The sequence below is a fragment of the Typopeltis vanoorti genome, chromosome 10 (genome assembly GCF_054136105.1).
Source record: "Typopeltis vanoorti isolate ZY-2024b chromosome 10, IOZ_Tvanoo_1.0, whole genome shotgun sequence".
Lineage (NCBI taxonomy): Eukaryota > Metazoa > Arthropoda > Arachnida > Uropygi > Thelyphonidae > Typopeltis > Typopeltis vanoorti.
Genome location: NC_143558.1, coordinates 63906734 through 63978822, shown reverse-complemented (window position 1 = coordinate 63978822; position 72089 = coordinate 63906734). Strand labels below are relative to the sequence as shown.

Below are 72089 nucleotides of genomic sequence, written 5' to 3'. Positions count from 1 at the left end.
ATTTGGAAATTAGGAATAAAAAGGAATTTATATGAATATTAATAGACATAATACGAGTAGATAGCAACGATACGCAATATTTCAACTTAAGATAATAATGCAAAGAAAGAAAAAAAAACAGATAAAGAAATACAATTTTTTTTTTCTTGACCATTTTCTTTGTTCGAATTAGCTTAATATTGGACATCAGAATTTAAAAGCTATTTGTCATCTCTTACGTTGCTTGTTGATTCGCCTCTCATTCAGCACTCTAGAGAAGCATAACTTGAAGAGTTAAATGAGGCTGGCAGCTAACAGAGTGAGAGGATTTCTTGAAGATATTTTCTCCTTCAAAATTTCCACTCGAGATTATGCTAATGAAACTATGAAAAATATACTAAGAATCTCTCATGTTTCTTTAATCCGCTCTAAGAACAGTTAAATCCTACATGTATTAATTGACCCGTAAAAGGTGTGGTTCTTGTCTAAATGCAAAATCCCTCCAATAACACTTCCAAGAAACATCTTTCAAACATTGCTATTTCACTCGCGCTGTTTCTCTCTCTCTTTTTTCCCCCTTCGCTCCATTCTTTTCTTTTCTTATAATTATGGAAGAAATATTTCCGCTCCCGTACTAAGTCCAGGCATTTAATGTGTGGCAACATGACGCCACCGACATTCCTTACACTTGCTTTAAATCGAAATCCTACGGGGCCACGCGCTATTTAGCAGATGAAGATCATTCTCTTCCCGCCTTTCAAGAGGGACTTTGCGAAACGCTAAGCAGAATTCAATTTCCGCATTAGAAAAACGCGGAAAAACTTTACGAGTGGCACACGATGAAACACGAGAACTGAGGATAGGGGGAGCGGGAGATTAGTTCGTAAAAGGTGCAAATGGCTGGCATTAGCAAGGTTTCTTTATTCTTTCTTAATATTCCTTGTGTAGCAAGCAGGCTTAGTATTCGCCCATGTGCGGGAAAATGCTTGTGTAAACTGCATACCAGTATCGCCGTCATGCTACCGGGGAAAACTTCTGTGCCTACCTTAGTAAATGACCGAAGCCGAGGTGATGCTGGTAGGACTCTGCGTGCATTATCAGTCTTTCTTTCACAATAATAGCACTGTTTTTACACACACACACACACACACACACACACACACACACACACCGGGGTGTTTATGTTTTATGCATAATAGCCCCGCCACAACTCAATTCATGTAGATGCGTGCTGATGGTTCCAAGCTGTCTGGTGTATTTAAAAAACATAACGCAGTAGACTAACGAAATTGATTTCGATAACGATGAACAATATTTAAGGTCAAAAGAATCTGAAGATTTTATTGCAATGAGCTTTTTCTGTACTTTTAAATAGGAGCATGCATTACTAGAGGTGCGGCCAAGCTCCTGTAGTAATGAACAGTAGCTCTGGCCATGCTGGATTGCTGCTGAGTTTTTGCAGCAAGGAATAGAAAGACACAGGCAAAGAAAGGATAAAAAAGAAATTACGGGTGATGTGGAGGGGAGCTGAATTAGTTTCTTTGATTCTTTTGAGAGATGGAAGAAAGGAAGTGAAAGGGGGTGTACTTTGCAATGACGAAAAGTTAAAATAAAATTCAAATAATCTTTTTAAAGAAAAAACTGGAAATTTTAAAGCTAAAGTTTGGCATCTGTTAACTAGAAGCTCGTTTTGTCGAGGCAAATGGAGGAATGGTGGCGAGCAATTCGGTGGAATAGCGCACTTGAAAATGCCCATAGAAAAGGCATTCGTATTTATGTAGTGTCAGTGCAGATAAAACATATTCTGAAGAAAAGGATGCGAAGTTTTTTCACAGCTAATGAGCCTACAGATGAGTTGTCTTTGTCCGAGGAATGGCACAGAAGTGCAATAAAAGAAATACGATATTCTCTAGAGAGCTGAGCGTTATCAAAGTAAGGAGTTAAAGTTCATTAAGGTTGTCTTCTTCTTCTGAAAAATGACGATCGGTATTTAAGACGTTGTTACGGAAAATTTTCACGTTTTGTCACTTGAGCCCTAAAAGAATAAGAGGAATGGAATGTATCCTCAACATCAAAGCCATCAATAGGATTCGTGGTTATGAAAGTTCATTTATATATATAGACATAGGTGAAATAGAGCTTCAGTCGCTCTTACGCTGGTGGGGAAATCAGAACGGAGAAACACCATAACATGATGGTTTGATAAGTAAAGGTCTACGCTAGACCCGATCAAATGTCTTGGAAATATCAGCAATAACCACACGAATTTCTTCAAAGTTTGCCAAGGCTTGAGTTCAGCTGTGGGTGGCGATGGTGGCGAAATCCGCATTGTTGATTACTATCTGGTGGTCTTCCAGGTGGTGAGGAAGTTGGTTGTTGATGATCTTTTTCGTTATTTATTTTTGAGAGAAATTAAGTGATGTTATAGAATGAAGACTTTTCGGTTCAGCTTTTTTTTTTTTTTTTTTAACGCTAATTTCTTTGGAATGGTCTGAATATATGCCGGCTTCAATGCCATGGAGTAAAGGGATAAAAGAATTATCCCCAGAAAATCTGTCATATTTTTGGGTGATTTACAATGGCAAGAGAGAGATGAATGGGTGAGCACTGAAGTAAAGAAGTTATATCCAAAGAGGTACTAGATTTTTGATTGGGTTTCTTCGTTGTTTTTATTTATTTATTTTTGGAGCATGTGTTGGATGAATGTGAAGCTGTCGTTTTGTTTTCGAGTCACTTGTGGTATTATTATTATTATTATTATTATTATTATTATTATTATTATTATTATTATTATTATTATTATCATCTAAGACCCCCAAGGAGTCAAGGACTCATCGAGGGTCTAAATATAAATAAATATAAATAACCCAAACCAGCCGTCATACCTTCCTTTAAATTCATTCACACTAGATGCACTCACTACCCGTAAGTGCAAATTATTCCACTTACTCACTGCTCTCTGAGAGAAAAACCTAGCTCTTACCCCTTTCTTGACTGAGAACAACTGTAACTTCCATGGATGCCCCCGTGTTCTCTCCCCACCTTCCATATAACGAAACATTTCATTATTTGAAATGCTATAACACCCATTCAAAAGTTTATAGACCTCTTAACATATCACCCCTATTTCTCCTGTTAACCAGAGTCTGTAATCCACATACTCGCAATCTGCCTCATAATCAAAATCCCATAATCCAAATATAATCTTTGTAACTCTTCTTTGCACCCTTTCCATAGCTTCTTTATCCCTTTGGAACCCAGGAGACCAAATCTGCACACAATAATCCAGATGTGGTCTTATCAAAGCCTTATAAAGAGGCAAAATGACTTCCTTATAGTTTGAGTTTAATTAGAAGATGAATGCGTTCATTTTTGTGAAGAATCGCATTTCAAACTGAATGCGAGTCAGCCGGTCTCTGAGAGAATTTATTTGAGTTTTTTTTTTTTCATCCTCAAAATAGGCAAACGCACACACAAATTAACAGACAGAAAGCTTCGGTCGTAATTCCAAACAAATCAATTCTCCATTCCAGTTAGCATCATATCTGTTCTCGATCGGGGGATATGTTTGGCTAAGGAGTGAGTGCAGAAATAGTAACTGGACTATGGGAAGGAGTAGAAATAATAGCGATCATCCCACTTGGATCAACTATACGAAAACAGCATCCCCCCTTCTTTTTTTTCCATATGAATCATTCATAGTAAAAAAACTCAGCAATATATATATATATATATATATATATATGTAATTATATGCTTCAACTCGGTTGTTGTGATACATTTTTAAAAATAGATTTAATGACTTAAAAACCGAGATTACTTATAAAGATTTAATAAGATTAATACAACTAGTTTCGGCTTATAATAGCCTTCATCAGGTATTCTTAAAGGAAGAGAATAGTAATAAACATTGAAGTATCTAAAAACTTGAAAATACAGGTAAAATATCGCCACACATAATTGATACATAAAAAACGTTGTATTTTTTCAAGTTGTTCTAACAGACGGGCCATTGTTTATTGCACGTATGCGTGCAGACTCACGTGAACGCCAATATTGAATAACTGCAGCATGGCTATCTGGAGTGTTATAAGTCAAATTGTTGTTTAAGTGGACAGGATTCAGAAGGATTTCCCTTGATTCTATAATTTTTCTCTCAAACTCATCATCAGAGCGAAAAATATTTTCTGATCTATCCCAGCAAACGGAGTGGCTTTGTTGATCATCATTAGGATTATTTGAAAAAAGAACATGACTGGATAACGCAGTTGCATGTGATCTTTTGTAAGAGATGTCTCGTTTATGCTCTTCTATACGTTGCTCAACAGATTTGTTAGTTTGTCCGAAATAAGGGATATTGCAATCGCACCATAATTTAAATACACCTGGCTATTTTAGGTTGTGATGAATAGGTTTTGGATGACTGATTAGAGAACGGATTTTTGGAAGGGTGGTGAAGAACGTCTTGATGTTATATTTTTTAAGGACTTTTGCTAATTTGTTAGAGACTGTGCTAATATATGGGATGGAGATACTGCCTTTAAAATTACTAGTTCCTGTGGTGCACTGTCTAGTACATAATGTGTACTGGCTTCATAGCCTCATTTGTTATCTGTTAATTATATATGCTTGCTAGCCGATCTCTCTATATTTCATCTAAGTTATACTTCCTTTTTTGTGTCGCACCTTATTCTACTGAATCCATTGGTGTAAGTTCGAAATATTAGCTCGCATTTGGAACAAAGTTCAGGCAAATTCTGAAAAAGCAAAATCACTTTTTCCTAGTATAAAATAATGGCAGCATAACGATGATGACTTGACTACACAATAGCTGGAATGCAATAAGATGAATTCCTTTAACCCTTAAGGCACTGACAATGGAAAATTTTATGTAGTATTTGTATAAAGTGATTAAAATACTGAAGTAGTATAGATCGAAGCTGATTTTTTTTTTTTTTTAATAATGACATCTTACCTCCATACGTAATATGTAGTACAATAGAAAGAATTTTCAGAGAGCTAAATCATTTAACAGGATTGGAATTTCGAGATTTTCTAGTTATTTATTGACTGCACAGTAGATGAATAATAGCTACAGCGTATTCGCATTGCATATCTTCATTGCCAAAAAGAAGGGGGGGGGAAGCAAAGGATGCTGCAACTAAACAGGTACACTTACTACTGATGAAATGGCAATGCATGTTGCTGCTGAAATATGAAACATCATTTTTTAAAAACATCATTTCATTGCAGAGAGAGAGAGAGAGAGAGAGAGAGAGAAAGAAACAGTGCAATCAAAGCCTTATTATGTCAACCTTCGTTCTATGACTTTTCACTTTGTAATGTTTCATGACATTAGATGGGTGGAGAGAGATGTTAATCTGATTGATAAGGTGTGCGTAAACTTGGAAAATTTATATTGTCGTCATTTAACCGAAATTTCTGCCGGTGAAGGCCACTCGGAGTGCTTTTAAAAAAGAGCATCCACCTATAAAGAACTTAATCGTTTCCCAACACAACCGAAATTTAAAATCAGCATGATGTCCGGAAGTGATGTTCATGACCGTTAGATGGCGCCCTTCTGACGTATTGATGGGGAGTCAAACAAAAGTACTTCCATACAAGCTACACACGAGCGAAAAGGCTAGAAAAGTAAGCTCAAATCTTTTCCATGGATTCCCAAGCTGTCTGTGGGGACCCCTCCCCACCTTGTAATCCCTAATAAACCCGCTTAGTGGAATGATTTTTATTACACAACAACCAACTCTACGGTAAACCTCTTTGTGAGGCTGTTAATGTCTTCAGGCGCTTTCAAAAGGGGTTCTGCGTAAATCGATGCAAACGCGGTACCCACGTGGTAATTTTTCGTGGAGAATAAAGGCGAATATTTTTAGATGGAATCAGAAAGGCGGAGTGTTTTGTGGAAGCAGCAGTTAGCATGATTTCTTGCTACAGAACATCACTATGCTTTGTCGATGTTTGAACTCCATTACTGGCAAATCCCTGCCTAAAATGCATAACTTATTCGAAGTCAACTGATAATACTTTTGAAGTCAGTTTAAAGACAAAAAAAAGCTGCAATAGAATTTGGAAACTTATTAAAAACTACAAAAATCATTTTAATCCCAAAAAAATTAAAAGAATTGTTTGCTGTTTAGAATTTATTGAAAATTATTTTTAAATTAGAAATTATATTTAAAAATTGTCAAGAATAACTTAGAAATTTTTAAAAAAGGATAAAATATTTAAAAAATAATAATAAATTACAAGATTACATTTTGATATTTAATACTTTAGCAGACGCCAATACTTTTTAACAATTTAAGTTATGTATATTATTTAAAGACGAGTTTATGTTATTTAAGTGAGATGCGGTGATTAATACCCTTGGAGGGTAATGGATGGCAATGCTGTAGCCAATGAAGTTCTATAACTGAGACTCGGCTATTGCTGTTGCCCTCTTGCCATGATCAGAACTTTAATAGCTCAATAACATCTTATTCCTACACTGTCCTCTACAGATAACGGGGAAGATGAAAAGCATTCTTGCTTCGCCCCTTTAAGCCAGTCCTTATAAGGACTATGCTATTTAATTCCAATTCGCATGTTTGAAATTAGTGAATTATGTAGTACAATTTGTTCAGCTTTTATAAAAACTTTAGACATACAATTATAATTATATCTTATTTTATATATCACACTGTTGTTTTATTATTTCAACCTTATTAATTATATTCAAATGATTAGACTTTTTTTGTTAATTAAACGTAACAGCCGTAGATAATGAATCTAAAATTTGTACGAGAGAAGTCATTTAATAATGTTTAAATTAATTTCATATAATAAATCAACAAAGATTCATTAATATTGTTATGTTACAAAATATTTGAAAGTGTTAGCAATGACAATCAAATTCTCGTTGACCAGTTATCTATTATTTTTAAGTCTTAGGAAGTTTTCATATAAACTATATTTAAAAATCATAAATAATTTATTTTACATATAATATGATACTCTTTCTTACCGTCAGGTGTCCCTTTTTACACCTAGCACGTGCGCATCTGGAAATATCAACGAATGGACTTCGTAATAGCGTCTGTGACTCATTCTCTCTCTCTCTCTAGAACACGAGCTAACTTTACAATTGGCAAACGAATTGGACATCGACACTGCATGGAATTAACCATTGTGAGTTCACCAATACGAAAGTAGAAACCATGTTGGCACATTGTTAGTTACAATAGCAAAACAACCCCAGCAAAAAAAAAAAAACTACAAAAGAAGTTGGATATTTTTGACCAACTTTTGTTCTCTTTTCGGCGACGCCATGACTGTCCGCAAAAATCGTGTATCGACACTGTCACTACAGTTTGATATCTGTGTAGCCCCCAGGAAGTGAACGCAGGAAGAGGTACTCCGAGCTCACTACTGGCAACCCTTCACGGTTCTCATTTAAGGAAAGTAACTATTCCAGCAGCTTCAAGAGCCATCGTTATGACAAGTGCCGAGCTGCTGATGAATAGCGATCGGAACATCTCCCGCCTGGTGGAAGCAGACACTATGGACAAAGACTGTGTGGCAAATGGCGTTTAATGAGAACTGCATGTAAATATGTGGTATGTGTGTGTGCGCGCGATAAGAGAAATCTTGTTTGTGGGGGAGGGGAAAGGGTTGGAATTTTATCGGTTTAGCTCTTATAAATGCGACTGGTGATTATGACTTAAATTGCACGAGCTATTTGACGACTCACGTAAATGAAGCAATTGTGTATGTGTGTGTGTGTGTGTGTGTGTGTGTGAGTGAGAGAGAGAGAGAGAGAGAGAGAGAGAGTAATGTTTCGTCTGCAGTTGAATGTTTCGTCAGAAATTGAAAGGTTCCATGAAATCTCAGGTTATTTGTATTGAAAACATTTCAATTGACAACAGCACACACACACACACACACACACACACACACACACACACACACACACACACACACACACACACACACACACACACACACACACACACACAAGGAGTGTATCCTATCTTCATTTCGATCTTTGTCCATCATGAGAGATATATTACAATAATGTAAAATAGGTAGTCTTAAGTTCAACAGTAGAACTTTATAACGATGGGTTTTTAAATATGCTAATTTACTATTAATTTTTTTTTTAAAATGCCACATGCTAAATGTTTGTTTAAATATGGTACTATTTCTTGTGCCTGTGATATAGATTGAGAACAAAACCATATAATGATAACAGTTTTATAAATTAAATTTACTGCAATAAAAATCCACTTAACATGTTTTTATTTTCTTTTTATGTTCAGCGCTTTCAAAACCTACATCGTTAGAAATGGTGACAATTCTAAGACAAGCTAAGAATAGAATAAAAGTTGGCGAATGTCAGTAAAAAAAAAAATCTGGGTTTAATTACTTTCCTCATAATTAAATCCAATTAAAATTATTTGTTAACTACACTGCATAAACATTTAATAGTTGAATAAAATGTTTGTGAAAAATTGAATAAAAAATCAAAAGATTTCATCATTTTTATTTATTTATTATCTATTTTTATATAGTCTATAAATTTTGTTTTAAGAAACCAAAATAAATATTTTTAAAATTACATCAGATCTTCAATAAGCGGGACATTGTTCTTACACCTAATAATGAAATTCATCGTATACCTTAATAATGAATGCATAGAATCGCTTGCAATTATGGAGATTTGGAACTAATCTACCGTGAGATGCGGTGATTAATGCCCTTGGAGGGTAACGGATGGCAATGGTGTAGCCAATGAAGTTCTACTGAGGCTCAGCTATTGCTGTTACCCTCCTGCCATGATCAGAGCTTTAATAGCTCAATAATACCTTATCCCTACATTGTCCTCTACAGATAACGGGGAAGATGAAAAGCATTCTTGCTTCGCCCCTTTAAGCCAGTCCTTATAAGGCCCTGCAATTATGGGAAGATGAGAAGCAGGGAAAAAAAAGTCCTCTTTAGGACTTCAAGGGTAACGAATGGCAATGCTTTAGCCAATGAAGTTTTATCTGAGGCTCGACGATTGCCGTTACCCAGCCATGACTAGAGCTTTTAGCTCAATAATATCCCATCCACACAGATTTTTTTATTCAGATGACGGGATAAAGAGTCAAGGACTCAGTCCATCTCCCAGTACTTTTAAGAACCTGGAATTATGAAAGATTGGATCGACCGTGAGATGCGGTGAATAATACCCTTGGAGGGTAATGGATGGCAATGCTGTAGCCAATGAAGTTCTGAGGCTCGGCTATTGCTGTTACCCTCCTGCCATGATCAGAGCTTTAATAGCTCAATAACACCTTATCCCTACACTGTCCTCTACAGATAACGGGGAAGATGAAAAGCATTCTTGCTTCGCTCCTTTAAGCCAGTCCTTATAAGGACCTGCAATTATATTTTTCCTAGGCAAGTTAGGTATGGAGCTTCAGCAAAAATAAAACACGTATAATTGCATTTCATTAATTTCTTGCTAAAATAGGAATATAGTTAAACCGTCCGTTGCTAATCAACCTTATTATTCTTCACAGATAAGTGCTCAAAGCAAGTCTTTGTTCCCCAATCCAGCAGTGTCTTTCATAGGTGTACGATCTAGTTCTCTGCCACGCTACTTCACACACAGAGAGAGAGAGAGAGAGAGAGAGAGACTGAAGTGAGCCATCCCTGTAAACATACACGCAATGAGGGAGTGAGTAGTTGAGGGGAGGACAGTTAATGTATGCAAGACCATACAAATAATTTCACTAGCTGTGGGCGATTGATCTTACAGGTCAATTAACCCCAGTGACCGCAACGTCTCAATTTGTTCTGTTTGCCCTACCATTCAGTCAACGTTAGTTGGGGGGGGGGAGAACCTATCTCTCTCTCCCTTCTATTTTCCACCCTTTCCCACCCTCATCTTCGTCTTCCGACCAGTACACATGCTAATGACACGCACGCATTTTAAGCCGTGTGTCAGCAAATGCACTGTCGTTTGACGAGATGCAAATGAAGCCTAAGGGGGACCAAATACGTGAACCGTTAAGATGGGAAAATTCCTATCCCGCTTCCGGCTGTTGGGTTTCCGTTACCGTCAACGATAGGAAGATGAGTAGCTTACTAGAAAAGACAACTCTGTAATCAGCTTGCCTTTATATACATCGCTCTCTGTTATAAGCACACACAATTGTGACGGATATATTAACAAAACTGGGAAACAAACATAACCTTCCTACATATATACACAACCATAACTCAATTAGTTATTACGTAAAATAATAATAATTTCCGAAATGTCTAGAAGACCTTGCGAATCGCAATAAATAAGCAAACAATCGCTTGCCAACATCCCAACTTCTAGTGGTTCACCCAGCTTCTAGCAGTTTTAGCTGACTTGCAGCTTCACAGATTTGCAAAAAAGATCCGTAATACCAAAACGTCCGTAATCAAAACAAAAGACATCCGAACTACCTAAAGTATTACCTAATGTTTCATATTACAATTAATTCGTAGTCCTTGTATGAAATTAATGTTTGCTAGCAAGAACAGTTACTACACTTTAATCGTAGCCGAACTGCTTGTGCCTTCGAAAAGAGAAAATCGTTTCAACGTACTGTATAATACAGTACAACGTTTCTGTACTGTATTATATTATATTAAATTAAATATCACTTATAGAAGTTTAAGCAATATATCTTATATATTAAATATAAAAAAGAAACTCTAATTTTATAGGAAATCACAATTTTTTTACACATCTAATGAGATGTATAAATACACCTTTTCTTTATTAATATAACCTTTATATTAATAAAAACGTGTAGATAGTGTGACGAATTAAAATTAAAGTGTGGTACATTAAAATATATATATATAGTGTACTTTTTTTAGCATAAAAAGTTCTTCACAAGAGACATTATGTGATTTTTTTTTATTTTAAGACGTAACTATAACAAATCTTTTTAAATTAGAATGATTTTTAAAATTATTCTAATTAAAAATTCTAAAACAATATGTGGTCGATTTCACTTTAAGATATCTTTACATAATTCATGTTTTTATATAATAAATTAAGGAGCAACAAAAAACCGTAAATAGAAAGTACGATTAGTACAGAAATACTTGCTATTTCAATATTGTACACGTCAGCTATCTCTTTCACTTAAATAATGTTACGTATTTCTGTTTGTTTTCTTAATTATCGAGGTGTTTGCACTCAAAGCAAGCACTTCATGATGCGTTTATTCACCAACTTCCTTGCAATGAGAAAAGGAAATGTAGTTGTTGAGCTACCAGACGTTTTCCCCACAGGGCATTTAAAGAATGCAAGCAACGTTTGCTATTCCAATGAATTAAACCCTGATGTGTTTAACTAGAGACCACCTCGCAAATGATTTAAAAATGGAGCAGCTTCATTTGATGAAGATCTGTTGACTCAGCAGCACGCTTTCAAACAATATCTGACGTACTTTTGCAAACCCTCGTTGTGACGTCACTGATATCGTGTAATTCCCACAAAGATCACGCTATTGACATTTTAAAAAGGGGTTATTTGTATACAAATATATATTTTATTATTGTTATACATACATTGCACTGATTGTTGAATTTTATGATCGAATGTATGACATGAATGGGTAGAAAGACGTTTATTGAAGAGTGTAATAAAAATAGAGGAGATCAGATAATAACTGATAGAGAAAAGTAAGCATAACACACCCGCCATCTTCCTCCTGGTATTCTCCAGCTGCCATTTGTTGCATCTCAACGTCCTTGTGCTCATGGGCCTGTTAATGCGACAGTCATAGCGATGACGAGAACTTCCTTGTCACTGTTACGACCCTGACATTATTGTCGTGTAATCTGTTGCAGAGCTTGGCCACATAATATTGCACAGAATATTACTGGAAATTGTCGAATGATTAATTTTATATTTTCTAATTAATGCTTATTCGAATCTCTTTAAGCGCAAAATAATACATAGAATGATTATTTCTTGTCAGAGCCGGGATAATTTTAAAATAACGTCCTCAATGTTTCAGCTGGTACTTAACAATGTTTATATCGTTTTCCCTTGTACACGAAATACGGCATCTAGTCACTGATAAGAAATCATTGAATATAACAGTAAATAAATTATTTTCCTAAACAAAACATATATCCCATAAAAACAGCTTTAAAAACGTATTAATAAACAGGATAAGTAGCAAAATTCTTCCAAATACATTCAAATTTTATACTTACTTGAACAATAGAGAACTTTACCCTTTTCTGTAAACCAGAGTCTATTTTCTATAGCCAAGGTAATCGGGAGAATCCCCTCTTTCTTTGACAATGCCTAGCAGATCCATTTAAATTTTAACATACCAAGAAGGCTTGGCTGAGATTGATACAACAAAGTTGATGTACATTCCGCAACTGGTGGACTATAAAATACATCTAGAAATAATAAGTAATGAGCGTCCATACTTAGTGGTCAAGACCATAATATCAGAAAACTTACCATAACTTACCGTCTGGAGAAGATAAGAATTCTAGTCAAAACATCTCAAGGGATCCGTGGCTTGGTATGTTGAAGGTCCTGAGCAGAGAAAACCTCGGTAGCCAGGAAAAATAATGAGATTTGTTGGAACCTCAAGAAAACCGATATTCCAGATCTTAAATATATGAAAGAATCAGCAATAGAAGATTGGACAAATGAAAATGAGCTATAGCGATACGTTAATTTTCGTGGTCTGATGGTGATTTTATGATTGGTCCATGGCTTCGCGCAGCTGCTTCAAGTTTCACTTTAAACGGATTCATCGCTTACTCTTCCGTTACCCTTAAGTTTCGTTCATCTGATCATTGAACTTTTCTCCACTGGACAACAATTCATGTCCATCTTCCCCAAGAACTATTGACTTCACGTTAATTGTCGGTTGATTCTAGGTACCTTTTAGCCGTTTACTCACATAATAATGGCTATAACAGAGTAGTGAACATCTACAATTAGTCCCTTCTTAAAATCCTTACTCTCCCAGGAACTGAACGAATAAGCAGGAAAGACCTGATATTTATCTAAACTATGAGGAACAGCTGACCCAACAAATGCTTTTCTATTACTAAACTGCATCGTCAAAGCTACATGGAAGGAACGTTTTCTGCTTTCTCGTAGAAGAAGGGAATTAAAACAGTCTTACAAATACCATTAAAAGTGCTGAGCATTTAACAGTAGTTTTCTAAAGGAATTCATGGCATAATTGGACAGTAAAACAAACAAGAAATTCAGCGGAATATCTTTCATCTCTCAAAACTTCTACAAGTTTAGTTACCGCAAAATGAATGCTGTTGGGTGAGTGACGTATGTGTGAAGAAGGTTCGCAGACCCATCACTAATCCCTACAGCATCAGCGCACAAAAGATGGAACCCAGAAAGAACAAACAAATCGCCCTTAGCTGTAATTAAGCGGCGAGAGCTTCACATAGTGGGGCACAGTTGCCGATGTTTTGTTTCAGTTTCCCTGCAATCGCTCTTCGTCCACCAAGAGAGAGAGAGAGAGAGAGAGAGAGGCTTTCCTACGTTAGTCGCCGGCGCGTGAAATCGTTCGCACACGACGAACACAGGCGGGCTAACTAACGGGTAGTCGTTCGCCAGTCTTAGCTGTTTTCATCCGTTGCACCAATTGAATATTGCCATCGCCTACCCAGCCTACTCTGGCTTCTGCGCTTGGCAACAAGTTGTCACAGTGGCTTTGATGGGAGGATTAGAGCTGCTAAGCCGGTAGTTGTGGGGGTTTAGCGAGGGAGAAAAACAAAAGAAAGTGTTGCAAACGAAGTAATTCTACAACTTGCGCTTCAAGATCTCCTTTCCCTGTGATTGAATTCTTGCAGGCGAACTTTTCTCCGTCTTCCTATCTCCGGATAACTCTATAAATGAATTCCCTTATTCAGCGTTCAATTTAAAATACAAAACAAAAATGTAGCTTTAATTTTGTACGATGACGTCACTTCCGGTAAGCATTTCTTTTTCAAAAAAAAATAATAAAAAAATGATTGCGGTCCAATACTATAACAAATCAAACAAGGAAACTTAAGACTCTGTTATTCTTCTTTTGTGTGTTAGCGACTGACTAGGTGTGCGTGTGGGTGTGCGCTGGTGTTTCGTGCATTGTGATTCTTCCTCTAGTTACTGCCGCCTGTCATCATTTCTGTGTTAACGAGCGACGGTTGGCCAGTATACAGCAGCATGCCGCATTACCCCTGTCAAGGGTATATACACTTTTGAAGGACCACTCTCCCAATGGTAAAGGAGCTTAAGCTGCAAGGAAACGCTGCAGTTGAAATATGATTTTCTCAGCCAACCTGCATTGACGACTCTCCACTCTTACTTCACTCTAATGGGATTTCATGTTTCCGCAGATGCTGCATCGTGGCAGAAGCCAGGTTTGGTTTAGACGATAGTGGCGCTCTCTGTATTCATGAAGTAAATTGTCGCCGATAGATAACCATGTTAGATTCGTAAGAACCGACATATGATTCATTATCTTGCCATGTTCGTAAATGAAGAGTGAAACAAGTAAACAAACACATAATTAAAATAATGCCAAGTTTTACTTATTGTTGTCGTATCTTCTCCTTTAATAATCACAGATTTATTACAGAGACGCGCTTTTTAACTTACTGTTATTAAAGCACTTGACTTCGTTAAGTGATTAACTTAATAATGAATCTTTAATGATGTTTCGTTCATTTTATTTCATACTTTAGCTTTTGGTTTACTTAAAATAAACAAAATAAAAGATATATTTCATATTTTAAACTCAACTTGCAAATATATGTACGTTTTCCATTTGTCTTTATCAAGCCACGAGCTCGATGAACACGTGCTCATGATAATGGATTAAGCTAAATGATTATTTCATCTCGAGCTCTAAGTTCATTTTTGTCCATTTCATAATTTACAAGTTGGTCACGAGACACGTGTTCCAATGATTCGCGCATATTTCCACTTAATATATTGCACGTGTGAATGATTTATGCAAGTTTCTATTTAACATATTGCAAGTATGGCATGTACACTATTTAATATATTTTATTATTTTAGTTAATATATTAACTCGGCTATACAATGCCATATTTAACATTTCATTATTTATAGCAATAATTTATTATTTTGGTATATTTCTCTTTTCATTATCTTACTATTTTAATTGAATATATTTTATATATATTAAACTTACTTTATCCTACTACTTTCATCTGCTTCTATTAAAGTGAAACTTATTTATCGACTTTAAAGCAGAGAACTAAATTTAAAGAGAGAGAAAAGAAAAACTGTGCAGCTCCATGTAATAGTTGCAAAGGTAGCTGTAACTTAAAAACAGGATTTGCAATTTGAGGAAGAGAGAGAATATTAAACAGTATGGCTTCGAATAAATTAGCTGGGTCGTAGAACTGAAATTCTAATAAAAAGAAAATCCCTTTCTTCCAAAGAACCGAGGCGCCTGGTCGTATTGCACAAGAAAAGGATCAGAAGACATGCACAAAAGTGATTCCACAAGACTCTAAGAGGAGGGGTAATTTTTACCAGCATGGACGATGATTGACATGTGTCAAGGCAGTCAGGAAGCGCGTCGCCGCAGTGGTAAGTGGCTCAGCTGGTGGTGGGCGATATGAGTTTTTCTGGACCAAGTTGGAAGCCGTCGATGAAGCTTCCGTCTCTGCAAACAGACGGAACCGAGAGGAAAAGATGAAAAATCTCCTAAGCACACATACACATCGGCTGGGATAAGGAGGGTGGATTCTGTGCCTTGAGCCTCTTTATCGGTTTTTTATTCCCACATCTTTTGATACAGTAGATGCGGAGATTTGCTGGCGAAGCAGACGAGGGCCATTTATGGCAAATAGTCGGCAGGTGGACACGCGACTTAATCCGGTCTTCGTGAAAGGAATGAGTTTCCTGTAGTCAGGCCTAAAACGATTTTTCCTCTGGGATCCGGTGGATGGAGTTTAGCTATAGCATGACGGAATAAGTTGGTGCCTGGCTTTCTCATCTCGCTCGCGATCATACGCGCGTGTGTGTGTGTGTGTGTGTGTGTGTGTGTGTGTGTGTGTGTGTGTGTGTGTGTGTGTGTGTGTGTGTGTGTGTGTGTGTGTGTGTGTGTGTGTGTGTGTGTGTGTTCACTGACGTATATCATTATTGTCTCTTTTCCGACAAAACACCATTAAAGTTTTCGGTCTTCTCATCATTCTATCTTATGATACCTAATCCCGATTGACAGACAACGTAATCATTCTGCAAAAAAGCGAATCAAAGTGACAATTTTTTTTAAATTTTTTTATTCATGAATAAGTCCAGTGTTCTGTTAACTAGAAATACCGGTCTTATTCAGATGGTTTGCCGACTTTCACGAGAGTAGGTTTTCTTAAAACTCCAATTTCTCATCTCAGGCATTCAACGTACTGGTTTTAGCTCAAAATCTGCGTGTTTCTTCTTTTTTTTTAGGATAGAAAGAACCGTTTCATTTTGTTGCTGTTGTTTTGATGATTGAAACAGTAGTAAAGTGATATCGAAACAGGCTAGCAAGTTATTTTAGACTTAAAAGATTGATTGAGCCAACAAATGTCACATTTAAGGAGTCATTTTTACTATTGAAGTGATGCACACAAGTTGACAACGTGGAAACCGACCACCATCTAAACAAATTCAGCGTGTCAAAGAAAGCGATTTAAAATTTCTTCACTTTAATTACTTCGTATATTTTAGAAATGTAGAGCAGCAGTGGTGCGACACTGCTGACACAATAATGTTCTAAAGCCTGCGGGCTTTTGCACATTAAGATATATAGTATTAATTCAGTACCTAGACTTAGAAAGGAGCCTCCGTAGCTCAGTCAGTATAGACGAAGCCCTTTGGTCGGAAAGACCTGGTTTCGATTCCCGTCCATGACGTGAGGAATCTTTATCTTCACTTTCGACTAAAGGTGGGTTAATCGGTCTCATACGGAGGTGGGAGTTTTTTCCCGGTATCTCGGGTTTTTCATCCCTCAAAACAAGCAAACAAGTCCCTGAACACAGTCATCAATACTTATGGCAAGGAAGGCAACGGGAGACCACCTTGCTCGCAATCATCTCCCTAGTATGGTAGCATATAACTACCCTCACCAGTCGTATGGGTGAGGAAATAGGATAGGACAGACTTGGAAAACTACCGGATCTTAATATGACACGTAGACAGGAGGAAGATAACACCAGTGTCAGATATATATATATAAAGGATATCTAACAGGGGAAAAAAATGTCTGGATCCAAAATAGCTTTGAATTTTTGCGCATGCGCACAACACACTTTCGTTGTTACTTATGCTGGAAGAATATTAGCATATACATTATCCTCTACGGAATAGTTGAACTTATTTCTAGAATAATTTATTTATCATTTGTACTTGTTGTTTCTGTTTTTCATTCATTTTTGCTTCTCATGTTTTCAATTAAAAAAAAAAAAACCAGAAATCTTCGACGGCAACTAAAAAAAAGTTTTGAAATTCCAGGAATAACTAATGGAGAATAAATTGCAAATCAGTTAATAAACGCTCCACAAAAGGCCATCGAAAGTGTGCCGAGATGTTGTATGTTATCACAGCAGGTCGATGCAACTGCGAATGATATCCGGAACCCACGGGGATGTGCGACACAGCTGACAACGTTCAAAGATCCCACATCTCCGTATCACTAAGTTAACAAACTGTTGACGACCGCAGCGCTAGAGCAAAAGCTCCCGCTAGACGTTACCGTCAATCGAGGTGACAGCCACACTTGCCCGGCTACAATGCTCGGATCATACCGCCCATTGGCTCCTTGTGTAGAGCGAGCTGTTCCCCGAGCCAACAGCTTATCAAGCGTACACCGAGGCGTAAGGTTACCGTTCTTGCTTTTCTCGCATTCCCCTGACACATTGAACGGGGAGAGATGTCAGCCGCACGCGGACTCTAATCATTTGCTGCATTCATGCGCTGGCAGGGACCCGATGCAACCAATATCCAGGGGTCAGCGGCAAACTAGAAACCTGCCATCGAAAACTGTCGGAGTCCATTTACCCCAAGACGTCTTAGTTTACCGTTGAAGAACATCGGTGACATGCAAACATCACCACCACACACATACCCGGATGACAGCCCCTCCCCCTTGTTAACACCGCACCCTGTGGCTGGTAACGCGAGAATCTGCAACCTCTGCGATCTTATCTTTAAGTTGCTCGGAAAACAGACTCATGGGTGGCCGAAGCTAATTTAAGACTGATGGGCGAGGAGTGAGTGACGGAGTAGCTATTAAGCGCTTCGACGGGAGAGTAGATGACCTTTCAACCTATTCCCTCTTTTCCTCCACCCCCACTGAAGTTTCTAAGGTTTGGTATTTATAAGGTATAAAGAGTGTCTATTGTGGGTAGAGGTAACCAAAGTTTTATTCATTTCTCAAGAGATGTCACCGCTCGTGTATAATGTTATTTATCGTAATGAGAAGCTTGTTTTGGTATTTGAACGAATAATATTCCAATATGTGTGTGTGTGTGTGTGTGTGTGTGTGTGTGTGTGTGTGTGTGTGTGTGTGTGTGTGTGTGTGTGTGTGTGTTAGCAACCAGAAGTCGAAGTCTGGCGGTCATGTAGTTGGATCTGAACTCAGGTCAAATATTAGACAAAATCGGATTCATCAAAGGAAAATTTAGGTTCTCATACCAAAAATTAGTTTCGTATTTAAGTGAAATAATTTTCATTACTAGCTGCTAGACCACCACCACAACCACTACATACTGGAGTCCTGAAGTGCCTTAAAAATACCCTTTTGTCTCCCAGTATGTTTAAGCCGTATTCCCAGATTATCCTGAACTCACTTGCGGTACTAAATGTGCTACAGGTTTCCGATCTTTGGTAAGAGAAATTAAAAATACACTGCTTCGTGCTTTACCATAGCGCATTGTCTGCAGCAACAATGTCCTTTGATTAGAAGAACATCTGGGTTCGAATCCCGTCTTAAACGTGACAAACAATTAGGGCTTTTCAAACAAAGATGAGTTAGTTGATCTCATTAATAATGCATGGTTTTTCCTTTCGGAAAGTCAGTTTCCACACAAAACAGATAAATTAGTGACAGGCATAGTAGACTATATGGATAGGCTTAATTGTGTCAAATTAATCCTTACTTTCATTAATAAAGTATTATGCACCGAATTTAAATACCCGTCTAAGCTGGTTACATTATCCATATTATCAGGAAGGTAGCTAATATGTAAGCAGTTAGTCTGTACAAAGGAATTTTAAAACGTCATAAGACTCTTAGTTATAAGACTGGAACAGCCATATCTAGAAGACGTAGATCTTAGAAAAAGTAAATGGCAGAGAATCAGACCAACTCTGTCTTAATGGGACATTTCGTTCAATATTGCGCTTAATAAATACGGAGACGAATAGTCAGGGAAAGTACTCCTTTTTTTTAATCAGCTCACGTAACCCGCAAACAGCACAGATTGTTTGGTATTACGGCCGAAGCAACTAAGACTATGAGGCTTTATTAAGTCGATTATTTGCGTATGTGTGTGTGTGAGAGAGAGAGAGAGAGAGAGAGAGATGTGTGTGTGAAATTAAACCAACCCTGACACGTAACATTAGCAATTTATCCACGTGTTGACCCAATTACCGAAAAGTGACCTCACCCCAGCATGCACGACGCCTATTACGACCTTGACCTATAGTCCAATAAAAAATAATAATAATGTAGGAATTGCCTCCCTCTTATTTAACTTACACCATGCTGAGGACGCAATGAAAGTAGTCTGGCGAGAGTTCTCGTTCGGGTTGTGTCAAATATCGCAATAGGTGATATTGTAAGGATAGTAGCAAGCGATGTGTTACACATTGGTACAACTTTAGCGCAGAGTTTAACTGCACAAAGGCTTCAGAAGTGTCCCGTGTGTGTGGACTAGTTCAGTGTTGTATGCACTGGCTACCATAATGTGTGCATTTAACGCTGACATACACCTTAATAGGTCTACCGACATACTATGCACCGAAGCGCTGGCGCATGAGCAAATTCCCCTCTCACTGGAGGCGGTGTAGGGGGAATTGTGTGGTTATGGTCTTGGGGAATTGTTCCTCCCCTCTCCCATCATTTCTTTCTCTTTTTTTTTTTTTTAACTTTTTTTTTTTTTAACGTCTTACTTTAGTAATGCCAGAGCCACGGGAAAATATGTACTTGTTCAGCGTGTGTGCGCGAGCATCTAGGCCACGTTAAAGAAGGCAAAGAATGAGGGACCATATAACGCGTAAAGGTGAATAGCAACTACAGATATTGGAAGTACCTGGTGGGGCGTTCAAGTCACTCCATCAAGGTTTTTGCTCCGGTGGTTACATGAAAAAGATTACTTGCATCAGTATTACGCTAGTTTTGTTGCTTTCCCCGATTAGCTTCCCCCCCTGGATGACACAATACTAGCAAGGTACTGACCCGTAACATTGGGTCGTGATCTTCACAAAAGTCTAATGTACTGTGTTCAAACGCGAATTCATGTTTCGTTCTTCTTCTGTTAAATTAGTCGACGGGTGGGAATATTTCTGTAGTTTTCTTACCCCCAGAGGATGGGAAATGGTAGTTGCATTACGCGACGTGTTTATTTGGATTTCGAACGATTTTTATGGGGAGAGAAACCCCAAACAGGGGTCTTAGCAAAGAAAACTTAGCTCCTCTAATCGTGCACCATCAAACTTACTTTATACCAAGAAGATCGAGGCGTAATGATCTATGTTTACTCAGGGACCTCATTAACATTATCTTGGAAAGATTTCCGTCTATAATATGTTCATTTGTAGTACGCAAGTGTAAAACCACTTCAAGAAAGAAAGAAAGAAAAAAAGGTAAACAGAAGAACATACATTCAACGTCTTTTATCAGATCAAGGGTGATATTAATCAACTAGGTCATCCGGATTAGTGCTATGACATACCTTAAAGTTCTAAAACTTCCTGATGATCATGTTTATAATCCAAACAGCACCTAGCATTTCTGGAATAATATCTGAATCATACTAAAGCACTGTGTTATTCAATAAGGGAGGCCAAGGTCTGGTTTCTCTTTAACAAGAAAACATGCTTCATAATCAGTTCCTTTTTTTTTTCTTCTTCTTCTTCCGATAGTTCTTCAGAAGAAACGCACTAAACATGAATATATTCGGAAAGAATCCAACATAAACTTATCTACATCCATCGAACGTTGAATGCACTATCACCTTCCGAAAACTATCAACATACTGCTGAGATTCTCTGCGACGGTGGCAAAGTATTGAATCTCATTACAGAGATGATGCCTGTCAACTGTGCTCACAGAGCCTTTGTTTACAAATAGATGCATAGTAATTCCCACAAATGATCCATGATGTTTTTTTTTTCAACATAGATCTAAGCTATTACCCATATACGGTACTAACGTACTATAGGTTGACCAGCCAACCTCTTGTATATGGGTCCAACATAAAAAAAAAAAAACATAGACCATTTGTGGGAATTATTAGGTATCGATTTGTAAACAGTCTCTGTTTACATATCGTAGAACTTTTTCAAGCTATTTTAGGCCTCAGATAGGCAGAGTGGAGGATGTAAGTAGTAAACAGACAAGATGATAGATAAGAGAATTTTTCGAGGTTATTACAAAATAAAAAAAAAATCAAACTAGTTTACGAGTACCAAATGCTGATGCTGAATCTCTCAGAAAATGAGACTGGACCGATAATGAAGGCGTGTGTACCACGAGTGGTAGATCTCTTTATTTTTGGTGTTCCACATGTGGATGTTTCTTTGTCCAAATTCGACAACTGTAATATTCATACTCCCTACCATTCCTTCAGAATGAAACCCATCTTACCCTCCTCCCAACCCTGTGCGAGGGTGCCCAGTGGTTATTGTCAACCTTTATTCGAACCAAAAATGTTACTTCTAACGCATCTCACATTTTCCGTTTATACTCGGTAAGAAAATATTTTACTTACCATTCTATTGTACCTATTCTGAAGAATACGGATGCCAAGATTCACTGTACTGTCTCCAATGGCACCCTTAATATGCCTTCCTAAAAGAGACAATCCAATTATGTATTACCAGAGGCATCTATACATTATTGTAATGGATACTTGTATCGTATCCATTTTGCTCTAAGGACACAGTCGGATAGCACAAATCTTTTTGGGTGATGATAGGAGAAGCGAATGATATAAAATTGTCAATGGTAAATATGGTAGTCATTTATCGTTTGGGAATATAAGAAAAGATCTTATATTCTGTTAATTATGAAAAATAAGAGGGCCATTCTTTTTTAGCTGAAAAAAAGATTCCTTGAAGTGTTTTTAGCTTTTCTGGAAAAATATTATAAATATAGTGAATTCAATGTTGATGTTATCATATGCAAGAGGCTGTAGATAATTTTTGTACAAAAAAAAAAAAAAAAAATCAGTTGCGATCTTGAAATCTATTAAATATCATTTCGATTTTTTGTTTTTTGTTTTTTTTAAAAAAGCCAAATTAATGTTTCATTGTTACGACAGATAAATTAAAACATACAATTCGTACTATTATTTGATCATTTTATTTTATTTTCAAGATTTTCTAAAACTGGTTCGAAAATAAAAAAAAAGCGTTACAAGATTGCTATTTGTAGCTAAAGCCGTTTGTGAATTTACGTATACAACGTTCCTAATATCTTCTAAGCATCTGTATTAGATTTATATAAGAGATTTGCAGGTGCAGATTCCTACAGATTGTACATATAGCTCGCGGGCAAATCAATGAATCAAGAGAGGGAGGGGTGGGAAAGAGTAGAGTATTATCCCACCCGTAAACTCGTCTTCGAGACTATTCACAGCCCTTCTGTTGAAGAATCCTAAGCTACATTGAACAGATGGATTATTGTGCTCAACAGGTAGCAAATTGTATGCAGACATTTTTCTTCTTTCTATATATTTTGCAACATCTTTCTTTGGGTGTCTGCTTCGAGGCTATCTTTTCATTTTTTTTTCCCTGCGTGTTCGAGATGAAATGGGTGATAACTTTATAGGTTTTTCCACTTGACTGGATCCTTTTCGATAGGCGCAGAGATGACGAAGAAAGAAAATTCATTTGAAATATTGACTCAGTCTGTAGACATGCTTGTGGAATGCGAGAAATTTTCTTCGGTAGATCTACTATAGGATAGGGAAAATTATATGTTTGACGGAATAGATCGAAATTGGGAAAACATGGAGACACTTTGTCCATTCATGTCTGAGTGAGAGAAGCGCAAACCTCTCTCTTTCTTTCTTTCTTGGTGTATCCCAGGGAGACTTCCCCTACACGAAGCGAGTTTATAGAACGTGGAGCGTTGAGCTGGACTTAGGTTACAATGTAAACTTAACCTAATTGCTTTCCAACATTCTCTGAATAGCGGTCCATTAGACTGAGGGGAGGAAAGATGCCTTGAAGTTGGAGTTTATGTGTTGATAGATACATTATGATGTCCGTATCGAAAGAGCGGATCCTTCAGAATCGTAGAGTATTTCGATGGATTCCATGCCTGAAATAAGAAAATAATATGTTTGCTTCTCCTGCATCGTCTTGATAACGAGTTAATGTATGGAAAATGTAGTCTACTGTATTAAATTCTCATTTATTTATCTGCGAGGAGCATAAAGAGTTAAAAATAGATTTTCTTTTGAGTATTACACAGTGCAGTGCAAGGATGCGTGATCTTGTCAAAAAGTTCCTCATAAGAATGGTGAGAACATTCCCCCAATTCTCTTGTCTTCTAATTAAGAATAAAAAAAATTTAAATAAATTAAATTTAAAAAATCAAAATCAGTAATTGTTTATTTATGAATAGGGATGTTAGGGGTTGATGACTCTTTCTATAGATAACTATAAATACTGTTTTTGATTTATATTTAAATATAAATCAAAAACAGTATTTTGAAATACATTTAAAAAATTAATTTTAGAAAGTTACGTTAATATCAAACTACGTACATCACAACTGTCACAACTGAGCCAGTTTGGTGCTTCAGACATTCAGAGATGAGTCCTTCAAAGACACACATGTGATAATCCAGGTTATTCTGAATAATCACTTATTCCAGATATTTATTACTTGGAATATATTCGTTCCAGTGATCCAATTCGCCTGACGTTATTCATAAGGCTACATAGATACGCAATTCTTCATAAAAATTAACTAAGGCCTTCTTTGTGTCCTTCTAAGTTTACTTAATAAAGTTTCGGTAATATCGGGAAGGACTGAAACCTAGACCATCTTAGTAACTCCTCTGGGTTCATAACTAGAAAATTCTACACGAATCATTTAGGCGGTATCTGAAAGAGTGGTTTATTATTACAATTTTCTTAGGTGGAAAGGTCATAGGTGACCTTGACGTGATCTGATAGCCTTGCTTGTAAACGGCTATCCTTGGCAATGCAGTCAATAAGATTAGGTGGAGAGAAATACACACCCACGGAGCTCGCACGAGATTATGACCGCTACCTTTTTTCTTGGGAGATAGGCGTAGCCTTACAACGTACGAAACTCAAGAGCCAAATTAATCTTGATAACAGAAAATATGTAAGACTAACCAGCTAAACTCCCTCTTCGGAAAACTGGTTTATTGGCCAGATTGGATGCCTCCTTTTCGGTCAGTTCAGAAACCTTAAAAGTTTCCTGAACTAACCTTTAATGCACTGTTTAGTGTGATATACATTTCTGTGTTATAAATATATGGAGGGTTGTTGAGAATGTTTCATAATTTTTCATGGCTTGGTTACGAAATTTTCGTCAGCTGACAGTGAAAAATGAATCTTGTCTTTCTGCACATGCGCAAAACTCTTGAAGGAAGCAGTGCAAACAGTTGCCTTGGAAACCCAATGTCTGCTCTCTCTCTCTCTCTCTCGCTCGGTGCTTATATTTTTGTAATATGGGAATTAATTGCCCGCTTCCTATAGCATTACTTATTGATTCATTTTCAAGTTCTGAGCTGAGAAAAATCGCATTCTCACAAAACGAAAGAAAGTATGACTTCCTTCTTTCCTCAAAACTGCAAATCGTCAGTTAATGCTTTCAGAAACAATTAAGTACCTTTATTACGAATAACTGACGGCAACCTGATTTTCAATTTCCAGTCAATTTAAACTCAAGCAACAACTCCAGTTGCTTGAGTTTAACGTTTTAACATCTGCATTTAGAAAGATCGCGCTTCGAATCCAGTGTGGGAAGCGAAAATTCTTTATAGGAAGTTTTTAACCAATTGTGAGTTTTTCCTCTTAGACACTCTAGTGTTTTTTTTCTTTTTTTTCCCCCGATAATAATTTGAATTGTTTTACTGTTTGTATATAGTTTCCTTTTTAGATATGTTTTTCTAAAATTTATTACTTAAATAGCAGTCTTAAGTGTATTCTGACCCCCCCCCCCTCTTTAAAATTTTAAATGAAACATCTCCAGGTTGAGGTTGCACTCAATCTTTCCTTCTATTACCACGGAGCTTGCATGATATATTTCGGAAAGAGATTTGATATTCTTGGTCTATAGGTAAAAAAGTTGAAGGCGTAAAATTTCATTCCAGTATCGTTGAACGCGTCTGGAAATATGATGTTCAAAAACTGCTAATAAGCATTTTCTAACTGTAAACAAAATTGTCTTGCTTGTTCTATTTATGGAGTTGTTTCAACTGGATCTGGAAACCATAATAGACAATATTGCTTGTCATTAACCATCATGAAACCAAATCACTCTATTAAACAGTAGAGTTCATGTCCCACTGAAAGAGTATCCTGTGTATAAATACTGTATATTAAGAATCTTACATTATAACATCACTATTATACTAGGAATTCTCGTGTCGCGTGCTACATTGTTGAAAGTACAGTCTAGTTAGCCGTTTGAAATGAAAAAAGTTACAATTTTCGGAAATATAACACTAATTTTAAGTAATGCAAAGTTTGGAAAATAGTTTAGAATGATAAATTAATATTTATTTTAATTTGGATAAAAGACACTCTCTAGGATACCGGACTTTATCCTAAATTCTTAGTCCAACCCTTTGCCGTTATATTTAAAAAGAATCTATATTTGAAAGTAAGTGAAATAATTACAATTTACTTTGAATTAATTTGGTGAAGCGATTTATTTGTAAAAGTATAATGATAAAGTAATATTATTATTACTTTATTATTATAAATTAACCTTTAATGAAAAAGAGAGCCAAAAGGCTTCACTTCGGCGATGCAAAATTATTCAAATTAAGTGGATATTGAATCCAACATTATTTCAAAACCGAATAGAGAAACTACAAGAGTTTCGTGCCGAATATAGATAGAAACTATAAAAGTTTCGACGAATCCAAGCGTAAGCAAACCTTTTATGACAGGGGCAACTCGTACTAAAGGTGGAGTAAGCTCCGAGACCTCAAAAAAGGTCGAAACCGGTCTGGGTAGTATAATAATAATAATCGGAGCTTGGATCCGCCGAAACGTTTATAGTTTCTATCTATATTCGGCATGAAACTCTTGTAGTTTCTCTATTCGGTTTTGAAATAATGTTGGGTTCAATATCCACTTAATTTGATAATAAAAGTAATGTCTGGTACAGGTCAGGTGACTTGAAAGCTGACACTCTAGATTATCAGGTGTTAATAACAGTATACAGGATGTATATTATTACCTTTTTTATAGGCAGTACCGATTCTAGAGAATACCAAGATAAAGGACAAATGAATGTTTATGGGACACCTTCAAATTTAGTATAATAATGGCAAAACCCGCCTCAAATACGAACGTGCTGCATGTTTCGCGCGCGTGTGTGTGTGTGTGTGTGTGTGTGTGTGTGTGTGTGTGTGTGTGTGTGTGTGTGTGTGTGACTCTTATAATAGCAGCAATAATGGCTACTGACTGCCTTCTTCTTTGCATTCTTCTTAGATGACTGCTTGGACTGACGAGACCTCTGCTAGCAAGTCATTCCCCAAATGAATTAATTAATTTTGTTATTAATGAAACAAATTTATTGTGTTTATTAAAAAGTCACAATGGCAATAAGATAGTGTGGCACATTCTGCAATAATTTCAATACTAAAAATATGTTTATCGATATGACAAATCCTTGAAGAATTTGTGCTCGCCATGTTTTGAGATTTGCTTTGGACAAAAACGTTGGAAAAGTTAGAAAAAAATTTATAAGAAAAGCATAACAATACAACGAAAAGCAAATAAAAATACAAATCTCTTTCTTATTAGTTAAATTATTGCCGGTGCCAATGTACCCTGTTGCCAAACATATGCGTCCTTCATTGTGATCACTTTCCCACGAGGTTCAAAAAATTGGAAGTATTCAGGAGGATGTAAGCATGGTTCGGAAATAATGTAGAATGATTTTTCTCCCGCTGCACTCCACAGGGGAGGGATGAGTGCAAACAATAACTTCGATAGAGACTGCGTTATTTGCAGGACTTTTTCTGCACTAGTGGTTAATAGTCCAAAGGATAATTTCAGGGATCATGTTAACCACGATCCCTGATATTATCCTAATATTCGAATACAGTGGCATCCATCCATGGATAGGGGGAGAGAAAAAGGAAAATAACAGCACATTTTTGGATTATTTTAAAAGAGTGGTATTTAACAATATCAACTTTTAACTACTCTATCGTACCATAAATCATGTGACATCATTTCTATTACGGGAAAATGATACTACTATCGATAGTTCGCTCCGAAGTCATTTCAATCTTGTATGCTGAACGATAACTGTACGAAAGAGTTAGCAGTTTTAGAAGGGAATAACAGAGGGTATCAGATGCTATTTGGGAGAAATATCTGTACATGCTATTGCGCAGCAGTGAAGCCTAAGTTCCATACTTGGTAGATGGATTCCATGGAATAAAAGTCTACATATAATAACCAAGAAGATCTAAAATCTTTGATATCTTCCGCCCATCAAACCCTGGAAAATCTGTGCGTGGCGGTGTCATCTCATAAGAAGTGCTTCCACAATACGTAGAGCCGCATGGAATGAATTTTCACGGAACAACACGCACCCCAAAAACCTTTGTGAACAAAGACAAATACATGTCGTCTAAAGACTGCGAAGAATTTCAAATCGATCCAGTGGGACAACAAATTGCACATCCATGCATTAAGTACATCTACAGTCTCTTAGGCTAATACATGGGATGGTTAGATCCAACACTGATTTGTGAAATCTATGTGGTTATCCTACACTTTGGATATTTTATGGTGCTTCCAGTTTTTCCGTCGAAGAAAATATGTTTTGTTTATGTCACGATGTCTGTTTTAAAACCGTTTTTACGCTATAGGTCGCCCTTCAGGATTGGAATTAAATTCGTTAGCAGACGAACTTCGTAGTCGGATACGGCCTATAGCCTAGATATCAATGCTGTAAGATAAATATCGTTTTAGTTGTCTGGGAAAGATTTAATATGAATGTACTATTGCGAAGGACGCATTACATCTAATGAATGTAATTTCTGGCTTCATGACGTTTGGCTTTATTGCAACTTACAAAAAAAAAATAAATAAATAAATAAATAAATAATAATAATCTAGAAATATTAGGCCAGTAGTTGTAAAAGGATTCATAACATTAAGAATGGCTTGCTTTAAACTGTTATATAAAGTGATACATTAAAACTTCGCGTGTTGTGGATTTTTCTCCTATTAAATATATATTTTCGTTCACTTACGAACATTCAGTTCATAAAATCTTCTACTAGTTTTCACGTCATATAGGTAATACATGAAACTTCTACTAGTTTTCATGTATTACCTATTTACTGTTTCACGTAACAGTAAATAGGTAATCCATCATTCTTTTGAATCGTGTTCAAATGAACAGTTGATAAAGAATGAATTTCTGTAGTTATGTCCGCTCACATACCATTATCAAATGAGTTTTAGGCCATCTTGCTATTTGGAGACAATGTGGGTATTAGATCACGGTGTCTCCAAATTTCACTTTTTAAAATGCACATTATGACAGCTTAAATATTTATTTTTATTACCAGTCAATGAATATGGAAAAACGATATCATTTACTATATGCAATAACTAGTTCAACTTATATTATAAGGACTGGCTTAAAGGGACGAAGCAAGAATGCTTTCCATCTTCCCCGTTATCTGTAGAGGACAGTGTAGGGATAAGGTGTTATTGAGCTATTAAAGCTCTGATCATGGCAGGAGGGTAACAGCAATAGTCGGGCCTCAGTTAGAACTTCATTGGCTACAGCATTGCCATCCATTACCCTCCAGGGTATTGGATTGAATGAATCAATCACCGCATCTAACGGTCGATTGATTCCACCCTTCTTATAAGAACTGGGCGATGGACTGAGTCCTTGACTCTTTATCCCGTCATCTGAATGAACAGAATCTGTGTGGATGGAGTGTTATGGAGCTAAATAGCTCTAGTCATGGCTGGGTAATGGCAAGAGCCGAGCCTCAGTTAAAACTTCAATGGCTACAGCATTGCCATTTGTTACCCTAGAAGTCCTAAAAAGGACTTATTTTTGTCATATACTATATACCACCCTTATAAGTTTTTATAAGAACTGGGCGATAGACTGAGTCCTTGACTCTTTATCCCGTCATCTGAATGAAGTGAATCTGTGTGGATGGAGTGTTATTGCGCTAAGAAGCTCTAGTCATGGCTGGGTAACGGCAATGGCCGAGCCTCAGTTAAAACTTCATTGGCTACAGCATTGTTATTTTTTAGGACTGGAAGTCCTAAAAAAGGCTTTTCCTTTCTATATATATCTCTCAACGGGCGAAGGCATATACCACCCTTAGTCCTTATAGTCCTTATACGGACTGTCTTAAAGGGGCGAAGCAAGAATGCTTTTCATCTTCCCCGTTATCTGTAGAGGACAGTGTAGGGATAAGGTGTTATTCAGCTATTAAAGCTCTGATCATGGCAGGAGGGTAACAGCAATAGCCAAGCCTCAGTTAGAACTTCATTGACTACAGCATTTTTTGTATATAAAATATATGATAGTTTCCCCATACCTTATATCCTTATAAGGACTGGCTTAAAGGGGCGAAGCAAGAATGCTTTTCATATCCCCGTTATCTGTAGAGGACAGTGTAGGGATAAGGTGTTATTGAGCTATTAAAGCTCTGATCATGGCAGGAGGGTAACAGCAATAGTCGGGCCTCAGTTAGAACTTCATTGGTTACAGCATTGCCATCCATTACCCTCCAAGGGTATTGGATTGAATGAATCAATCACCGCATCTCACGGCTGATTGACCACCCTTCCCCATACCATAATATGCGGAAACTATCATATATTTTATATACAAAAAATGAACTGGTGTATAAAAAAAGTAAACGAAATTCGATCTAAAAAGAAGCATTTTTTAAAATCAAATAGGATATTTTATATTTTTTAATAGTTTTATTTAAATTTAATATATAATAGTAAAGTAAATAATAGGAATTTTGGAACTCTTAATCATTGAGTACATATGTATTCAGTGTATGATTTATGTATAGATTTAGGATTGATTGTACGTTTGTATTCAATAAAGGGACTAAATGTTATTTATTTATTTATTCATAGACTGTCCATACGCACATAATGTATCTAATGTGTTTATAGTCATTTACTGACATGTTCTTGGATTATTTTGTATTTCTAAAGGATAGATTGATTTTATAAAAATGCGTAACCTAAAAAATCACTTTATTGAAGATCCCGATTTAAATAAAGAAAATCAGTACGAAAAGAAAAACATATCCGGTTTGGAAAAAAAACAGATGTTAGCAGCTTGATGGAAACAATAGTAAAACAATTGAAAAAAATTAAGAAGAAAAAACTCAATTTATTCTTTTGGCACAACTAAAAAGCCTCCAGCAAGAGAACCGAGATATCTTTTTATATGTTCACATGTTACATCAGATGGTCGATACAAAATACTTTTAAAGATCTATTTAATTGCTAATTTAACAGAGTTTTTTCTGCGTCACAACACAAAGACGGAGATGATTTTTTTTTTATTATTATTTATTTTCTTTCAGGGGAAAAAAAAAAAAAAAAAGATATATTTTTGAAACTTTCAGTGCCCGCATATGTTACGTAGCATAATATAATATAATATTGAAGGCGTACCAAGCAGAACTCGGATATGCGGTCTTTAAGAGCGAATATTCATGTTCTCTTAGGAGTGCTATATTATTAAGCCAAAGAAAAGAAAAATAAGTAGAAATTCTTAAGAAAAATTGACCTACTTTATTTATTAATAAACGTTTATTCAAATAATGTGTTAATGTGCGTATATTAAAACACAAAATGTCAACTGCTCCTATATATATATATATATATATATTCAAAAATAGATTTAATGACTTAAAAAAGATTACTTATAAAGATTTAATAAGAATAATACAACTAGTTTCGGCTTATAATAGCCTTCATCAGGCATTCTTAAAGGAAGAGAATAGTAATAAACATTGAAGTATCTAAAAACTTGAAAATACAGGTAAAAAATCGCCACACATAATTGATACATAAAAAACGTTGCATTTTTTCAAGTTGTTCTAACAGGCGTGCCATTGTTTATTGCAAGTGTGCGTGCAGACTCACGTGAACGCCAATATTGAATAACTGCAGCATGGCTATCTGGGATGTTATAACTCAAATTGTTGTTTAAGTGGACAGGATTCAGAAGGATTTCCCTTGATTCTATAATTTTTCTCTCAAACTCATCATCACAGCGAAAAATATTTTCTGATCTATCCCAGCAAACGCTGGGATAGATCAGAAAATATTTTGTTGATCATCATTAGGATTATATGAAAAAAGAACATGACTGGATAACGCAGTTGCATGAGATCTTTTGTAAGAGATGTCTCTTTTATGCTCTTCTATACGATTAAGAAATTTCTTCTGGATCCTCCTAGACAGTGCACCACAGAAACTATTAATTTTAAAGGCAGCATCTCCATCCCATACATTAGCACAGTCTCTAACAAATTAGCAAAAGTCCTTAAAAATATAACATCAAGACGTTCTTCACCACACTTCCTAAAATCCGTTCTCTAATCAGCCATCCAAAGCCGTCACATCCATACTCATCACAATATAAAATATCCAGGTGTATATAAATTATGGTGCGATTGCAATATCCCTTATTTTGGACAAACTAACAAATCTGTTGAGCAACGTATAGAAGAGCATAAAAGAGACATCTCTTACAAAAGATCACGTGCAACTGCGTTATCCAGTCATGTTCTTTTTTCAAATAATCCTAATGATCATCAACAAAGCCACTCCGTTTGCTAAGATACATCAGAAAATATTTTTCGCTCTGATGATGAGTTTGAGAGAAAAATTATAGAATCAAGAGAAATCCTTCTGAATCCTGTCCACTTAAATAACAATTTGAGTTATAACATCCCAGATAGCCATGCTGCAGTTATTCAATATTGGCTGTGTGAGTCTGCACGCACACTTGCAATAAACAATGGCACGCCTGTTAGAACAACTTGAAAAAATACAACGTTTTTTATGTATCAATTATGTGTGGCGATTTTTTACCTGTATTTTCAAGTTTTTAGATACTTCAATGTTTATTACTATTCTCTTCCTTTAAGAATACCTGAAGGCTGTTATAAGCCGAAACTAGTTGTATTAATCTTATTAAATCTTTATAAGTAATCGCGGTTTTTAAGTCATTAAATCTAATTTTGAAAATGTATCACAACAACCGAGTTGAAGCATATATATATATATATATATATATATATATATATATATATATATATATAAGTAAGTAATATAAGTAAGTAAGTAACTTATATAAATATATATAAGTAATTCATAGCCAAATGCAGAAAAAATCTTGAAAAAGTTATGAAAATTTACCAGAGAGCTTATCAGAATATAATCTTCTGAATCATAATTGCTTGGTTTGCAATACTTAAAGATACAAACTCTGCCCAGAAGTTGTTCTTTATTTTATTGTGAAACCTAATTGAAGATCTAATAAAAGACAAACATACGGGCTTATAGGCAGAGCTTGTATCTTCTAAGTAGTACATATTTTCATAAGCTCTGATAAATTTTCGAAATTTTCTAGTTGGTTATAAAATATAGATGTATCTATAATATTCTCTAAAATATTGCTTTAATTTTGTTTATTTTATTTTTTTCTTGGAAATAAAAAATTAATCTTTCAACATTAGCTAATAGTTTAGATCTTTAAAATATTTAATGAAATTTGTGAGAATGGTATGCATCCGGGTGGGTGATTCATTCAATCCAATACCCTTGAAGGGTAATGGATGGCAATGCTGTAGCCAATGAAGTTCTAACTGAGGCTCGGCTATTGCTGTTACCCTCCTGCCATGATCAGAGCTTTAATAGCTCAATAACACCTTATCCCTACACTGTCCTCTACAGATAACGGGGAATATGAAAAGCATTCTTGCTTCGCCCCTTTAAGCCAGTCCTTATAAGGACTGTAAGGATAAGGTATGCATCCCGGAGGAGAATCGACCGTGAGATGCGGTGATTGATACCCTTGGAGGGTAATGGATGGCAATGCTGTTGCCAATAAAGTTCTAACTGAGGTTCGGTTATCGCCGTTACCCAGCCATGACTCGAGCTTTTAGCTCAATAACACCCAATCGACACAGATTTTCTTCATTCAGATGACGGGATAAAGAGTGTCACGGAGTCCGTCGCCCAGTTCTTTTAAGAACTAAGGTATGTATCCCGATGGGTGGAATCGACCGTGAGATGCGGTGATTAATACCCTTGGAGGGTAATGGATAGCAGTGTGCTGTAGCCAATGAAGTTTCAACTGAGGCTCAGCTATTGCTGTTACCCTCTTGCCATGATCAGAGCTTTAATATCCCAATAACACCTTATCCTTACACTGTCCTCTACAGACAACGGGGAATATGAAAAACATTCTTGCTTCACCCCATAAAGCCAGTCCTTATAAGGTATGCATTCGGTTTCTTCGAAAGCAAACGCGCGCAATCATACTGAGAAAGAGTTTTTAACAACAATAACAAAAAAAAAAGGTTGTATTATATTGTTCAATATCAAGAATTCAACTTCAACGAACTCTTTCCAAGAATAGAATTTTCAAGAACTGAAGGTAAAGCTTGCGTGATTATTTGGTTTTGAAAACGTATGTGACAAAGCATAATAACATCATTGAAGTGATAAACGAAATACTAAAACAATTAGGCACGAAAGTAAAATTTATTCTTACCATTTGCATTCTAAATAAACTACAGAGCTTCACATAGACACCTACAGATGAGAAGGAAGAAGTGGAAAGAGAGCATGAAGGAGAGGAAGATAGTAAGAGAAAGAATCATAGTATCGCGGTATATTCTATTCTGTAGCCAAGAGGATGACAGAGTTTGTTTAACAACAGTCCTACCAAATCTACTAAAATTGCTAACAGTTTAAAATTCACATCACGACTCTGGTAGAGTTTTTATCAAAGTTAGCGCGCTTCATTCACTTTTTTTAAAAGCCTGGGAGATTTTCACACAATCATTGTTTGACATTGTTTACTTTAATTTCTTGAGAAAAAAAAGCAGTCATCACATAACATTAAAAAAAAAAAATCCTTTGTTCGATACGGGAACGTTATATCTGGGATTTATATAGAGGTAGAGACTTTGGGAGGAGTTCTAATGTATAGTCCCAAAATTGAAAATCTGGGATTTCTCCATTTTCTGTACATTTCTGCCTTGACCTCGTGCAAAACCATGGCAACGCAGGTACGTCATTAGGTCGGGTATTGTGATGATAGTTTGGTTTGCTCTAATTATTATTATTTTTTTAAGTTGACCATTCAGTCAGTTCGTTGATATCTTCATAGGAGTCACTTTTGTCAAACTTTGTGCGGTTTATCGGTGACACCATCGGGGGAAGTATATTTTCCTGCGGTCAAATGTCACTGAGGGACGTCTTAAAAATGCGTCGGAACCACGAGTTCACCACGCCCTTCCTTGCAAGTGAAGATACGAAGAACACATAGTCGCGTTGGAGACAGCACTTAAGTCCAAATTGCCCGTCACGGCTTGGGTGTAGCCGCTCATACCGTTCAGCGATCCCAGAGCGGCCGTTGCAACGGCGGAACTGCCTGGGCTGCTACCGCCACCTGCCGATACGGAGCAGGGGGACTGCTGTGAGAGGGCGTGAGTTCGGCTTGAGCTCTGGCCGCACACATCGGCGAGACAGCTTGACGTGGTGGACAGGGTGCCGCGGGCCTGCACCGCGCTCTGCTGTTGGTGATGGGCCTGCTGAAGTTGCGCTGTTTGCAGGAGATCGGCGCTGCTGCCGCTTCCTCCAGAGGTGCCATCGTCGTCACCTGACCCTGCAGAACAAGGCTTGCCGTCTTTAACAAGCACGGGAACCGCTACTTTGCGAGGCGATTGTTGCTGTTGTTGTTGTTCTGCCATGGCCTTTTCTTTCGCTTGTCGTTTGCATTTGTACCTGTGGTTTTGGAACCAAATCTTCACCTGGGTAGGGGTCAGATGGATCAGACTCGCCAGGTGCTCTCGTTCAGGAGCCGACAGGTACTTCTGTTGCTTGAAGCGACGTTCCAATTCGTAGACTTGAGCCTGGGTGAACAGAACTCGCCGTTTTCGTCTCTGGGTCAGAGGAAACTGGACACCAGCACTGGCGACTTTTTGGTCGGCTGCAGCAGCCACACTGCATGCACTTAATGTGGACATGTTCATGTTGGACATGGTCATCCCTGTCGATGATCCCATCAGTCGGGAAACTAGAGAAAAGAAATAATAATAGATTAAGCAACAGAACTGGGTATCTATTTTAAAATAATTAGCCTTAGTCTCAATCTTTATAAATGCATTTTCATTATTGTTTACCCAACCGTTCATGAATTGATAGGATCAAACTTCAGCCTTAATGACAACATACAATTAAAATGGTTTAGCGCATGATCCGTGTATTGATTAAAATCTAAAGTGTCAGACGGTTTAAGAAGCTTAAAAAATAAATATATAAAAATGAAATGAAATTTTTAATGTGTACTATTTGGGGTTGTATCCGAAACAATTAAGCTCATATGAGGTCTAATCAATTTATCTGTTTTGTGGCATGTGCAATGTTTCCCAGAAGAAAAACCTTTCCTATGACTTGCCTTCAGTCAAAAAGTCCTTTGAATGTCTTATACAGGATTCGAACCAGATCTTCTTGAGTTGTATTTATCTGTTCAGTTCATTTTGGCCTAAGTTGCACCTCAGTTTGAAATATTTTTTAAAATCATTTATCAAATATTGCTACTTCTACAAAGAAAGTTCGTAGTTACACTGCTCCAACTATTTAATATTTAATAATAATAATATTATTATTAAACTTGTCATTCCACAAGAATTATGAGAACTGTATTTCTGACAAAAACTTCCAACCGATCAATACGGATGAAAACCAAAAAATTCCTAGAGGCAGACTTCTAAGTCAAATAGATCTAAAGAAAATGCTACAATCTTTTTTTTTTTTTTTTAACATCTATTGTTATGTACTTTGCGCTGATGTTTAATCTCTCCAATATATTTTGGTATATGTCAGTTTCTTAAAAAAGAAATAAAATAAAATAAGAAACTAACAGAAAAGTCAATGAAATTTGTTTATTTTAGGGAATTTTTATCCGATAAATTCATACTTATAAGCAAACGTTTACAGACGTCAAAACATCTTTCGACTGCACACGTTAAAACTGCTATCTGTAATGACAGCTTTTAAATTTCACATTGCTGTCTGTAGATCTATAGAAAACGCATTTCTAGGTAATTTGCTTATGCTTTTGTTCCTTTTGCTCAGTCTAAATGGCGTAGGTCTTACTGCATATACAGCTGCTAAGTCCATTCTGTGCTCACATCGTTCGCGTGATATACCATTTGTGAAATGTGGACATGTCGGCTGCTGAAATAATATTCTCATTCTTCCACTTCCTTGCACTATTCTGTTGAACGGTTTATTTATTTATTTTTTTGTTTAATTTAATTCAGACTGTTTATTTAGCGGATAATATGTAATATTATTATTAAAGAAACAGTTGGGTGTATAGAACATACGTTTCATTTGTTTTACTTTTCTTATTTATTTTATAATCATATATAAATAAAATAAATGTATCGTATATTTTTTTTAAATATACATAAAATATTTAAATAAAAGTTTGTTTTTTGAAAAGTTTCAATAAAAATGAAACGCTTGGACTTGTAGAGGCCTAGCAGACGTAAATAAAGTACAAATAAATTAATAAAATCTCAAAACTGATGAGGGTGAAGTTAGATACGAATGTATTTTAACGTAACTGATGAGTATTACAGAGAATTTAAACATCTGAATCTTACTAGATAATGAATTTTACTTTTTAACTCGAAGATTTATTTTGCTAAATGTGCGAGTATGTACTGTGAAAGTTTAATTCAGAAATGCTTTGGAAAAGCTGAAAAAACTGTACCCTTGCATACATCCGCCTGATCAAACGACTATTCATTTCTAACTTATCATTAGTTCCAGGAAGATATACGTGTTTGGACATTCATTAGTTCAGCTTGCTTTTGCTTCAAAGGCGGTTATACTGAATCCTAGTGATTAGCAGAAGTAACAATGTTATATAGGCAGCTCTGTACACACACACGTGTGTGCTGATCAGTGAATATTATCTGATGGCGGTGGGTTCTTTTTCACATTTTTCCATTCTCTCTCTCTCTCTCTCTCTCTCTCTCTCTCCAACCAACCTATTAATAACAATTACAAATTCGTATGCTTAATTGTAAACGGAAAATTAGGTTTGAATCTTAGACTATAATTATTTATTTTTTTATATGTTATCCAACAATATTTAACGACTTCAAGTTATTCAAGTGAATAACTTCCTCCTCCTGACATATTGTGCCTCTAAGGTCAAGATTCCAATACACGATTCCTATCTCAGTCAAGTTTTTTCATGTTATCCTCCCAGGATCGCAATGATCTCTCATGTCTCATTTTAAATGCATGTTTAAACATTTCTTTCCACGTGTTCAAGTCATCTCAGTGTATAAGCTTTGATTTCATCGATATGAGAATTTTATTTTCGAATATTTAAACGTTCGGATACTCGAAAGTTTATTTCTTTATTTTATATTTGTTCCTTATCTTCTTTCACTACACGTTATTCCCACTTCCTATGCAGGGTCCTCGTGTTACTTAGATGCGACTATTTGTTAGTACCATTCCCAACCGACCTGTCGCCTAGTCTGGGGATGTATTCTTGACTGTAGAGGCGTATGTTCAGGGGGCCAGTTTGCTGGATGAAAAACGCCAGATAAACTGGCGGAAAAAACCCTACTGCTCGCGCCCAAGACCGGCGAACTTGGCTATGGCTGAGGAAGATCCTCAAAGTTCCTCACGTCTTCGACGGGAATCGAACCTGGGACACTCCTTCCCCATTCATATGGTTGCGAAGCGCAAAGTCACTAGACTAACCGCGCGGACCTTATATTTGTCCCTTAATACTCCCTACAAAATAACAGAACATGGAAAACAATTTATTGCTTTCCATAATTCTACTTTAATTTTCTGAGAAAATGGTTTGTTTTTTGACAAATACCTATTACACAATTTCGAAGTTAGTCCTTATCCTTATAAGGACTGACTTAAAGGGGCGAAGCAAGAATGCTTTTCATATTCCCCGTTATCTGTAGAGGACAGTGTAGGGATAAGGTGGTATTGAGCTATTAAAGCTCTGATCATGGCAGGAGGATAACAGTAATAGCCTGGCCTCAGTTAGAACTTCATTGGCTACAGCATTGCCATTACTCTCCAAGGGTATTGGCTTCTTTCGAAAGTTAAAGTTTAAAGATAAAATTATTACTAACTCATATATTATATATATAAAGGTGTCTTTAACTTTTTTTCATTTTGCATAATTTTGCGAAAAAATGCAATTATTTAATCGAATAATTACATACATTATTACGATATTTTCATTTTATATAATTGTTTTATTTATTTTTCCTAGAATTCCTATTCGTTTAACGTGTTGACTGGAGCCAGTTCGGATAGAACGATATTCTCAGATCCAGCAGAGATGTAGTTTATTGACACCAACTTTCTCGCAACCACGACACGCTGCCAAATAAACTGATTTGTGGAAGATAAAGCGTTTATCTCAGCAGATAATACTCTTATACCTAAACGTGTTGTGCAAGTATTCTAGGAACTTGTTCAGCATTAGAAAGGCGCATTGTAGAATTATCTTTTCTGGAATCGAATGCATAATAGAATTGACACAAAGCTGATTGCACAGGACTGGCTTCTTGTAAACAGTCCAAGAAGATTTCTTTTTTTTTTTTTTTTCAAGCTAAAATTATTATATTTTTCTTGCGATATATATATATATATATATATATATATATATATATATATATACATTTAAATAAAAGACCACAGCTATTTGTATAATTTATATATAAATTTAAATAAAAGACCACAGCTAAAACGCAAAAAAATATTTAAATTAAGGACTCGCGATTACTAATGCCGTTACAGGAAAGGCTACAGTTTTATTTGGCCATTACTGAAAGAAATAGCTAAATGGTGTAGCATTCTTCTCAGAGATTTGGATCTCTGCTAGCAATTTTTTTCCAGCTGTTCCTAGAATTTCTTAGCTGAAATTTTGTCTCCCACAAAAGAACAAATATAAATTGTGACTAGACTATTTTGATGTACAGCTAATCCTTTGAGACAACACTGGTCCAAAATAAAAGAATATTACAACTTATCGCTAATCCACTCTCTCCATTTATACAGTTACATTTCATGTCGCTTGGCTCCTCCTTCAAAGGACCCCAAAATTGATTTTTTTTTGCTCCATTTTTATTGACTTAATAAAGAGATAAAATCGGTCTCTTGAATCATACAGCTTTACAGCTATCTGCAGTTCTTTTACTTTTGTTTGCGCGTGGATTACGTTTGCTTGCGTCACTCAGTAACACACGTCAGCAAGTTGGCGAGAGATTTTATATCGTGCGTATTTGAACTTTATTTTGGACCGACCAAACTAATGAAAAATGAACATTATCTACACTCCAAGTTTTACATCTAAATGTTCTTTTAATTGAAAATATGCTTTAACAGTGACCTCGTTCTGCTTTCATAAAATATTTAATGAATCTGAAGTAGGTTTAATTCCTTTATAAAAGTATTTCTATATAAAGTTATTGTAAGATTTATTTACATATAGATAATTTAAAAAATTAAAGAATTTCCTAAAATTTATTTTAAATATTGATATATAGTTATATACCTCTTTTTAGAATACATAATTTTTTATAAAATTTGTTAGAAATCTATTCGCTGAATGTGCATAACATTTAAGTATTTTTCGATAATTTGAAATGAAACGATAAAAGAAAGAAATTTAATTTCAATTCGTTTTCTTCCATTATGTATATTTAAGTAAACAGTTTTAAGCCTGTGATGAAATTACTGTTCTTTGCAGATGCTTCCTTACATTTTTTGTTGATTTAGGCAAATTCCATATCGCACAATATTTACATATTGTTCACGACTTACAGTTTTAAATCAGAATATACCATCATAGCGGCATATTTCTCCAAATCATGTCAAGGATAAAAACTCTGATATCTTCATACAAGATAGAGGAAGTGCATATTACATTACTTCCGTTTTACAAAGCGGCCTTCATTTAAATTGAGCTCTCTCGTAGTAACCAGTAAATCGGCAGCCTTCCAATATCCACAGGCAAAGAAAGAAAAATGAATTACGTTGATGTACTAACCAAGAGAAATTAGTTCTTAGTGACGTACTTTTGTAGCTCTTCTTTTAAAAGAGAACAAAAAAATGTAATTGGAATTTATTATGAACATCGCTAAATATAGTTCGAGTAGATCAACTATTTCCTAAGGCTTATGTGGTTTTGAGTACGCAATAGCAAATTAATTAGGAATAAAGTTATTTTCATTAAGAAGGAACTTTGTGTGTGTGTGTGTGTGTGTGTGTGTGTGTGTGTGTGTGTGTGTGTGTGTGTGTGTGTGTGTGTGTGTGTGTGTGTGTGTGTGTGTGTGTTATTATTAGTAGTAGTAGTATTGCGTGGTGTTTAACTTCTTTAAATTATTATCGAAAAATAATCATAACATAAAATAAAAACAGTGCGTTAGCCCTTAGATCATCTTATTTGAATCGACAGCTCTAACTTAAAATTCGATTATCTAAGTTTTTATGAATTTCTGTCGGAAAGGGAGATCGGAGCGTTACTTGTATTACAATGCTGTGTGTTTGCTAACAGTGTCATCCTAACTGCCGATGTAACCCCCCTAAGATCCGATCGAACAACTGTGAAATACGAAAGGTCAACTAAGGCTTAAGTATCATGCATAAACATCATAAAACTTGCACGAACTTCACTGTTTTGCAAGGAGAAGAGCGCTTTTATTTCAAGAAAATGGAATAAATAAGTGACTCTTGAGATACTTTTTGAAATGATGCAAGATCAGATAATCTCTATCTTGAGGGTAATAGCTATTAGATAACCACTTGATTATTATTCAACATATTCGCCACTTTTGAGAAATTTTGTGATGGATTTATTCATATTCTTTAAAAGGACGTATTCAAACAGAACTAGACTTTTAATTTCATATAAGTACGGATATTACAACGAGGGAGTTGAATTTTTTTGTATAGTTCGAGAAAGTAAATTTAAAATAACACATTTCGTTAGCTAAATTTAAAAAAATATTCAGAAAGGGTAATAGCGAAACAGCCGAAAACATTTTTTGAAATAAATAAATAAGCTTAAATATGATTGCTTTTCGAAAAGTTTAAAATCTAGTTTAAAAGTTATACCACTGAAGTTTCAGTGTTATAAAGCGAAAGCAAATAGTAATCATAAGCACGAAAAAGAACGAGATATGTTAACAGCTAAAGAATCAACAGCTAAAGACAAAAAGTATGTTAACAGAATCAAGAGCTGAAAACAAACACTTGCATTCAAAGTCCCATTTAAAATTAAAAAACCTTATTAAAAAAATAAAATGGTGTCTAACATTCGAAATACAAATCGTCATTAAACAATTGAAAATTAACCTAAAAATCTTCCAAAAATATAAAATATTATAGTTATAATAAAGAATTGGTTATCTAAATAACTATTCTTTTAATATATTTTCGCTATATGTAATATACTTTAGCCGAAATCTAAAAATCATTAGCATCCATTATAACTATTTCAATGTCGTATGTAAACCAACGATGTTAGCTGATAAATCTTGAAGTATTTTTCTTTCCCTTAATAAATGGAAAATCGGTAAGAATCTTCCAGGTTTAAAATCGCGCGAGGGTGTGAAAAATACTAATAGTGTAGGGGTTTTAGAATATAAATAGATTACCTCATTTAATAAAATGGAAAAAAAAAATTACTTAACATGTAGTTCTTGCTAATATTGACTCACCAAGAAGGAAAGATGTCCTCATCTGGAATGTCGCAAGTATTCAATCAACGTATTTGTTTGTGGGGTCGCCTCGCGACTAAGTGAAATGAAATGTTCAGATGGTAAGCTAAGAAATCTGTACATTTTGCGGTCATGTTTGTTTTTTCGCAGGGACGGGATTCTGTGTGTGTGTGTGAGTGCGTGTGTGTGTGTGTGTGTGTGTGTGTGTGTGCATCGGGCCGGTTTTCCTATCCGAGACCAGTTGCGGATGTTTGACTGGCCTCTACAGCGGCGAACCTGGGAGTTGTCACTGAGCGGTGGCGTTCTTAGAAAACCTGCCTACTATGACTACTACACCACGGAAACGGGCATGAAGCCCGCTCGTCGGTCAATATTTGTTCGTCCGCGCCTGTACCCGATGGAAGAGAGGCCGACTGGTTCGGAGATTCTATCACCGACCTCAATGGGGATAAAACTATCTTTCTGTTTTTTTTTCCCTTTTTTTTTTTTTAATCTGAAATACGCACAACTCGCTTGAGACACAAATGGAAAAGAAAAAACAACAATAATTTCTAACATTTGTGTACAATGTAGGTGTAATCTGTCAGTCCTTTCCAAGCGTTTGTCTCTGTGGGCTGTTACGACATCTACAATTCCAACTGACGTCAGTGATGACATATGAAAACTAACAATAAAGAGTAGCCCCTCCACACACACACATATACACACTTCGTGTGTTCGATAGTACGAAATTTATAAACAAAACTGTATACTTTCGTCATTTTTTGAGGCCTGGTTACACTTCTTGGGTCCTCTCAAGGGCGACGGCTCATTCAGTCGAGGATAACGAGAATGAATCTACTCTCGCGTCATCTTCGGTTACACAGAAGTATAGTTAGGTTTATTTGGTCTTCGGAAAATATCTTAAGAGCTGAAATTTGTTACTACGTGAATAAATGATCTTCACTTTATTCTTGATAGGGTTTTACCTTTACTTTACTGGTTTTCGAGTAATGAATTAAATATTTTTAAGATCATCCTTTAAAAAGGTAAGGAATGATCTTTGAATTCAAACAATGAATTGTTTGTCTGTCTGTTTGTAAGCTATAAATAGTGGATTGGATGCTCAAGTTCTGTAGGGAGCTACAAAAGTCAAGGATACTTACACTCGTATAGCTAAATATGTAACACAGTAAATAATGCTATATCTGCAATAGATAGAGCATATGGAAACAAAGCTATATCCAGTGTTATCAAATACAGAGTTGAGTCAGCTTATTCCATTTGACACATGAGACCATAATGGCATAGGAAGAACTGGTAGCGTATTTACCATGTTGGTATTCAGGCAGCCGACAGTGTTCAGCATTGTGAGAAGTTTGGTAATCCAAAAATTCAAAACTATTCAACTATTCAACAGAATTCCATGAAAACGAGAATTTAAAACGGTGGGGGGAGGATGTCTTTATAACGATCAAATAATTAGAAGATAGAAATTTGTTCCAGACTCAAACAGCAAATATAGTAGCTGACTTCATTCTATATACGAGAATTCGCATTTGGAAAGTTAGTGCCAAAAGTGGAATTCCCGTATTTATTAAACTGTGATAAATGTCTTTTTTTATTACTATGATTATTTGTGGATTGACTGCATATTGTCGAGATCTTACGTACTTGATACAACATGACGTTTTCTCATTCAATCGATTATTATTATATTTTATGAGCTTATATAAGCAGTAAAAGTTGTTTCACGAAACACACTCCATTATGAAAAAAAGAATCCATTTCGGAGCATAATGAACATTCGGTGATGCAAGATGAACAAATGCAAAGAGTAGAAACCGAATAAGCATTTAAAATGAAACATACGTAATTAATTAAACGTTATTTATGGTAGTGTTCTTAAGGGATAGTTTCAATCTTTTTCCATGCCAACCGCAACTGTCAGTCAGCAATCTGTGTTGTGATTTGCGACGAAAAAGACGATATATCCGAAGATACATCATTTATGATACCATGTCATGGGAAACAACTAAAAGTTTTCGCTAGAAACTAAATATTCCTCTACTCCACTATAATACCTGATGAAAGCGAACAAAGATCAACAAATGAAATTACTCCAAAGTCATACCAAGAACTTACCTGGCTAGAGCATTATGTATTCTATACAATATTTTCTATAAAAGATGTGTTATTAATCTCTAAATGTTTTCTAACATAATAAATAAATGAATTAAAATCATAAAAATTACTTAGTATTTAATATTTTCTAAATAGTAGTATATATTTAAATTCATTTATCTGTAAAAACGGTTTCTTTGTACACGTTATTATAAAAAATATTTTGAATGAGTTCCATCGTATTCACTAAACGGGTTTGTTAAACTCGCATTAACTACGTAAATGTTGAACATAAAGATCAGAATGATTGACCAAAATCGAGGCTGTTTTAGCAGCTGACTTTTATAAGAGATATTCCTCGTGCGATGCGGATTCAAAGTTCATTGTTTTTACTTCCTTCTGAAACGCTTACATCTTCGATTTTTTTTTTTTTTTATTTGCTAGGAATGTTAAAATGTCGAAATGAGCTACTTGAGACTAAGATTTATCCTCAAACATCCCTAGAATGTGAATTTTATTAAACAGAAAACATTTTCGTGTTCGCAATTAAAATTCCTTTTGGTTTTATGTTCTTTGTGAGAAATATGCTTTCAATAGATTATATGGGTGACATCGGTGAAACTTATTAAGTCACTCATGGTCCTAATTTACGATCCATTTGTAACTTTTGTGAGTGAGATTCAAGTAATAAATAAATAAATAAAAATAAAACCTGCGAATAATGACCGTTACAAAAGAAGTCTATTTACGATCCTAACCCTATACATCACAGTCAAATGACTAACTATATTCAGATGTATCGATCTCAACATGTCAGCAGTGCTTTTCATGCTGTTTGAATCAGGGTCTTATTGCATTAATTCTTGCTTCGGCTCAACTGCTTAAACAAGGCCACTTTTTTTTTTTTTTTTTTTTTTGAGTCAACTATTTTTCAATGTAGGCCAACGTGATTTTTCCTATGTCTAATTACATATCTTTAATTTATGAGACAAAATACGTTTCCTAAACAGTTTAGTGATTTTTAAGTCAGTTGTTTGTATCGTAACATATGTGGCACACTACTTGTATCTTAAAAGAGTAAGTACATTGAGAGAGAGAGAGAGAGAGAGAGACTTCTCCAGCTAACACCGAGGTCTAACTAGTATATTTAAGATAATCAAATTGAATTTTTCCATTTTGATAACTCAAAAATAGTATTTTAAAACACTTGGGATTGATCAACCTGTCGTGGCACCCAGTACCATGAAGGTATTAGCTGCCGTAATCTCTCTCTCTCTCTCTCTCTTTCTTGGGTAATAAATAAATATAATAAAAATATTTTGCATCCAAAACGACTTGTTTTTTTGCATGCAAAAACTTCCTCAGTACTTGTCTTACTTCGACAAGTACTGAGGAAGTAGTTGGTTCACAATTTACAAGCGAATTCTATCTTACTGGCATTATTATTGCTAATTTGGAGGATTATGTTAATTGTGTGACTCGAATATCAGACTTTGGGGAGGATTTATATTCCCTGCTTCTAAATTGTAGTCAAACTACTACATCCTTAGACTTATTAGGTTCACTTTTTTTTTTTTTTTAATATAAGATCGTATTTATTATTACTGTTATTATTTTTAAGGTGAAGTTGTAAAAAGAGTTCGCAATGTCATCTGCAGCGGTTGCCATGACATTTTATTTTCTCCATTCTCCTTTAAAACTCGCTCTCTGTTTTGATCGAGTTGTGCCGCAACTCGATCAAAAGATGCCTGTTTGGGGGATGGGGTAGGAACTGGAAACAACGAAAGAATCAACTTTATACCAAACTAGTAGGAATGTTTGAAATAAAGGCAAAAAATGATTTTTTTAAAAAAAAAACGACGCTATATGGTGCTTTCATTATTTTAGTTCGGTTTTTATTTATTTATTTATTGGATTTAACACTTTAAATTTGTCAAGTTGCGTCATGTTCTCTTTCGAATAAAAGTGGAGGATCGACAATATGCTTTTGTGAACTGGAATTACAATAAATAGAATTTTCGCTTTAATGACTTTTTATCAAGAAAAATCAGCGATTGTCAGCGATGCTTGTCTTCAGAGTTGCTATTATCACTCTCGATAAAGCCTCCGTAGGTCAGTCAGTATTGATGATACCATATGGTTGGACAGACCTCGGTTCGAAACCCGTCTAGGAGTTTCGAAGACTCTTTATCAGGGCTTTTCAACTGAAGGTGAGTTAGTCGGTCTCGTAGCGATTCTTTTCCTCCAGAAAACTCGGGATTTTCATGCCACAAAACAGACAAATCGGTCAGAAAAAAATCTTGGGAATTGGAGTAATGTGATTTGTCCAGTGGCTAATTCTAGAAGTACAAGTCCCAGTTTTTTCTGAAAATGATCAGATGGAATGAATGATGTTTCGTATTCTTAATAATTTATTAAGTGTGACCGACATTTGCGATTTTTATATAGAAATTACTTTTCGTTTGAATACTATGTTGTATTCAAATGAAAGATGGGACGATTAGCCCATCAAGAACGTTCTCCTGACAGCTCATACGTCAACAAGTCAGTCTGATTTGAAGAGAGAGAGAGAGAATGTGTGTTGTGATGTGTCACTCGATATCGCAGCTTTACAATGGTACACAATCTAACTATGGCAAGCTGTACAAGTCGATCATAAATTGCGCTAATGTTCGACTCATATGCAGCCATCTTTCCATGAAAACCGAGGCTATGGACTTTGGTAGTACGCATTGTTCTAATACAAACATCTACAGTTGCATATTTTCCCTGAACTCCTCTGTTTTAATGTGGAAACCTTATTCTGTACTGTCTCGTTTTCTTTTTGTCAGTTTATATCATTTTCTTGGCTATGTCTTCGGCTTACGTTATCATTTTCCCATGTTATAATGATATCAATCAAACATAATTAATCTCAAATGGCATGAACGCAATGATATTTAATATAGCAGCCTCTGGTAATACCAGAGACTGCTGCTGTTAACTCTAAGAAGAAAAAAAAGCACATTTCATTTCTAGTATTGTATACAACTACTAAGCCCATCATTATATAATAATATAATATATAATATATATAATATAATATGATAAATTTTATAATATATATAATATGATAGATTTTATAATATATATATATATAGATTTTACAATCTGTCAACGACAGAATTTTTTTTAAAAAATCGCTTAATACGAGTCCGTGGCCCTTTTATTTTTATATTTCTATTTTATATTTTATTTTTCTACGCTGTGGTTTATCTATAAAATACAGTATTTATTTAAGAAAAATGAAGGTGTATTTCAATTTTTGCAAAAAAAAAAAAAAAGTTGCCTCTTTCATTATTGCTGATATAATATTTTACTATAATATTTATTTTATTTCAAGTTATTATATATATTTTATCAATGATTTTTGAAATTGTATTATGATTCTTTGAGATTCAAACTTTTCACCTCTATTTTTTGCAATTTTTGACTCAACTATTTAAATATGACAATATAGTAAAAATAATTTTAATTCAAATATTTAGAGTGATTTACTGATTGTGAGTTAACATAAAACTATATTATGAACTAAGACACCCACCATTAGTTTTGCAAATCCCGAATAAATTAATAATCTCAGAGCAGATTTTTTTTTTTTTAAATTTATGGTTGATAAAGCCATTCTTTCTTCTTGGTTATTCTCAGTTTTCTAAAATAAAATATTTGAAATCATTAATTTTTAATGATATTCGCGATATCCACTAGGATGAAATCGTGTCTGCTTATACGATATTTATTGTAATTTAAAACAGTAATAATGTCTGACTTACAATCTGGTCTGGATCCTACCCTCTAATTGTTTGTTTTTATCAGTTTAGTAAAACGTGAAAATAAAAAAAAAATCGAATATGAAAACACGTTTAATGCATTTAGTTGAAATGACGGTCAAAGCAAAAGATTTTGATGCCACTGTATTACACCCTCTGTGCAAAAAGAAACCGAACTTTTGATAGAAAATAAAACACAGGTCAATTATAATTATTTAAATCATTTATTTCAATCAATATACTCTCCCTCAGCTTCGATACAGCATTTGGTATGGTCAATTATTTCGTTAAATGACTTATTTATATATCGGTTTTTGGGATACTGTTGAGGGTCGTGGTTACTGACGCTTGAACGTTTTCAATGGTGTCGTATCGCTTTCCTTTCATCGGCAAATGAAGTTGGGGGAAGAGAAAGAAGTCACAGGGTGCTAAATCAGGTGAATACGGCGAGTAATCCAACACACAAACTTTGTTTATGCTCAAAAACTGTCTCCCAATGTTCGAACGATGAGATGGTGCATTATCGTGCAAAAGTGACCAGCTGCCTACATCACGATATTCACGCCGCATGCGACGAATTCTCACTAACAATCGCTTCAAAACTTCGAGATAAAACTCACCATTGACCGTTTGGCCAGACGGAACGAATTCTTTGGGTATAATACCCTTGAAATCGTAGAAACAAATCAGTATTGTCTTTACTTTTGACTTCTCCAAGCGACTTTTTTTCGGATGCCCCTCTTCTGGTGGTCCCCACTCAGCTCTCTGGCAATTTGTTTCGGGGTCATACTCAAAACACCACGTTTCGTCACCAGTAACGATCGTTTCAAGGAAATTTGAGTCCTTACGAGCGGTTTTAATGAGATTCTTGCAGTGTTCAATTCGATACATTTTTTGGTCGTCGGTCAACTTGTGGGGAACAAATCGCGAATTCAATTACGAATGCCCAAACTCTCGGTCAACATGTTGTGCACACATTTGATTTTGGAATCCCCAATTCATCTTCAATCAATCTCACGGACGATTTCGGTTTTTCTTTGATGAAATCACACACTTTTTGGATGTTAACGCTCAGTCCAGTTTTAGGACGGCCCGGCTGTTCGCCATCCTCAAGCGTCTCACGACCACTTTGAAATCGCTTAAACCACTCGTAAACTTGAGTACAGGATAAGCATTCATCACCATATGCTTTTTTGAAGCATTTGATGCGTTTCGGTAAAACTTTTACCAAGTTTAGTACAAAACTCAATCGCAGCTCTCTATTTGAAACTCAATTTCCGACCGTTCGTCAAAACACACTGTCACTCTTGACACTATAACTCGGCTTCTAATGAAACAAATGTCATAGCAGTTGACACAACACTAATGAAGGTTGCCGCTTTCGACAACAAAAAGATACAGCAGGTGGCGCCACTAGTTTCTTTTATTTTCGAAAAGTTCGGTTTCTTTTTTGGACAGAGGGTGTATGTTTGTAAGTTTTTTGCATTCTTCTGACCGGGTGGTAGTTTTGAGGAAGAAAAAATCTCTCTCTTCTTATAAAACTGCTAATTCACTTTCAGTCGAAAAGTCCTTATAAAGAATTTAACTTTGGAGGGGGGGGGAGAGTTGAGTAGGCGATTTGAAAATACACACTACGCGCATCGCATACGACACCTATATGAATGAGCATCTGCAATGATCGCTAATTCATAGGTAGTATAGAAATAGAAGACACGACACAACATAAATAAAAAAAAATGAATTTTTTAATTAGGAAAACATTTTTTGGAAATTTTGCTAGTGTTTTTTCCTTTTTCTTTGGAAGGGGCCAGAGCCCCTTGGTCCCCCCTGTGGGTGCGCCACTGATTGGCGCTCATTATGTTTCTCAACTGGAATGCCTTAATAGCTGATCGAGCTCTGAGATGAGAATTTCATACAAACCTCATCTCGGTGTTTATAATTCTGACATTAATCCTCACGTGTTTCTCTTCAGTGAGTTTTTTTTTTTTTTTTTTTGAGAGTTCGTTTTTATATGCATCTACAACAACTCCAGATTTTGAAAAATTGATCTGTTAGTTTTTACGCCTATTTCGGAACATCTTTGGTGACATTTCTCTTACAAGTTGTGTTCAAATATTATGATTATGCAGTTTTTTTCTCATAATGATCCAAATGTTTCTTGTCGAGAGAGGGATGGATGGATACGTTTTCGTTTGCACGATACATGTTTTAAGATTGATTGATCATTACGCGATGTAAGTCAAACTTTCTTGTACTTACATCTAGTTAGCAAAAATTAGAGATGCACACATCAAATAATTGATCATTTGAAAAATTTAAATTTTAAGTTCGTTCTTTTTCAAGGAAACTTTTTATTGTGGGTTGAATCGTACCTTAGGATAATTTCTGATTTTCCATATAGAGCTGTTCCCGGTATAACACCACTGTGGGTTCGAATATAACATGGTCAAGTCTGAAAGTCTCCTCCATACAGCAAGTCGAATCACGTCATATTCGTTCTTTTGATCGAAAAAAAAAACTGAGTTCGATTCTTGTCACTAATGTCAGTATAACATTTGAGTTATTATTTTCAGGCGAAATGGAGTTCGTCAATCTCTTATGAAGGTGTTAGTCCTGTAATTCACGGGCCTGCCCGTCTGAAAACACACACAGCGGAGTCAATCACGAACACTGGGACACATAAGGGACTGTGATTTCAATGCACGAGGTTGGTTTGGAATAGTCTAAGGCAGTTGGAGTTATTATTTAGAATTGCGGGATAAGCAAGTAAAACTATGAGGGCAGTGGATGATTTGTCATTCTCATTTGCTCGTCTTGCGAGAGGGGAAAAAAAAAACCCAAGTTTGAGAAACTTGAGTTCAGAATTAGCATATCAAAAACCTTATCTACGGAAAGAAGTAATCGAGAACTTAATTAAGAAAGTAGAAATAAGAACTCGAGCTAAAAAAAGATGCTGAAGTAACCGATCAGTAGTAGGAGTAGAAGAGTTCTCTCTAAGAAATAATAAAAGACTTACGAATTTTTTAAAAAGTAGTTTCACTTTATAAATGTGCGCCGCAATTTGTTTTTGTCTTTAAAATTCAGTACAAAAAGTCTAAAAATGTTCAGATTTAAAAAGAAAAATATTTTTATAATACTGATTTCTTGATATTATCCTAATATTTGTATATAATACCAAATACAGTAAGTACGTAAAAGGTATTTACACGCTGTTCTTGAATTTATACTATTGTATTCGTTTTAGGTATTATACAGACGTCGATGTGCTCTTCAGTACTTTCTCTGCTAATGTTACTTTAGATGAAACAATTAAACAAAGAACGAAATAGCGCTATTTCACACGGGGCAGTGGAAAAGAGGCCAGTCTTGCGCACAACTCTACACCTCCACAGTGTATTCGTTGTCGAAGATGATCTTCGGGTGGAAACAACTAGTTCGATAACGTCTAAGACATAACCTCTTTCTAAGGGATTTTTAAAGTTAGCTAGTCTCATGTGGATTTGGTAGGGGGGGGGGATTTCCCTCCAGGTTGCCTCTGGTTTTTTCATTCCACCAACAGGCATGAAAAAAAATATATGTTTACGTTGCAACTGTACGTTTTCTTCCGTTAGATGGATTCTAAGGGAAGAAAACATGGAGAGAAGAGAAATTGTTAATGTATTAGACATACTGAAAGAATTGGTGAAAATAAATTCCGAGATGTTATTAAGACATTCTGAATTTTCGGAAAATACATGGGATTCTGTTATTAAGCGCATCAATAATAATAAAAGAAAAGTGAAATGTTTGCTAACGTGGTACGCATCTCCCACGACGTTATAAAATACTTTTTCTCTTAGAAACACTACAGACTCCCACTTCGACTGATCGATTGGAAATTATTCTTCAAAACAAATAACATGAAATATAAAATAAAATTCTGAATTAAGTACGATAAACACTACCTGATGTGTTCAATAGTCACGTCATATGTTAAATAGAGATCTTTTGGCTTTCCAAAAGATCTCCATGACGCTAATTCTAATAGTACAGCTCAAGTCAACAGTCAGTGTTATGGGGTCGCAAGTTGTCTCTCCTTAGCACGAATAATGGTCTCTCTTACATCATACACACACGATCGCAATTCTTGTTTAATAACTACCCAAACAAGTAATAATTTCAGTCGTACGGTTAATTATCACAAAGATAAGTTTATTCTTAACCTGAACTAATCTCAAAGTTACAGCCTGTTCGGATAGTTGAGAGGAATCAGTGCTTTGTACAAACTTTAAAAGTACTGAGGCAGGTTCGATTAAAAGCTTCGCTTTTAATCGAATCAATGTTATATCCTATGTAGTCTACTTCAGTGCATTTTAACCGATCATTTTTTTTAATATTCACTTTTGATTTTTAATTTTGAAATTAATTTTAATTTAATTTAGCATAAACAAAGCTTACGACGAAGTTTCCATCTTTATTTTTATTTTATTTTATTTAACATACTTTCCTCATATTACAAACCAACCAACCTAAAACTCTCCACCCTCTCCAGAGCCTCCGTAGCTCAATCGGAATCGACGATGCCCTTTGATCGGAAAGATATGCTTTCGTTGGGTTAGTTGATCCCATACGGAGTTTTTTCATTACACAAAACATCAATCTGGTCAGAAAAACACACGTAAATAGCAGACATAATACACAGACCGGTGTATTACGCATGTTAAGGGGTTTTAATCGGCTTTAGTTGCAAAAACCACAACCTCCTCCTTTTTCTTTACCTAAAAAACTCTAAAAAAAATAGTAAAATCTGACGTGTTCAAAATATTTGCAATATTATATAAAACATTATTCGGATACGATAAGTACATCACATAACATTTATTCATAATGAGAATCATTTCAACAGAAACAAACAGAATAATACGGAGTCACGTGCTAATATACAGCACATATTAGCCAAAATTTTATAACAGGATCTTATTGCAATTTAGCTATTTTTTGCTTAAATTGATTTTCGTTTTACTCTTTCCTCCTCAGACATTGAATGTTTTCGTCTTGCTTACGGTTTTTTCTATATATTTATATATCATTGATCATTCGTATAGATGAATCATTCTAATCTTTAGTAAACAGCTAGCATCGTATAATATATATATTGGTGACGTGAGGAGCTGAAGGATCTTCCTCAGCCATAGCCAAGTTAGCCGGTCTTGGGCGTGGACAGTAGGTTCCCCCCCCCCCCCCCCAGTTTATCCTGAGATTTTTCATCCTGCAAAGTACGGACATAGGATACACCGGGGCGAAGGGTATCCTGTGAACGGTTTGAGGTCCGATGATTAATAAACCCTCGACACTGCAAGGTAAAAGAGGGAAATAGGAAGAAGAGATGAAATCATGCGCCTTTATTACATACAATCATGGCTGTTAGGGTAAAAAGACAACCTCTCCTTTTAAACTAGTATGAACTAAAATTAAGTATATTTATTTCTTTAAAGGAAAAGTTTGATAAGACGAACTTACTAAAATCAATGTATTAACAATGATTACTTAATGTTATGCCCATTTACGGTTTCCAAGAATTATAAAAATAAAATGACTTTAAAAATTAACAAAATGTAAGAAGTATAAAATATATTAAAAGAAAATACTTTAGAATTGAAATTTTATTGTAAAAAAAAATTGTAAATTAATAATAATAATTCTCTGCAGTTCGTGCACGTCATTTATAGTTTTCGTTATTTGAATTTTAGATTAGTCCATTATAAAATATTATTTGTATAAATTTGTTATTTTTTTCTTTGACGAAATATTATTCATAATTATGCCTTTTATATATAACTGCTTTAACCAAAATTCGATGTTGACATTCTTTGCAATTATTTTTCAAATTCAACCCAAGATGGGCATTACGTAGTTGATATTGCCTAATTCAGACAACATCAACTGCGAAGGAACAAAACACAAGCGTTGCTATGTATTTTAAATCATTTACAAAATTGCAAGTCTAAGATCCACGTGGTCGACTGAGTTTGCAATAGATAAACTAAAGTTGTATCTGATATTATCTGCATGTGATATCTAATCCAATCTTTTATACGAAATTTTTGACGTCGAAATGATGTCGCTTTACAGACTAGGAGCGTATGCATCTACCGGATAACTTAATGGTTTCGAAGGTTTGAGGATACTGGATGTGCAAGGACTCCGAGGTGATTTAGCCGAAGTGTCCTCAGCTTCTTTCACAGGACAAATATGTTCGTCCGTAATTAAAGTTCCATGATTACGAGCATCCACACACTTTATCTCTAAAATGGAAAACCAAATTCTGCTGTTTGTACACTAAATAGCCGTTTCCTTCTTTCTTTCTTTTTTATTTTTATTAGATCCCATCTGGCTACCTATATTTTAGTCAGTAGTTTCTATTCATTTTTATAAGTTAAAGATGCCAAGAAATTATATTCTTGGTTTAATCCTTTATCCAAGTGCAAGCAAATAAGTTTGCACCTAAACTATTTTCAGGACTAATCTTATAGTTCTTATAAGGACTGGCTTAAAGGGGCGAAGCAAGAATGCTTTTCATCTTTCCCGTTATCCGTAGATGACAGTGTAGGGATAAGGTGCTATTGAGCTATTAAAGCTCTGATCATGGCAGGAAGGTAACAGCAATAGCCGAGCCTCAGTTAGAACTTCATTGGCTACAGCATTGCCATCCATTACCTTCCAAGGGTATTGGATTGAATGAATCAATCACCGCATCTCACGGTCGATTGTTCATAACCCTAACACCAGGAGGACTGATATTGATCCTTATAAGGATAAGGATAAGGACTGGCTTAAAGGTGCGAAGCTAGAATGCTTTTCATATTCCCCGTTATCTGTAGAGGACAGTGTAGGATAAGGTGTTATTGAGCAATTAAAGCTCTGCTCATGGCAGGAGGGTAACAGCAATAGCCGAGCCTCAGTCAGAACTTCATTGGCTACGGCATTGCCATCCATTACCCTCCAAGGGTATTGGATTGAATGAATCAATCCAAGCAGTACTGATATTGATATTGAAGTAATGCAAAAGTCACATTTTCATATACGAGTAACTAAAAGGTGTCTTAACTTATTATTAAAATATTCTGGAATAGAGAAAGTCGTTAGAAGTTTTTCATAAATTAAAATATGAAATCTTTAGTCGAATCTTGGTATCTTTTACTTGTATTAGAAACAAGTGGAAAACTATCAAACACTTTCGTTTTGTTTCTATGATTTAGAATTGTCTTATGTACATGAATCAACATTTCAAACGAATATGCACAAATAGTACTTTCTTGATTGTGCAAAAGCTTCTATGTTGCTATTTGAAATAAAAATAAATAAATAAAACTAATGTACAAGACCTGATAATGAGAAAAGAAGCGGTAAACAGTAGTATATCTCGCAAACAAGAGCGAATCAAGTAGGGAGTTCCGTACACACCACTGCAAAACAGTCCATATGCGTTGGATAACATTCAAAGCGGAGCCACTGTATCGGAAGTGATGCGTGCTGAATCTCACTGTCACTTTACAAACTTTCTGGAATCTTTTTCGACTTTATGGATAGTGGTTGTCTTTCTGGAAGACGTCATCATTTGTTAGGATTGAATCTTGCTATCATACGTTGTACAAGAATCAAATGTATGCTAGTAAGATTACAAGACTAAGCTGTCGTTGAATTACGTCCGGAGAAACATTAAATATCAAGGGGTTAACTCTTTTGCAGAAAAGAAAAAAAAATTCAGGAGGGAAAAACAGTACAATCTCCATAAAAAGCAAGAGAACTCATCTTCCATTGTAACGCATTTAGATATTGCCACAAGAGGGATTTTTCCCAAACTTTTTAATAGGGAAATTTAGGCCTTTCTAACCAAAAAGGGGTTTTGTGTTGTACTTCCCATTGCGCGACGCTTTGATTAAGAAGACGACAAAGTCCATTCCAAATGAACGATGGAATCATGGATCAGCTTGAACCATAGATGCAACCATATTGGATCCAAACTTTGATTCGATGATCACGATTGCAGATTAAGAGGAAAGTTTATTTAAAAAAAAAAAAAAAATTGGGGGAAAGGGAGTCAAAATCTCCTGTGCTCCTGACACGACTGTAGGTATCCCTGTTATTGTAATGGATAGAGGAATTAGCACATTATGGCACGGATGTAGTGTTTACAAAATCGCAAGTGTCCATTATTTATTTATTTTTTAATTTAAGGCACAATTCCAAAGTCTGATGATATACATAACGTAAGGAATGGAGTCAGTCGGTATCGGTATAGACGAAGCCCTTTTGTTGGAAAGACCCGGGTTCGAATCCCGTTTATGACCAGAGGAACCCTTATCAGATATTTCCAGTCAAATAGTAAGTTAGAAGGTTCCATACGGAGGTAGAGGGTTTTTCTCCCGGAAACTAAGGATTTTCGTCCCTAAAAACAGGCTCCCTTGAACACACACACACACACACTGCTATGGATCTCAGGTAGAGATCCATAGCAGTCAACCTCTTGGATGAAAATTACACTGGGCGGAATAGAAATCTTAGGAATGGTAAGTAGGTTTACTTATGTACTGATTGATTTGTGCTAGCAATATCTAGGTTGTAATAATGAAGCAAACGAAAGGGCAAAATATAGTCCAAATTATAATCATATTGATTATCGTCAATATCGCCTTAACCTTCTTAGTAAGTTATCACTGATGATTTGCCAGAGGAAGCAACTCCAAGAATGAAAAGAGAACACAAGCGCTATTAGTGTCAACCTGTCGTTAAAATATTGTAAATTATCCCAATACAATCCCAGATTGGTGTAAGATATTGCGCATTGCGTTCAAGCAATTCAAAGTATTCTACACGGTGTCTGAAGCATTCGATAGAAATGCACGTTTATGCAACACTCAGTTGCTGGTTTAGGTACATCCACGGAATCCATCTCTTTACCAGAAACAACTTGAGTTTGCAGATCATCAATAATGGGTCAACAACAACAGTTAAGGAACAACACAATACGATTGTCAGCATTTCATGTAACAGTACAAGTGTCAAGGATTGCTGTTAAAAATGGGACTGCAATCCTTGGAACCTGCACGGGAACATCACTACTGCCGAAACATTTTGACAGCAGTGGTAATCCCATTGCTGCCCAAATAGATTACGTAGAGAAAACGATGGTTGTAGGCAAAGTACGTATCGACAATGATCCCTCAACCAGAAAACCTCCACCAAAAAAGTCTTCCGGCTGGAGACGGCTTGTTAACGCTAGGCGATTGACGATGAGTAAGAGGCTTGTGCGTTCTAACAGAAGATCCACAATCATTTCACTGGCAGCGCCGTACTATAGTACTGCGCTGTCATTTGTATAGTGATATGCAAATCTTTTTTCATTTGCATATTATTATACATTTCCGAGTCTTTTCCCTACTAATTCCAGTTGTAGTTGTTCTATATTGAGGGCGGACGACATCAGCATCAATCAATGGACCTCACTGTACAGCTAACTAACACCGAAGATACCTGATAATGTGAGGGAGTGTTTCTTGGGCCCCTTAGCATCAGTGTGTAAGGAGGCCTCCGAATGCCACTTGAATATTGTTGCCAATCGCATACATCATGCATCCCCCTTCATGTCCAGTATGTTAGCGTGAATAATGCTACATGTTACACGACACAGGTCATGCGGAAATGGTTCCAGGAGTCTGAGGGCAGCTTTGCTATTGGTCTTCGTCAATCCGAACAGGGACTTTCGGCAACTGCTGGATGCGAATGAGTCCGTATGGGTCAACATAACCGCTTTAACACCGTGGGCACCTCGTGTATTCCTTATCCTTATAAATTGAGACTGTTCTGAGATCTTAAGATATAGAAAGAGACATCAAAATCAGCAGTATGCGATCGATATAAAATAATTGAAATTAAGAAATAAACCTTAACACAGAGAACTTTTTGACCAAAGCGCTATGCAGTGTCATAAGTCAATTAGGTTTCAGGATTAATGAACTTCTCTCAATGGCGTTTGTATTTTTAGTCAGTGTGTGCGTGTGTGTGTGTGTTTCTCGCTATGAAAACCTGGATTGAAATCCTCTAATCATCAGAGGCGAGTTAGCCTATCACGTATGGCGGTGAGTAGGATTTCTTCTTACAGCGAATCGGCCATCGAACAACTTTTATTTTGAGAGGAAAATCCTGACATAAAATGTGGAAAGGGAAAATGCCTGGATTGGGACTAAATCTTTAGTTTAAAAGAGTTCAGGAAAAGTTCCTTCAGTTTTCAACGCAGTTCAAACTTTTGATAGCCGTTGTTACTTTCTTATCTGAGAGCAAAATGCTCAGTAAACATCCCCTCCTTAAAAAAAAAGTTCATCCTTCCGAAGGGGGAAAACTGTTTTTTAATCCTTAGCATTCAATTCCGATTTAGGTGTGAAGATCAAGAACCGGCATTGATTACACCATTATCTGTAACGCAAATGCTTATATTTTTTTTGACTCCATCCCCTAAACGATATTGGTAAGCAAAGTTCATAGAATCTCCAGTAAGCATCATCTTTTGTGTTATTGATCGGATATTTCTTACGTGCAGATGTGGCACAGGAGACTCACAACAAGGACGGTAATCAACTTACTGGATCCTCTTATTCCCAGCCCCCGCATGCACACAAATACTTAAAAAAAAATGGGCTATGGCTTTATTACCTAAAACCAACTTGTTCAACGGTGACTCTCTAGGGTAGGATAATGTGATGTGGGCAGAATAGGACCACACAAAAGTATCTTATCTTCTACTTGACGACAAACTAGGATGAGGCAGAAAATGTGATCGATGAAATCCTATAGATCAGATTTTATGCTTCAAAATGTGCGGGCCAATCTCAAACAGTCCGTAAGCTAAACGAAAGTTAATGTTTTTATTACCGTATGGAAATACAAAGCATCATCAGAATAACTTTGGTTATAAAATATGTACGCGGCTCACCATCCCTGCTGAAATAAGATTGCTTGGTTCTATTTTAGGAAAGATGATTCAGAAAATTCATTTAATTTTATTAAAATTTGTGGGGGAAAAAAGAAGCTGTTTGATAATTTAAAAAAACACGCTTTGTAGATTTTAACCTAGCACTACTAACCGAAAGTGGCAAAAGATTTTTTTTATTCAATTATATTAATGTATTTATTAATTGTTTGGCAAAGTGGACTTTAGTAAATGGCTCACGTACAATGTTATGGTTTATACAAATCATTGCTTTAACTCTTACTTAGCTTCAAGATAGGTAGGTTGCCTGTGCTAATTTTATGACATTTATAATTAAATTAGGCATAAATGCCATTAAATAATCGCATTAAATCTGATAATAAATTTATCATAAAATATTATTAGCTATAGTAAGTTTTTGCTTAAGCACTGTACTATAATAAAAACTAATATTAACGTAATAATCACAATAGTAAATCAGGGCAAAGTTTTCTGCATAAGATAATATCGCAAATTTTAAAATAAAACACTTGAATATAAAAATATTTCTTATAATTTATGAATGTAATAAATATTTTTCGTACTTTTGTTACAGTTATAAAATATTGTATTCGCTTACTTTCTAAAAATCTTAAAAATTACATAGACAGCAATAATTATTTTATAAAATTTAAAATAAATAATTTTTTCTTAAAATAATTGATGGTAGGAAGGAGGTTGGTTGTTCGATAGGACACCATACTCTTGGAGGGTAATGGATGGCAATGCTGTAGCCAATGAAGCTCGAACTGAGGCTCGGCTATTGCTGTTACCCTCCTGCCATGATCAGAGCTTTAATTTAATAGCTCAATAACATCTTAACCCTACACTGTCCTCTACAGATAACGGGGAAGATGAAAAGCATTCTTGCTTCGCCCCTTTAAGCCAGTCCTTATTATAAGGAATTGATGGTAGAAAAGAATTAAAAAAAAAAAAAAGTCTTTTTTAGGACTTCCAGGGTAACAATTAGCAATGCTGAACCAAGGAAGTTAACTGAGGTTCGGCTGTTGCTGTTATCCTGGATGATGAGTTTTTGAGTTCGCTCTCTTAAGGTTTTTGCCTTAAGGGAGCACTTTGAGTCTCCGGGGAAGGTGTTCTCCGGCACGGCCCGCTGTGGGGTTCTTGCCGGTGAATTATTTTCCTCGGAATTTGAGCGGTTCTGCTCAGTGGTCGGGGAGCCCGTCACTGAGTGGAACCAACGCTGAGATATGGACGGTCTTCCGCCCACTATGGAGTGGCCTAGAGATCGTCCGATTTTTTGAGATTTTACCCTTTACTTACTAATCAGGACTTCCAGGGTAACGAATGGCAATGCTGTAGCCAATGAAGTTTTAACTGAGGCTCGGCTATTGCCCGTTACCCAGCCATGACTGGAGCTTTTAGCTCGATAACACTCCATCCACACAGATTCTCTTCATTCAGATGACGGGATAAAGAGTCAAGGACTCAGTCCATCGCCCAGTTCTTTTAAGAACTTTAAGAAATTGATGGTAGGGATCTATGGATTGACCGTGAGATGCGGTGATTAATACCTTTGAAGGGTAATGGATGGCAATGCTGTAGCCAACGAAGTTTAACTGAGGCTCGGCTATTGCTGTTACCTTCCTACCATGATCAGAGCTTTAATAGCTCAATAATAACTTATCTCTACACTATCCGCTACAGATAACGGGGAAGATGAAAAGCATTCTTGCTTCGCTCCTTCAAGCCAGTCCTTATAAGGATATAAAGCTGGCGTTAAAACTGTTACTAAGCTACTTTGTTTAAAAGGTCAGATTAATGAATAACTGTATAGTTAAGAAGGGAGCAAATGCTTTAATGAAGCGTACACAATATGTCAAGAAAGAATATATTTATTTTCCTATCTAACAAGAAACCGAAATATAACTAAAATGTTACACAATAATAACAGACTGTTTCTTTCTATTCAAACAGGTTCTCCTGTTCCAGCAACAAACTCTCCCGTCTCCTATGATCACGTACCATTTATTCTAAAATTGTGTCAACAATGGATAGAGTTTACTCGTGTAATTCTCGTCCGGGTTCTGTTCCTGCCTATACTACCGTCCTTAAACGCGTTAAATCACGATTTCGTGTAGCCAAAGACAAAGCAAACATTGAGTGACGAATACAAAAGCGGGCATAAACTAAACCGTTGTCAGAATATATTAGTTGCGGTTTGACGAGAATCCCGTCCTAAAAGCCGCTTTCGCTCGCGTTTACTTACTGCGGTTAGTTTTAGAATAATTTGCAAATACAGAAAATTAACGGCATAAAAAAAAAAAAAAAAAAAAAAAAAAGGAAAGTGCTTTATCCTTAATAAGAATTTATTAAATTCCTAGGTCGATTTGTTTTTAATTTGATGATCTGTTGAGTAATCATTAGCTAAATATGACATATGAAGCGATTACATGGAGCAAAAAGAATATAAAATTAAAGAATCTGCAAATATGTAAATAGCTTACCTGAGCATCTTCCTGAACCTCCAGTAAATGCACCATGGAATGAGTTTTATAATCATTGTGTAAGAACAGTAAAATATATCTATATTATATATTTATTCGGAAACGAGACACTTCAACAGCCGATGGGGAAGAGATTAAAACGGACACATAAAGTGAGAATAACACGGATAAACAGATATATATATGCCTGAAATTGCCAACATTAGAAGTATTTATATTTATTCTGAACCCCATCAAGGAAAGTTGCCCAGACACTCTTTTCAGATCATCAAGCACACAGAAATTACTTGTATCAGTCTTATTGAAAATAGATTTTGGGAGCGGATATGATGCATAAACAGCTTCATATTAACTTGAAATTATATCAAAACAATTATTAAATAAATACTTTTTTATTATTTTCGTTTATTTTTTATATAAATTATTACTGACTCTTTGAAATGGGGTGTGTAGCTGAAACTCCCGTGGCTCCGTACGGGATGGCTAACGTTGTTGTTTCCGTATGATCGCGTACTCAGCCGACAAGAAAAGCGGGGACTGGTCCTACAAAGGCCCCCACTTCGTACGATGCATGTCGTACAAAAGTGACGATAATTGATTAGTTTTGTTCGTCTTGATATCAGTTAGCATTTTATGCGATATTATTGGCCTTTAGGAAGAAACTGAATAATACTTGCGTAAGTCCATACGTTCCCAACAGATATTTGTCTAAAGATATAATGACAACACGCAGATACACTGCTTGATCACATTTTCATCTAAAGCAAGATGACTGCTGGTGGGACTCCGAAAATTCTAAGCCTCTTTTAACAATGAATTCAACACGCCTCTGTCTTTATCCAAAAGGTTGATGTCTTTATTCACTTCGAACAACATCGCATTAATATTTTTTTATAAAGAAAAATATAGTTTATATTTCTGAACAATGGTAAGTACCAACGTGAAACGCAAGTTTAAGACATTACCATTACTATTTAAGATATAAATATGCAAACAAACTGAAAAGTTCGTTAAACTCATAGAATACTTTTGCGGAACACGTTAGCCTTACTGTTATAAGGCTACTGAATACAGAATTTACATTTTTTTTTTCATTAATATATGAAGATTTTATTTACAACAAAGGTCATTTAGCCCCCATTGAACTGACTTGTATTCAGCTTCGTAGATGAAGTTAGGTTTAGGCATCTTTGGATGAACAGAAGAAGTTATAATAAGGAAAGTACGCAAGTATATCGTACTACTTGCTTGTTCATTTCTTGCGAGTATTAAGAAAAAGACGAGAGTTAAGTATCTAAGAAGTTTCTGTGGGTTTAAGTTTCGCAACGTTTGCAAATGTGTTATCGTGGGATGTGTCGATGCTAGAAAAAGGCAAGTGGATAAGTCGAAATCTTTTTTGGAAACGTTATAGCGTCAATGATGATGCTTGAAGGAATTATAAAAAGACTCGATATTAATGGGAAGTCTGAAATGCGATCAGATGATTTCAAGAACACTAGACAAAAAAAGTTGCAGTCCAAGAATTAAGTTTGTTTTGAAAGATCTGGATTCGAGTTCAATCCGGGACGCGAAAGGAAACTTCCGTAAGGGCTTTTAACTGCAGATGATTAAGCCAGTCTCATACAGAGGAACTGCGATTTCTGTCTGTGTAAAACAGACAAACCGACCATGAGAACAGACGCAATATAATATACAGACATCTGGTCCAATACCATAATTGCTTCGGCAGTAATGGCAAACAGTAACAGCTCAGACTTTTTTAACTGCTGTTGTTGTAATTCACAACTTCGATGGGTTTGGAAGTGTGGTCAGCCATCGCAGTACCCAACAATCTCACAACTTTCCTAAAGTAAAAGAGATTTTCCTAACAGTTCAATGACAAAATGCTTGTATTGCTGAAACAGATGGAATGGCAACTGAAGAATGGATTACGTGCTGATTAAGATCACGAAAGACCTGTTTGTTCAAGAGAAGTAAAATGCTTCGAATAGGTCATTTGTAATATTTTGGAGTAAATAAAAGAGCGCAGAGTATACATCGAACCAATATTTTTCAAAAACCGACTTACAGTGGAAAGTGTAACCGTTGTAAACCTCAGAAAAAAAAGTTGAAAATATTTGTAAGCGAAGACGATACTAATTTTGTAATTTGAGTCAACTCACATTTTACAAATTGGGAAAAAATAAGAACTATAATTGATGGATTTATGATTTGGAAAATTTAAAAAAAAAAAAGTTAAAAAATTTCAAACAATTTTTGCTTCATCGTTCTGTTCTCCATTCATTTTGAGTGAAGACCAATCCTTACATGACGAGGGTCGACAAAGTTGACGAGCAACTACAACAATTCTAAAACGGATTCATCCCCAACGTGCCAGAATATAGAATTAAAGTGTTAAATGAGCATCTCCTTTTATTCTCCTGTCCACACAGGACAGTTAAGTCACCATTAAGATACACCACACACACACACACTTCACATTCCGAGTTCTCTTTTCAAAGTCCGAGAACAGTTTCCGACTGAGAAGAGGAGAACTATCTCGGGGGCCTCCAACACAAGCTCAGACGTTGCTGATACCAGTTCGTAAATGCGAACGCCGGTTGGATATCCTTCCTTTTATAAAGGAGAAAGAGAGAGAGCAAGTGTCTTTAGTCATTTCGCGAGAAGGGTGCTCCGGGATATTGAAGAGCTGGCTACATTGAACTGGAGAGCATCCTCATTCACCATTAGCTCCGCCAGCTAAAGGAACGACAACAGAGGCTGTGGAGCACCCTTCACTCGAGGTGCAAGATGGTCGAAGAGGTGCTATTGATGTCCTAAAGAGCCTTCAGGTCGACCATTCTGGATGGTCAGCATCTCCACCTGAGTCACTTTGTTTAGTGACCAATGTGCTTACGAAATAGAAAGAAAAAGACTAAAAAAAAAAAGAAACCATCCCTCTTTTACACCCTCCCCCTTTCTCCCCCCATTTCCGGAAGTGAGGTGTGAAGTAGCGTGCGACGAGTAAGGACCTGAGGAGTGACCCTCCAAGCTCGGGTCTAAGTGGCCCTCTAATATACTTGAAGGAATTACTTGGAGTCGCCGAGAAGTGTGGCGGGTTAGGGGCATAGAGCACTCTTGTACTTCCGAAGAGGCTCAAATCTCTCTCATCTGCGCCCGGATGGTTCTCGATAGACTTTTCCACCAAGATTGTCTATACAGAGATGAAAAACTATTACGGGAGGCTCTTCATTCACAACCAGGACTCTTGTGGAAGTCGAGTGCTGCCGAAAGAAAATCTCTCGGAAAATCCGACTTGTAACGATCAGGTTGGGATCGCATACGAAGTGTCGTCAACACATTCGGTATGCGAAAAGGGGAAAGATTACCGTCTCTCTCTTTTTTTTTTCTTTTTTTTTTTTATACATCGTTTTTCTCCAGACGTTTAAATTATGCTACGCATGCGCTGTGTGGATTGGAAAACAGAAGTTTTCCTTAGAACATTAAGTAGACGAAAAAATAAAATAAAAAGGAAAGAAAAATACTTACTTGCAAAACGCGGATCTGGCGTAGTGCCGTACCATCCCGGTGCAGTTTGTCTCACGTGGTCTCCGTAGTGAGCGGATATGTCGGTGCCGTTGCAGTACTGCGAAGGGAAGGTGTTGGGATGGGACAGCTGCGGCATGTGCATGTAGGGGTTGGTGACGGGCACGTTCATGCTAGCCTGCGGTTGTGGGGTGCGGTAGGAGGCGGGGGAGGTGAGGGCTGAAGGGAGTCCGGTGGCTACGGGGTTGTCAACGGAGGCGGCGGCGGCAGCAGCGGCAGCGGCGACGGCGGCGGCCTTCTTGTAGCTTTCTTCAAGTGGGCTAAGGATGTCGGTCACTGAGAACGGGGTAGAGTGTTTGGGACTCAGTGACATGGCTTGCTCGCAGGAGTCACTGCGCTAAGTGCCTCTCGGCACGACCCTCTTATGCTGGAGCCGACAGCTCGAGCGGGCGCACGAGCGGGATCTTCCCGTCCTGCCTTTCGAGTGGCCACTGAGTACATGGATGGACAAGTTGGGTCCCAAACGATACTGAGGGTCGCTCCGTACACAACGGCCATGAAACACGCGCGCACAAAGACACACGGTTGGTCAGGAGGAGAAAGGCGGCCATTCTACGCCTCGTCCAATACGCACTCATGGATGGGATGCGACACTGCGCATGCTCACCATGTCCTCTCTCTCTCTCTCTCTCTCTCTCTCTCTCTCTCTCTCTCTTTCTGTCTATAGCAATGGAAACAACTCGAAAAGGGGGGGGGGTGAAGAAGAATTCAGACTTATCGAAATAGAGATCTGATAAGCTATAAAGACAGTGCACGTGTCAAAAAAATACTCGTTTAGTTTTGGGCTGTTTTGTATTTGTTTTTACTTCCGTCTAAGAACGAAGTCGATGGTAATAATGCAGCCATGTTCCCTAAATCGTAGGGGGCGGGGCCTAATCGACACTCCACTAATGACAGACAAGAAATGTTCTTGGAGAACCCTCAGACGGCGTTTATTGGATCACCGGTCGTATTTTAATGACAAGTCCACCCTACCGACGCATTGTAAGTTTCTTTGAAATCCAAAGGGTACGTTTTAAGTAGATGGTTCTTCCTTGAAGAGTTCCCTTGTTTAAGAGGACACAGAATTATAAATATTAGGGCTATTCAGACTGCTATTAACAAACATGTTCACACCCTCTTCAGGGACTTCCACAAGGGCGCCTGCGATCGAGGAACATCAGCAGCTTCTAGAATTCGCTTGTATTGCAGTCATCCACTATTTAAAGGGTCATTACGCATCATCCGACTCGATTAATCGACGAAATATCGTTTAAAGAGTAACGTAATTGCTTTAATGTTCAAATTTTGCAGGCAAATTCTGCGTTTTTTTTTTTTTTTTTCCCACTAAGCGCTCTCATCCCAAGCTAGCTACAACGATAACGATGAGAAGCTCGTCTAAATGTAGAACTCTCATTAATAGCAGCCAAACACGAGTTTGAATAAATAAAGCAGTGCGGATTTAGCTCAACAAATCAAAGAATAAATCTCGTATACCCCCCCCCCCATCTTGAAACACGTCAATGTGGCTTCTAAAAACGTCTTCCACTACAAACCCGCTTATTCTTTTCTTGCTGAGAACCCATTTTCTCCATAGTTTGTAGCAGGTGTTTAAGTAAAACAAAGCACATTGGGATTATGTAAAAACTAATTTAAAACTATATTAAATCACATTCAAAAATATTTAAAACATGCGAGATTAAAATGGAAATAAAGCAGTCATTTTTACCAGGAGATCCTTACCTGTTTTTCAGAGTAATCCCTACCTCGCAACTTATTTTCAAGAAAAATTTCTTATTTATGAAATATGTCATATTTATATATTAAATAAAATGTAGGCAGCAAATGAGGAAACAACAAAAAAAAAAAAAAAATTACATCCCTTAAGGTGGCCTTCCACTACTTAAGATGGCTTTCGTTAACTGGTTGGATTCTCGTTTTACGGTTAATGTAAGGAATAGGAATCCACAAAAGAGAAATTATCAATTGCTACAACACACGAACACTAAACATTCCGTGCTATAAGGTCTCAGTGTCGACAGTAACAATGAAAATGGCTTAACAATGAAACTCGTGGGAATGTGCTTTAGGCAAATACGTAACTCAGTTGTGACAACGCATTGCTATGGCGACCAGATTTTCCAATATCATTTATTGTGTGCATAATATGCTAACGTGTGTTTCAAAATGCATTCTTCCCCTAAAAATTATTTATTTCACTCCATAAATTAGTTACCTAAGTAAATATACATACATATATGTTCACTGCTTGGAAAGAAGTCAACGAATATCTATGTCACGTGTTTGTAGCCGGTACAAATTGGAGAAATATGATGCTTCCAAATTGGTGCAACTGTGTCCTGGTGAAATTGCCGCGAGAGACGGGAAGTGATTGGAATGCCATGTTGGGCCATTCTGCACCTTATGATCATTGAACGTGATCATAAGGTGCTACGAAGGATGATATGTATAAATCGCCCATTCGTTTGCCGACACGTTGAATGCGGAGTTGAGGGCATCGACTGGAACACAAATCTACACAAAACATTCAGAACCGAGGCTCAGAACATGGGCTTCCATGGTAGGACCGCAATATATGCAAGCCCCACATTACCCGAACATGCAGCGACGTGTGCAGTGGTGCAAAGAGCTTGTGCACTGGGAGTGGAAGCTTGGAGTTGTGTGATGGAGCGACGAATCACGCTACATCCTCTACTGAGCAGATGGACGGGTGTAGATGTGGCGGATGCCCGGTTAACGTCTTTAACCACATTGAGTATACCCATCTATCAAATTCGGAGGCGGGTGATGGTATAGTCCTGTGTTTCCTGGTTAGTCCTCTGACCTCTGTTTGTGGTGTCACGAACATTGAACTCCGAGAAGTATCTGCACATTCTGGACAATGCAATGCTTCCTACTTTGTGGCGTTTCTAAGGAACTAACCATCGTCTCTTTCAACAAGACCACGCACCTTGTCATAAGGCTGGTGCTGTAACTGCGTGGTTTGTGGACTCGAACGTCACCACACTTGACTGGACTCCACAAAGCCTTGTTCTCAACCCTTTTAAACATTTGTAGGATGAACTGGAGCGTCCGGTGAGGTTAAGGGACGTCCTTCCCACAGCAGCAGTCAGAATCTGATTACATGCCTAGAGGAAGAATGGTCCAAAATTGCTATTGATCGCTATCTCGTCAGCTTGTGGAAAATGCACGATAGCGATCAATGCCCCGTAGGATTGCTGCAGTCATCGCAGCAGGTGTATATATATATATATATATATATATATTATAAATTTATAATTTATTCTCTTCTCTCTGAAAGTAAAGTGAACTTCATAACGGCACTATTCACAAATAAATGTAATAAATAATAATACGATGAGCAAGAGCACAGAAGTGCTCTTGCTCATCATTTGGAGGTTTGCGAGTTCGAATCTCATTCAAAACCCGAGAGAGACACACACAAGGACTTTTTCCAAACGGTGAAATAGACAGCCTGATCACCTTTCTTCAGTTACGGATGCCCAATTTTATGAGCGCATGCGCGTAGAGAAGGAAAGAATGTGAAAAGCTCAGAGAAAGAAGCAGATGAGTATACTCTACTGTGTGTGTGTCATTTAAAGACCGATCAAGTATTTCAGCAAAATCAAATGCCGAGAAAAAAAAAAAAAAGAGCAGACTGAAGATCGAATTCTTCTGCTATGTGCATATAAATCGAAGAATTATTACTTCAAGATAATTTCCGAAATAAAAATCAAACGGCAGAAAAGTGACTATGGAAGAAGATTTTTTTGTTATTTTCAACGCTATGATGAAGCCTTTAAAATGATCGTGTGACAATCAATAGAGCACTTGGACTACAGAAATATTCCAATATGAGCAGGAGCGGCTCGTGCATAGGCACTACGGAACTGCAGCACTCCCAATTTTTCTGGATACATAAATATATTTATTAATTTATTTATATTTTCTTGTAATATTTAATTTTATCATCAACAATCCTATACAATTCTCTTATTTTGTATAAGAAATAATAAAAATCCATCTTGTAGCACTTAGCAGGGCGGCGAAGGACGCCGGCAGCACCGTGTTTACCACAGTGTCATATTACAACGCGCGCAAGCATGCACGTCAGTGAGATGCGAGCTATTAGCGTAATGCGGCACTGTCCGTCGCGCAGTTCCACTGTTGTTTATATGCAGTTTGCGCCAGTAGTAGAGTGTTTGTAAGTGCTTATCGTGTTGACTCCGTCTCTTTAAATATTTCGACATTACAATTAAAGATATAACATTTGTTATAGTTTTTATTTTAGAACATTATTGTGTTAATGTTCTAAAATATTTTATCGATAATAAACAATATTTTTTCATAAGAAACTATAACACATTTTAGGAATGTTAGTCAAGTGAGCTTTAATTTTTCGTCCTACTCGTTTCACCGATTTTTGTTATTGGCATCTTCAGGGATACAATTGGTAAGCGATATGAAGGTAACAGACTGGGTTTTAACTGACAGTTCTAATTCATACAAAATTAGTACAGTGCGAGACAATGCACGTGTCTCGGGAAAATGATTTATTTGTTACGAGACATAATGTAATTGGCGGGAAAGCTCATTTCTTTGATGTTTAGTAATCTAATTAAAGTTTTCCAAATTTCCGGTAGGATTAGACCTTGATTCATATTTAGGTTTCCTGTTGAACGGGCGACCATAGCAGTCTCCTTGAAGGTTCTGGAATGGCAGTTCTCTTCTATATAGGGCATATGACTCTTATCCCACTCAATAAGATGGTTGGTGGAGACAAACTTGTCTGTTGTTTCTGACATAGTCTATGTGGTCCTCTCGTTTCGAAGCTTTTAGAGGTCTGACCAACGTAACTAACTCCACAGGAACAAGGTATATTACATACTCCAGAGAACTTGTAGAATAGATGAGGATCTTTCGGTGATCTTAAAAATTTCCGAATAGTATTGACCGGCTTGAATGCTACTCTAATATTGTGTGGTTTTAGAAGGACAGTGAATTTTTTGGAAATGCTGCTGACAAATGGAATAGTTATAGTACTGATGTATTGGGTGTCATCACGTTATCTTTGTGGTATATCCGAAAAGAAAATCTTGTTGCAGAGTCTTTTTGGGTAACCATTTAAGGATAGCTCTCTGGACATTGTAGTTAATTCTTCTTGTAAGTTATCTTGGTCTGTGGTGTACTGTATAGCTCTTTTCTTAAGCATATGGATAATACTAAGTTTCTGGGATATATGATGTGATGAGTTGAAATGGAGGTAACGTCCAGTATTCGTAAGTTTTCTATACACAGAGAGGTTGATACTGTTATTGGTTTGTTTCTTTATTAGGATGTTCTAGGAATGGAAGTTTTTCATCTTTTTCAATTTCTAATGTGAATTTGATGGTATGGTGGAAACTATTGATTTGGTTGAGATAATCCATTAGTTCTGTCTATGACGTTCTCAGTACAGATCCTACGCAAAAAAACCATAACGACACCAATGAACTATTACGTGGAATGACAAACTGGCCTATAGACTTAATAAGAAAGCTAAAATCCATGCACCCGTTGACTCCAAGATTGTATGGCGTTCCTAAAATACATAAAGAGGGTATGCCATTACGTCCAATAGTTGATGGAATCTATTCTCCAACTTACCAACTGTCTAAATATCTAGCCAAGATTTTACAACAACACATTCACAACTCTGATACTTATATTAAAAACTCACAACATTTTAGTGAAAAGTTAAAAAACATCCCTATCTCTGAAGATGATATACTAGCAAGCCTTGATGTCACATCTCTGTTTACAAACATTCCGGTTGTGGAAGTCATCAACATCTTAGACAACTTGTTCCCAAGAAACATCACTACTTTGTTCAATCATTGTTTAACTTCGAACTATTTCGTTTGGCAAAAAACCGTCTACAAACAACTTACCAGATTAGCCATGGGTAGCCCCCTCTCTCCTTCTTGTGCTGACTTATTCATGGAAGACCTAGAACAGTGATGGCGAACCTATGACACGCGTGTCAGCATTGACACACTTGAGGGTTTCGGGTGACACACCTTGGATGTTGAAAGATATTGGTATTCTGATGAAAAAAGTGTGATAAATCGTGTAAGATCGCTCTCAGTTAAGGCGAAGGTAGGTTTCGGTTCATTGAAAGAATTATATTTTATAGTTAGCCTATTTCTATTTTATTTTGTAACTAGCATATAAACAAGAGCTTTTAAGTGTACGTTTTCTTTCTTAATGATTATAATTTCTGCATAGTCATATGATATTATAAAAACTTATAAAAATTATTATCAATATTATACGATACAAACTTATAAATACGTGCTTTATATATTATAAACTTAGTTTTCATTTGACTTCTGTGTGAAATTCGTTCATGCATGCATTCCAAATCTCTCGACTGAGTAATACAAGTTCTAAACATATTTAAAACCACTTTAACAGAAAATATAATTCGCAGCATTAAATATTGAATTTATCTGAGTAAATAATGAAAACATTTTTATAGTTGCAATAAATTCAGTAAATTTTGTTAAATAATGCAAATAGTAACAACTTACGATGACGTCGTAACAAAACCTACTAAATAGCTGCTATTTAGTAGCATGATAG

General features: G+C 36.3%; 1 protein-coding gene across 1 annotated transcript; it reads right to left on the bottom strand.

Annotated features, from left to right (window-relative positions):
• Positions 1–34998: 34998 nt before the first annotated feature.
• Positions 34999–67858, bottom strand: scro (scarecrow). The gene is made up of 3 exons (XM_090399597.1): positions 67799–67858; positions 65409–65802; positions 34999–35792 (listed from the first exon to the last, which is right to left on the bottom strand). Exons 1-3 carry the CDS (start codon positions 67856–67858, stop codon positions 34999–35001), a joined length of 1248 nt encoding a protein of 415 aa, XP_090255723.1.
• Positions 67859–72089: the final 4231 nt, after the last annotated feature.

Coding starts and splice junctions, on each gene's coding strand:
- scro (XM_090399597.1), bottom strand. CDS start 67,858: ATGGCCCAACATGGCATTCCAATCACTTCCCGTCTCTCGCGGCAATTT. Junction 65,803..67,798: donor GGCAATTTCACCAGGACACA/GTTGCACCAATT, acceptor AGAGGCACTTAG/CGCAGTGACTCCTGCGAGCA. Junction 35,793..65,408: donor GCCAGATCCGCGTTTTGCAA/GTAAGTATTTTT, acceptor TCTTTTCTCTAG/TTTCCCGACTGATGGGATCA.